At 33.9% G+C, this 72,089-nt stretch overlaps 3 protein-coding genes and 1 non-coding gene across 5 annotated transcripts; 3 read left to right on the top strand and 1 right to left on the bottom strand.

Annotated features, from left to right (window-relative positions):
- The first annotated feature begins 15,525 nt into the window (after positions 1-15,525).
- On the top strand, positions 15,526-16,311 carry LOC120165156 (desiccation protectant protein Lea14 homolog). The gene is made up of 2 exons (XM_039174738.1): positions 15,526-15,803; positions 15,884-16,311. Exons 1-2 carry the CDS (start codon positions 15,595-15,597, stop codon positions 16,122-16,124), a joined length of 450 nt encoding a protein of 149 aa, XP_039030669.1. The 5' UTR covers positions 15,526-15,594; the 3' UTR covers positions 16,125-16,311.
- A 9,074-nt stretch (positions 16,312-25,385) lies between these two features.
- On the top strand, positions 25,386-26,075 carry LOC120165272 (RING-H2 finger protein ATL67-like). The gene has a single exon (XM_039174825.1). It carries the CDS (start codon positions 25,473-25,475, stop codon positions 26,025-26,027), a length of 555 nt encoding a protein of 184 aa, XP_039030756.1. The 5' UTR covers positions 25,386-25,472; the 3' UTR covers positions 26,028-26,075.
- Positions 26,076-34,117: 8,042 nt separating this feature from the next.
- On the bottom strand, positions 34,118-34,981 carry LOC120165273 (heavy metal-associated isoprenylated plant protein 39-like). Of its 2 annotated transcripts, XM_039174826.1 has the most exons (3): positions 34,961-34,981; positions 34,682-34,755; positions 34,118-34,511 (listed from the first exon to the last, which is right to left on the bottom strand). In XM_039174826.1, the coding sequence occupies exons 1-3, from the start codon at positions 34,964-34,966 to the stop codon at positions 34,139-34,141; spliced, it is 453 nt and encodes a 150-aa protein (XP_039030757.1). In that variant the 5' UTR covers positions 34,967-34,981; the 3' UTR covers positions 34,118-34,138. The 2 variants fall into 2 exon arrangements, with proteins under 2 accessions (XP_039030757.1, XP_039030758.1); XM_039174827.1 differs by lacking the exons at positions 34,682-34,755; positions 34,961-34,981 and adding an exon at positions 34,574-34,642 and having other exon boundaries at positions 34,118-34,519.
- Positions 34,982-63,229: 28,248 nt separating this feature from the next.
- TRNAK-CUU lies at positions 63,230-63,302 on the top strand. Its single transcript has one exon. It is a non-coding gene; the product is annotated as a tRNA-Lys (tRNA).
- The last annotated feature ends 8,787 nt before the right edge of the window (positions 63,303-72,089 follow it).

Genomic DNA, 72,089 nt, shown 5'->3' with positions numbered 1-72,089 from the left:
CATCGGAGAACCGAAACGTCGAAGGAACTATCTCAGATCTACGACGTTTGGTAAGCTTTTAGGTTAAAACAACCTTAGATTGGGCTTTAGGGTAAATAGAGCATCGATTGGGGGTGTTTTGTAATTTTCCGGCCACCGTAGATGGTGGCCGATGGTGGTACCGGTGGCAAATACGGCGACCGGTTGTTGTCTGTTTCCTCCGGCGAAGGAAAATATGAGAGGCGAGAGAGAGTTATAAAACTCTCTCTGTTTGAGAGAAAAGAAAGGAAAAATGGGGAAGCTGGCCCGAAGGGCAGCTGTTTGGGACTTAAATAGCCCTCCCCAACGACGTCGTTTTGGGGAGGGGTATCTGTGTAATTTCATAACGGTAAAACCCTTTCCATAGCCATCCTAATTTGTAATTCTTACATTTTAGTCACTAAATCAATTTATAATCCTTTTAATTCGGTTCTTTAATTTTAATTTTATTTATTTTAGTCCTTTCTATTAAATAATATATTAGGATAAATACGTATTTAGTCCTTTAGTTTTAATAAATAATATTTTAATCCCGAGTATATATTTTTAATTTATTTTAATCTGATATTCGAATTTTTTTATAATTTTTTTAGTCACCAAATTAATAAATCAGGAAAATAGCATGTTTAATCCCTATAATTTAAATAATTAATTATGAATTAGGTATTTAATTTTATTAGATTATAATTTAGTCCCTAAGTTTAATATTTTCATTATTTTACAAACTTTATTATTTTTTATTATTTTCATACCATGTTTTAATTGTATTTTAAGCATTATTTAATCATATGTTACTTTTATATATTTATGTTCATATATTTAATATCATTACTATTATTATTATTTTTTATAATTATGTCAATATATAGTCTTATAAATATATATAATATTTTTATTCTATTTTTCTATTTATAAATTTAATTTTATAAATTACTTAAAATAATAATAATCATATTTTGATATTTATTTATTTTTAATATGAAGAAAAGAGCTGTCTTAAGGTACCTAGAAGCTCTTTTCTGATATTTTTGAATAAATAAATGTCTTACTATATTAAAAAATGTTTTGATATTTATTAATATCAAAGAAAAGAGCTGTCTTAAAGCACCTAGAACTCTTTTCTGATATTTCTAAATAAGTAATATCTTATTTAGTATTTAATATATTTCTTAAATTATTTGAAATAGTAGAATTATGAATTAAATATATCTTTGAATTTTAAATTTCCAATAATAGAGACAATTTATAATTAAAAAGTACCAATTTTGGGCGTTGTAGGGGTGCTAATCCTTCCCTAAACGTAACCGACCACGAATCCCTTTTTATTAATAAAAAGAACGAATTTTTGGTTATAAACGCAGACCAGTTCATCTTTTAACTGATGTTTTCTTAAAAACTCTTTTAAAAGATAATTTTTAGGTATTCGACCTACCTGACCCAAAAGGCCGATGGCGACTCCCAAATTATTTTAAAAAACCATTTATTCACATCACTTTTCCCGCCAAGTATAAAAATTTGTGCCCGGACGAAAACCGGTTACGACAGGAAGTATTCCAAATCAGGGGTTACAATTACATGTGGTCATTGTAAAACAGTGGGCTATAACTAGTAAACTTGTTTACAAAAATAAAATTAATGCTTTATTTGTTTCAAATTATTTTTTGTAAGTGTTGTATCCACTAACTTTATGGTATTGTAGGTGAATAAAAATGCAGTCACATCGACTACGAAGTCAACTACATCAAGTTCTACTGCCAAGAATCATGTTGGACCGTCTAGAAAAAGGAAAAGATGGATTGGTATTGGTATTTAGAACACTGTTGAATAAATACATAATATGAGTATTTCATCTGTTTGCTTAACACCTACTGCCCATATTTATTCAACTTTTTAATAAACTTTTTATAATTTCAAATATGTGACATGGTTTAATTGAATAGATTTGATTGATTTTTTTAACTGATTTAAGTTCGTATCAATTAAATTTCAAATATTTATATTGAATAGATTTGATTAAGTTTATACATAGAATTTCAGTTGGTTAAATATTTGACATGAGTGAAATTCAAAAATTCAATTATTTAATATGTGAAATGTTGGAATTTTTTATGAATATATATGTTAAATATCTTTGTAGCCTGAATTTTTTAGTGAAAAGGGTTCTTATAGTCCTTACTAATGCCTCAAAGAAGATCACAGTTTCAATATACATGGAAGGGTCCTGTATTGAATTAGAAACGGAAGAAGGCTGTCACTATTAGGCAACTTCAACAAGAACATTCTGATGCCTCTTGAAAGCATCCCAAATCAAATAAATATATTTATAGGCTACAATTTATAAACATAAGAAGTAAACACATTAATTTAATTATTATAATTAATCATGTACTTTAAATTTTGAATATGTATTATGTCACACTATAATATTAGAAATTCATAATTTCATAACTTCAACAATTGTAACTTAAATGTCAAGTAAATATCATATCAGTTCCATAACAAGTAGTCAATTATAGGTTAGGTTGATAACATGTCGGGTAATATCAATTATTTACCAGTTAATCTCGAGTTCGGGTTCATATCAGGTCGGATGCAGGTCGAGTTTGGTTATCACATTATCATGTTCAATTTAGGTTCAGGTCGTTCTTAGGTCGAATGCATATTGTAAATTTCTAGGTCTAACACGGGTTCAGGTTAACACTAGTTTGGACACGAATCGATTTCGGGTCAGCACCGTTTCAGGTCACAAACAGTTTTAACTCAAGTTGGTTTCAGTCAATTTTTCAGGTTAGGTTAATCTTTTACATCCCTACTACTGGCTAGAATTACTAGAAACTTCTAAAGTCCATCTGGTGTTCCATGTGAGTTTATTGAAGAGGAAAGTTAGGAGAAGGGTTTACCTCTATTTATCCTCATGAAGTTGGGAATGAAGGTTAGTTGCGTGTATTTCCTGCAATGGTGTTGGACAAGAGAATCATCAAACAAAACAATCAAGTTGTGATTCAGTTACTGATTCAGTAGACTAACCTCAGGATTGAAAATACTACTTGGGAATACTTCAGTGTCTTGACATCTCAATTTATAAATTTTTATCCTTGGAGACAAGGCTCGATATTAGGATTTTTGTGGTGACTATAGAGGAATAACTAATAGTTCAAATGAAACAAAAAAATGGAAAGGGGTTAGTGCAAATTAAGAGCTAATGGGTCTTTATCTTTAGAAGCCCAAAAAGTAGAAAGGTAAGTCCAACGACATTAAAGATCCATTGGAGGATTAGAACAATGGTACAATGGTTGAAGTTATTATATCATGTAAATAGAATTTACATGTAATACCCCAAAATTTCATCTAGTAACCAAAATGAAAATTTTAAAAGTTTTGTGGCCAAACTATAAACTTTGGAAAAGTTTAGGGACCAAAGTGTACTTTTAAAAAGTTATTTAATATGGTCCTGTAAATGAATAGTTTACCCCCCAAGAATGACGTTACTCTGGGAATCAGATTTTTCTTACATATTTTCAATTAAAAGCTATAAAGCGATAAAGTTCAAGAAAAAATCGGATAATCAAAACGAATCAGATTTTTTTAGATATTTTGAAGGATGATAATGCAAGGTTAAAAAATTCATTTCCATATCTTAATTTGGAAGGATTTAATGTGGATCATTGGATTTAATATATTTTTTCCATGTTGAATATGAATTGTTGGATTTAAGTGACTAAATTGTAATTTTTTGAAAATTTCAAAGGCAAAATTGGAAGATGAGAAATTGTTTGTTCAGTGATGTTGTAAGGGATAATGAAAGCATGGTAATTTAGTTATTATCATGAAAATCAAGGTTAAATTGGTAAAGATATTTAATTTTAAGGGTAAATTGGTAATTTTGCATTAAATAAATTTTTAATTCATTTATTTAATAAAGAAATATGAATAATTTTCAAGAGAATTGCTTCATATTTCTCTTCAAGTGCCATGAGTCTCAACAAAGGGTAAGAAAATTTTTATTTTCCATTTTTAAGTCGTTTTACTTGATTTTTGGATTAAGCTATTAGATAGAGAATTAATCTTCTTAAATTCTCTATTATTTGGTATAATTATTTCATAGAAATCATGCTTGGACGATGAATTTTATGATTTGGTAGGATGAAGAACAAGTTTAGATTTTGGTAATTTAAAGCTTGATTTTTATGTTATTAAGGTTGTAGATTAATTTTCAAGCTTATGTGATAAGTGAAATTTATTGAAATTGCATATATAAGTTTCAGCTAAGCTAGGATTCATGGAGATTGGTTGAATTTTGATTGAATTTGGTGTTTGGATGATTGAAATTGCATGAATTTAATAATATGACCTTGAATTCATGCTTGAAATTGAATGAAAAGTACACTATAATTTCTTAATTAGGTTTGGCCATGAGGAAATATTAGGGAAAAATGTTAAAAAATTTTCAAGATCTATAATTGACAGTATATGAGTTTTACATGCTTTGGAAGTTAGTTTGAATCAATTTGGAACTTTGAGATGGTAAAAGGACTATTTTGCAAGTTTTGGGAATTATGAGACATTGAAATGAAAATTTTCAATTATGAGAATTCAATGTTGAAATTTAATATTTGGGTGCTGAATTTTAAGTTAAAATGTTGATATAAGATCAAATTGCAAATTTGGTAAAGTGTGATGGTTGAATTCGAATGAATTAGGAAATAAGGGTGTAGACACTCATTTTGTCCGGGTTATTATTATGTATTATTATTATTATTATTTGTTTTGTTTTCATGTTACAACAAACCCAAAAAATGGGCCCAAATTACAACCCAAGTCACCCAATCGAGCCCCATTACAACCGGCCAGTACTGAAGCCCAACAGTAAGTTAAGGCACAAGCCTACTAAACTAAGCACCTAGGGTTTCCAGTACTCGTCACCACTCTCACACTGAAAGCCAGCCACCACCATCGCTTCGGCTGAACCTATGACCTCCAACGTCATCATCTCTCTGCCAAGATTCACCAAACAGGCAAGAAACAAAGAAATAATGACAACCAAAAAATAACAAAAACGAATGATTTCCCTTACTCGTCAACCCTCACCCGTGATTCTGTCAAACCCATGATGATATCCTCTACAAAACCTCCCCAATCATGCAAATAGGCAATAAAAAAGAGGAGACTAGTTAGAGAAAAGGGAAGCAGAAAAGAAGATCATTCAAGTTTTTTTGGGAGGAGCAAAATCAGAAAGATAAAATTGAAGAAAAAATAGTGGGGGTCGATTCAACAAAAAAGAGAAGAAAAGAGGGAGAAATAAAACCGAAAAATATATATAAAAAACTTACCTTCTACCCTTCAAACCGAAGATCTGTGCAATGAGAAGATCTGTGCAATGAGAAGATCTATCCTGTGACCGGCAAGCACAGGTCAAAACTACATCACCATCGGACGGTGATTTTTGTAGTAGAGGAAGGTAGTTTTCGTAACTTCTTCCTTAGATCTAGGATTCTATGAAGGAGAAAGAAAGCTTTTGGGTGAGTTTTGATTCCTTCGACCACCGTGAGCTACCGTCAGCCGTCGTGAGCTACCACTAACGAGCGATGGTCTTCTTCCCTGAAGAGGGGAACTTGAGAGAGTTTTCTCTCTCTTTCTTTATGTTTTGTGGTTGAGTGATAACAAAAGGGGTTAGGGTTTTTAAGGTTAAAATAGGGTATTTAAAGGGTCTAAAACGACATCGTTTCACCCTAGGGCAACCCTTGTTTTTGAATCTTTAGGGGATAATAGCACCATAGGTCCCTCATTCTTGTAACCTCTTTATTTCAGTCATGGAATGAAAATGGGTTAATACTATGTTCGATCCTTTTTATTTTGTACATGTTATATTTTAGTCATTACCTACTATGTTAATATTATGAGTTATTCACATATGGAGGGTCTTATGTTTTGTAATATTTCATTTTGATCACGTTTATAATTAACATTATTTATTTTGGTTTATTTGCAAGTTTGGTCCTCACTGGATGTTATTAGGCTTCGGATTTGGACATTTTATTTTACGCATATTACAATTTAGTCCCTATAATTTATGTGTCGGTGTTTGTTTTAATTTCTTGCATGTAATTTTAAATATGTTCATTTTAATCCTTGCTTATTTCAGAAATTATTATGAATGATAATGGCTTATTAGCATGCTTAGACCTCATTCTTTTGACATATTATGATTTAATCCTCATTTCAAATGGTTTAAATTTGTTTTAATCCCTATACTTTTCATTGTTTTACTTTATTCTTTTATATATGCATATTTATGTATTTATGAGATACCTTATATTGTTTTGTATTTATTTCATTTATATTATTATTTTTTAAAATACTATTTTTATATATAAACACACACACATATATATATACTTGTTTGCATTTTTTTATATAGTATAATTATTTCTATCCTAAGTTAAAATATTTATAAAAGCATAGGACATTTTTACATATGTTACTTTTCATTTATATTATTAATATTTGCTTATTAAGTGTATTATATTTTGATAAATAATATATATATATATATATATATATATATATATTATGTTATTTTTTTTGTGCGTGCTATGTATGTAAATATGTAATTTGGGTGCATATCAGTTTATGTTCCATTTTAATTAATTTGCATGATACCCTCATAAGCATTTCTTGACTCGAATCAAAATAATTTGACTAAGGGTAATATTCGTTCATTTTAATATTGTCGTAAAATGACTGTCTTAACGTATAATAAAGTTACTTTCGATAGTTTTAAAATGAAAATCTATCCCATGAAGTGACATGAATTAAATTGAATCCATTTCAAAATTTAGGGATTGAGAAAAATATCACGTTCTTTTAATTAATTTCATCGAGAATATACTGTTAGATCGAATCTAAGGTCTCGTCTCGATGTATTTAAATAATTGAACATCCTTATTCTCATTAAATGTTGGTAAAATAAATAATTAATGGTACTTGTTTGATGTATTATTTTAACTTGTTTTAATTTTGCATGTATTTTTCAAAGGGGTTTCAAAATAGTAACACTCAAATTAATATTGAAAATAGTAGTATCTTTTCATTTTTGTTAGAGTAATAAATGACTACTTTAAGGCATGAGAGGTCTGTAACCCCCTCAGACCGATGCGGATAGCCTGATCTGATATGGAGTGTCACATTAGGGCCACCGGAGCGACCCACCGTATAAATAGCGAAAAATTTAAAAACTTTTCTTAAAAGTTGTAAACTCATAAAATTATTTATGAGTACAAAATAAAAGTTATTAGTATTCAAAATAAACCAGTTTTTCAGACTCATATATAAAACAAAATACAATTACATGCCCCCTAATCACATGTACCATACTCTGCAAACAACACCGGAAGAACTCCCTTGCTGATATTGATAGCTGTATTGGTACAGTTCTTTTAACCTGCAATGGTGAGTAATAGAATGAGCTTCGGAAAGCTCAGTAATACAGAACTATCAGATGATGCTACATGTCATGCAGATAAATGGAAAGCCATAATTTTCTTATTGAATCAAACATATACCAATTGCGGAATAATCTGGGGTTCCATTAGTAGTTCATCGAGTAGAAGTCATGAATCTCAATTCATAAGAAACCTTTCATAGTATCACGTTTTCATGAGGTTGATTAGGATATCTAGTGTGTTCCATCAGTACGATAAAATCATAATAGGTACACTAATCAAATGATAGTTCAGTAAAATCCCATAAACCATACTATAGTGGAGCTTTTTAAACTCGTATTTTAAAACCATCTTACAAAGAGTTAACCTAAGGGAACATCTTAGGGCCTGAGAGCCTACCCAATAAAGTTTGGGGCCATGAGGCCTACCTAAGAACATATCTTAGGGTCGTGGGGCCTACCCGAGAATGATCTCAGGGCCATAGAGCCTACCTAAGAGTCACATTAGGTCCATAAAAATTTTCCAGCTTGATCAGAGCTGTACTTTACAAATCTGTATCTCCAAGATACAATTTATATCGTGTTACAAATCCATAAGCCATCACCATTCAGTCAGTGCATTCATAAAACAATAACCATAAATTTCAGTGTACCTCATATTAAAACAATAAAACAATTTATTAAAATATAAGGAACACACTAGAGAAATCCTAATATTTATCAAAGGCATTTTGTAGTCATCAATATGAATAACAGAAAACTTATACAATTTGATCATATTCCAGGAACGAGGTCCTATTGAAGAGAATCGATTTCTAACCGATTTAATCAGACATTTCAAATTGATACTTTAGAATTCCACTACGTTTCCATGTGCATCAGGAAAACGTTCAGGAACCTTTATACATAATAATTCTAAATTCAGATTTACTGCGAGTGATTCCATTACCCAAACAATCAGGGGTATTCAGGAATATACTTTGAATTCATAGGATTTCAGCCCAATTGAACCAAATGAGGTATTCAGAATATTTTCCTTCTGCGTTACTTGCATTTTCAAACATGACCGAAGTAATTTTAGATGAAAATATAGAATCGAAGATTCAAGTCATTTACAATCTACGACTATCAATCGTATTATCAAACAATTCGAGTTACACAACTCCCAAACTGATGCATGTCAACAAGTTAATTCATTATCCTTCCAGTGTATTCACTCTTTAATACCATAATGCAGATCCATAGATCATCTCCATAATCATCGCTAAATAAATCTTCCAACGGTCATTGAGGTTACTTAGTTCGTTTAGTAAGCAAATCTATCCCGATTCCTTTAGAGTTTTCCAGAATAATTCAGACATTTCTGAATTTCAAATACATGTACTTCCTTTCTGTTCAATTTATTCATATAATAAAGTCATTCTGGTATTCGTGGTTGATTTGACTCACGAATACCCACTTATTAGTATTGTATGCGCTCTAGAGTTGAGCTGAGCCAAGTACTTCCAGAATTATCATCGATCCAAATTTGAGAAGATGAACAAACATTCAAGTGGTACTTATATCATTCAGGTAATGATATAGCACTAGCGTTGGTTGATCACTTAAGTTGCGTTCCATAACTTTTACTAGTAGCACAACATCCATGTTTATTTGGATTTCTTAATTAATCCAGGACATTTACTTATTCTAGGTCATAAGGGTATTTTGGTCATTTTGGTGCTCAACATTTTTCTATTCATTTCAAAGCTTGAGTATATCCATTCATTCCTGAGCTTGGTGGCATTCTTGAGTTATTTCCATTCCAGGGGTATTTTGGTCATTTTACAGATCCAATGTATTTCTATCATTTCCTTACGTCCGATCTTATTATTTAATTAATCTTATCACTTTCTTTAGTCCTTTCAAACAATTATGACCAAAGAGCACATTCGATAACTCATTCTTCAGGTATTTACTCAATTCGATAATTTTCAGGTTAAATGTCTTTTCAAATTTTACTAACGAATTTTCAGAAAATTTTTATACAAAGGTAGAATCCCAACAATCAAATCAGTAATTTTATCGATTTAAAAACAAATTCTCAGGTTACTCTCTCATTTAGAGTCAACTTTAACTATTTTTAACTCTCAAGGGTATTTTTGTAATTTACACCCATATACTTTTGGTATTAACTCTTAACGAAAATAAATATAGTTCAGAGATTTTATGCTTAATTGCTTGCCCGAACATTCTCGGATCTTGAAATGATTGATTAACAAACTTCTAGTATCTTGCATAGACCATATTGGGTTAAAAATCGGTTATCCAAATTTTCTAAGCAAACTTGCATTTCTTATGCACATATATAGTTTTATCAGATCAATATATCCTTACAGAGTTATTAATCAACTTCCAGGGACAATTCTTGTCATCTTACAACATAAGGGTATTTCTGTAATTTTACCCTACTAGAATATTCTCATAATTTTCCATCCAAGTACCTTTGATGAAATAAATTATATGTTACAAATCCAAGTTGATTCATTTATCACTATACACAATACTTGTAATTTTAATTCAAACAATCCATCAATTTCTTATAAAAGTCATCTGAACCATAATCAGTTACAGAATTTTTATCATATTCGGATCGAGTGTAGAAATTAATTAACTACACATATGAGACCAATATTATCTTATTCATGCATTTACCAATATTCACATGTTCCATAAAGTATAAAGAGGTAGTAAAGTATTACCTCGATTTTCGTGACATACTGATCGACCATAAAAATTCCATTCGAATGCCCTCGATCTTGAAATCATCTTCTAATATTTCCTCAGATGCATATCAACAAAAATTACATCAAAAACCGAGCTTAGTTTTGAAAAATGGATTGAATCGGGTGATATATCAGTCAAAAACAGCTTACCGGGTTCGAATTTGGCGAAACGGACTTGGGATTCGGATTCAGGACGTCGAAAACATAAAATATGAATTTTCGAAAATTTGGAATTTTCAGTCAAAGTCAACGGGTTTGACTGGCAATTTCGAGGCCTTCGGGTCCGAATTTCGAAAAACGGACTGTGGAATCGGACTTGGAACGTCAAAAAACGTCAGGATAGGTATACTCGGTCAAAGTCAAAGGTCGTTTAATGCCCGGTAAACGCCGGTCAAAGTTCTGGTCAACTGTGGTCAACACCGGTCAACGGTCAACAGTAGACCATTTTACACAAATATCACCCCTAACATAAATTAATTACAAAATTAGCCACCTTCTATAAATATTTACGAAACTAAAACCCGAATTTTACACAAATAGCACTCAAACAGAAATTAATATCAACCAGACGATGCCCACTCTTAGGGGTGGAGCGTGCGACACATGAACAGTAACCCGGTGTCGGAAAATTCCCGGAAAAATTCCTAAAATTATTTTAAGCGATTTTGAGGTACTTACAAAGCTTTGTTCACAATTTTGAACGGCAGAGAGTTCGATTCGAAAACGTCGGAAACTTTGATGGTCTCACCCCTCCACGCGCCGGCGACGGCAGAGAAACGAATAACACTGGTGGACTCGGAACATTGTAAGGAAATCGATGGTGCGGGAGGTGTCGTAAACGGATGACCAGATCGTCGTGAATCGACGAAAAACCAACTGAAATCGAGTTATTACCGACAATACTTTCGACTGAAATTAACGAAGAACATCGATGATTCACGACAAAAGGTTTGAGGGGTTTTGTTCCTCGGTCGACAATGAACACGATGGTGGTTTCGGTTCGTCGATCGGAGGTCGGACGACAAGTAGATCGGAGTTGAAAGTTGTTGACTGGGAGAGGAAAAATGAGAGTTTTTTTCTGCATAATACATGGAAAATGAGTGTTATAATTCATCCTAAAAGAAAAATGGTCAAATCATGAGTTTAGTCACTGAATTTCTTACACTTTATAAAACAGTCTGCCAACTTTGAAATTTTTCAATTTAATCTTCAATTTTCCTCCCAAAATACCAATTAAATTCAATACTTTATAATTCCTAAAATTTAACCCCCAAATTGGGGTGTTACAACGTCATTTATTCTCGATTGGAAATAATTAGATTTTATCATTTTCTCTCGAATCAATATTGATTTTTAAGACGAAATGTTGATATCTCTTCATTTCAATTAGAGTAATAAATGATTGCTTTAAGGCATGAGAGGTCATTTATTCTCGATTGGAAATAATTAGATATTATCTTTTTCTCTCGAACCAATATTGAATTTTAAGACAAAATAGTGATATCTCTTCATTTCGATCGGAGTAATAAATGACTGCTTTAAGGCATGAGAGGTCATTTATTCTCGAATGGAAATTATTAGATATTACCGTTTTCTCTCTTAGAATTATTTTGCGCTGTTATTTTGAATTAATATTGAACCTTAGGATGTAATTATAATATTTTCTTTTTTTCTATTAGAGTAAGAATCCAATGCTTTAAGGCATGAGAGGACAATTCTTCTCGATAGGAAATAATAAATTATTATTGTTTTTCGTCCTAAAATTCAAATAATATTACTTGTATGGGATTTTAAATTAAATTAGACTCGAATTCTTAAATTTCATTGCAAAGACAACTAATTAATCGACTAGGTACCAATTTAGGGCGCTGTGGGGGTGCTATTCTTTCTCCACACATAACCGACTCTCGAACTCAACTTTTTTGGTAACACAGACCGCAAATTTGTTGTTTTAACCTATTTATATATATATTGTAGCAACATGCTAGTTTTTCAAAGAGAAAACCCTAGAAGTCAACCTCATATTTATCCCATTACGTCGCGCACCTCTATTAACTAGAAAGAGCAGCTATTGTTTGCCTTGTCATCGTTCATCTCTCGTGCTCCACTTATCCAGAGCAATTGTCATCCACCGCTCGACCAACCACCGTCTGGTAAGCGTCCACCAGCCTTTTCCGGTTATTTTAGTCATCTATAATGTTTGGGTTTCTCCATTTGAGTTTGGTTTCCCTAAAAAAATATGCATCTCTACTCTTAGTTACTGATAATGTTGTAACACCGCTCTTAGCTTCACCTACTGGATATTATCTCAATTTTCTTTAATCATAGGGCTACGCTAACAATTGAATGATTAAATTCACCCATTTGAAATTATGTGCAAACCGATTTGCAAGTCTAGTATATATGTGTTTCATCTTGAGGAAAATTTTGCTTTTTAGCTATCTCTATACATGTTCGATGAAGTTTTGGATGTAGTAAATCTAAGCTTACTTGCATTCTATAAAATATCAATTTTTAATTGGTTTAGAAGTGTGAAATAGTTTTGGTCCTGGGTTTGCTTCATAGGTTAAACAGTAGTATAAATTGAATCTTTTGGACTCATGTTTGATATCGAACTTAAGATATCTTTTTACCATACTGTGATATCGTATGTCAATAATGAAATAGTTATAACTTCTTACAAAAATTAGCAATGTGCGGGATTAGAATCCCTTATCCCTTTCAATGGGGAGCACTAGGTACAAGGCTTGTTTTGCCTTCATTGACTTTGGATATTTGTTGAAATCTGTTGGGTGATGCCTATGTTACTCGGATCAGCGCCTGTGCAGCCCGCTTCCAGCATTCGTGCAGCCTTCTTCCAGCATTCGTGCAACCTTCTTCCACCATCCGTATGCCCTGCTTGCCCAGCTGCTCAACCCAACGGCGCTGAACAACATGCATTCCACACCTCTGCCTCTTCTACCTCTATTTTGGGACTTCATTGTAAATTGTACAAACATGGGTTGTTCTTGTAATTCGTAAAAAATGATAGTGTTATTGTAATTTATGAGAAGTTGTCCTTTATTGTATTTTATAAAAAAATTGTCCTTTATCATAATTTATAAAAAAAAAGTATACTTTATTTTATGAAAAGTTTAACACTTTATTATAATTTATAAACAATTTTGTACTTTATTATAATTTATAAAACCTTTTGTCCTTCACTTTAATTGCCAAAAAGTTTTTTCTTTTAATGTAATTTCTAAATAGTTTAGACCTTTATTATAATTTCATATTTTTTTTATTTATTAATAAAAATTGTGACGATATTTTTTCGTCATTATTACAATAAAATTATAATATTATTAATGACGATACAAATAATTAATGACAAAATTTTATATTATTTGATGACTTAATTAATTGTCACTGAATATAAATTATAAGATGACATTATACATTAACGTCACTACATGTTTAACAATACGTGACGAAAATATATACATCATCACATTTGACATTTAGTGACACACCTAGCGTAACGTTCTTCGTGACGTCAATATTTACGTTACAAAATACAAATAGTGACGTAAATGTAAGTTTCAATGATAATATTTTAGATGCTACAAATAAACAAATTTGTTGTAGTGTAACAGCTAGTCAAGCAAAACGCCCCCTGCAACCATTATCCATTTGGAAATCAATTTTAACAATAGAACCAACTTGGTTTCCAATAGCTTCAATGATGTTTCTTTTATAAAGAGTGACGGGGAGACCAGGTAATCAGATCCATGCCATTAAACGACTAGGATAAGCTTGAGTCGGCTGAAAGTCTATAGACCATGGTTCCACAGTTATGTAGTGCCCAAAAATGGTCCAAGGTCCTTCTGTGAGCACCTTAAGATAGTCGCCATGATCGCTAAATTTCACAAGAAAAAAATAATTCTCAATATCAATTAGTTTGAGAGGGTGAGAGGGTTTCCAAATATCGTATATGCGATTATGGAAGGTGTTATATCCAACTCTTCGTCCAAGAACTTTGACGACGAGCATTAGATCCATGCTTTTAACAGCAAGAGTTTGAACTCGATCAGAAAAATCTATGGTTGGAATACCGTTGGAGGAGCCAAGAGTGATGTCGTCTTCAAGAAGTTCGGTATCAACATCATCTAAGTTAACGGTTTTTGAATCAGGTTGAGAAGCAGTGGCCTTTGTCACGATGTCCTTGTAGGATATAGCGGGTGGGGAGCCATCACACTCCATCAGAGAAGAAGCGCCTTCGCGAGCCATGGCAGATGGATTAGGCGGTTCTTCATATCTTCTCCTTTGTTTTTTGGGTAGTCTGGGATCGACACTCGAAATTTTAGAGGGTTTCTCCATCAATAGAATTATTTTTTAGATCTACATATAATATTATATGTTTTTTCAATTTATAAAAAATCATAATTATTTTGAGGGATTAATTTATTCAATTTCAAAATCAAGAAAGATCTAAAGAATACTTAAATTAAAATATTTTAGTAAATTAACAATAATTTTAATATTCTAAATTAAAATATTATTTTTCAAAATATAAAGATAAACATATTCATTTTTATAATAAAAAATAAAATACACTTTTAAATATAATATAAATTCAAAATGTTTTTTTATAATAGAGAACTAATTTTTTTTACCAATAATCAGTTGGTCTAGTGGGATGAGACACTAGATCTCTTAAATAATGTTAGGAGTTCAAATCATGACATTTGCAAATGGAGCAAATTGGGTTGGGAGGGTATTCCTCGCCTCTGCAATACCCGATATAGATTAGTCGATTAATAGATCGGATATTAGTAGTCAGGGACAGGCACAAGAATTTGTGTAAGGGGTTCGGATTTAAGAAATTATATTAAAAATTTGGGTGGTGTAAATTTATAAAATCTTAGTGGATACGAAATTAGATATCTCATATAAAATACAAGAAAAATATTTAAAATATAAATGAATTTAAAATTTTTAGGGCTGTGACCACCTCTAGCACCGCCCTCAGTCCATCCTGCATGTGGTTATACAAAAAAATAAAATAAATAAATAAATTTTTAAGTATAATACAATACGCGTCTCTTATACTTTAACCACATGGTTGGAACCTACTTTTGTTCCCCTTGCTTTAAACTTGGAAAGGAGGAAAATACTTGAATATGAGGAAAGAAAAAAAAAAACACCGAAAGCACAGATCTCCATCCACGGAAAAACCAAGACCTAAACGCGTTTATTACATGTTCCGTTCCCCTATAAAACTGAATACTTGACGGTCTCAAATCTCAAACCAGACATCGAGCCACCATATCAGCCCCCCCCCCCCCCAAAAAAAAATCTTAAGCTCTTTGAGTTCCAAGTTTGAACACAATGTCGGAGTTGTTGGAAAAAGCCAAGAACTTTGTGTCCGATAAGGTGGTCAACATGAAGAAGCCTGAGGCCAGCATCACCGACGTCGATTTCACCGGCCTCAGCCTTGTCGAAGGTGCCCAGTATCTCGCTAAAGTCTCGGTTACCAACCCCTATAGCGTTCCTATCCCCATCTGTGAGATCTCTTACACTCTCAAAAGCGATGGCAGGTTTGATCCCCTTCCTCTCATTCTTCATTTTTCACTATGAGCTGTGCAATTGTTTTACATATTGAATGTTTTTGGAATAGAGTGATTGCATCGGGGACAATACCGGATCCGGGATCATTGAAGTCCAATGACTCGACGATGTTGGACGTGCCGGTGAAGGTGCCGCATAGCATATTGGTGAGCTTGCTAAGGGACATCGGAAGAGACTGGGATATCGACTATGAATTGGAGTTGGGACTCACCATGGATCTTCCTCTGTTTGGAAATTTCACCATCCTTCTCTCTCAGAAAGGAGAGATCAAGCTTCCCGCCCTCTTCTAGAAGTCTTCTTCTGTTGAGTTTTAATAATGCTTCTCTCACATTTTCTAACGTTTGTTCACTCTTTTTTAAATACATCCAGTCATTGCAACCTTACATTTAATTATGCTTTTTTTTATTTATTGTAAGAGGCCTTTTGGATCCATGTACTATGAAGTGAATAAAGCGAGCAATTTAATTTTTGCATGAATCAAGTTATCAGTGGTGGAACATGGTAATAGAATTCAGAGGAGTCAACTTATTTTTAAAAAATTTAGAGATTTAAATTAAATTTTTTACTTAAAATATTTTAAAAAATTTAAGAGTTTAATTTACATTTTTTTCAAAATTGGGGTCTAATTAAATTTTTTAAAAATTTGATAGACTTAATGAGAATTTTTAAAAATTATGACAAAGGTTTAATTAAGAACATAAAAAAAATTTAAAGCTTAATATAAATTTCTAAAAAATCTGTAAGGTCCAATTCCTTTTTTTTTTTTCAATTTCAAGAACTAAATTTAATTTTTCAAATTTTGGGGGGCATGTCCCACACATGTACCCACTTAGTTCTGTCACTACAAACTATATTAGTAGTTAAATGGATGATTGTTATCTTTAAAAGTCTCAAATTCGAGCATCAGAGATTACAAGGGTATCTGAACTTTCATTTTCAAATGATTGAGAATATTTAGAATAGATATTACCTCGTATGAATGAAATTTAGTTTTAAAAAATATTCATTTTAAATGATTTTTATTTAAAAAGTAATTTATATAATTTTAATTGAGATGAAAATCTTGTCGGGTTATTCCCTTGAGTCTGCTCATCGAAGGTGCCAAGCCCATGTTCACCCTTGAGTCTGCTCACTAGACATCTAGAATGAAACATCCCTTAACTCCCCTATCCCTCAATCGAATTGTCATCACCCACTAACTCAAATAGATGTTATTCCCTAACACCTTGCTAAATATAACCCTTTAAAATGATTATTGGTTGTTAGATGCAGTAAAAAAACTAAAAATGAAAAAAAAAACCTCAAATGATACTACTACTTTTAGTCTATACTACCTTAACCCCCTCCTCTAACTCTCAAACCACTCATACTTCCGCCACTTACAATATCCCAAAAACCACTTATGTCACCGCACTTAACCCAAACCCAACACCCCCCACCCCACCCCACCCCACAAATTGAAACCAAATATGAGCAATCAACCAACAACATTCAAGACGTTGAATAGTGGATTTTAGGGACTGATACTTAAGGCAAAGTATTGATACCCATGTGGTGGCATCAATATCATCAGTGAGGACCGATTAGTGAACTTCGAGATATTGAATAGAATCAAGAGCGAGGAGTTTCACAATGTTGAGATTGAGCATTTAGCTTGATAGTGGTAGCTTAAAGATGAGAACTCAATATTATGCGATGAACAATAATGTATGATCGAACGTGTAGCTTTTGGGTGATTGCTTGAGTAGCAAGGTGAATGAATAATGACACTAGACTCGATCAAGAAGCCTGGAGCATTGTGATATATCAATAACGAAAATAATAATAATACTTGAATAATATTGTGAATGACTATTAATAGAATGTCAAATGATATGTGATGATACGTTTTTTTTTAAGACTCTCATCTTATTTTTCGTAGATTTTTTATTATTATTTATCATTGTTGAAATGATATTCTTTTGCATGTGGCCCAAACGACCACATTTGAAATAGAATTTAGGCACCCTTTCGTAAGTAAATTTAATAAAAGAAAAAGAGATCCTATGTTTTTCCTTGAAAGGTTAAAACTTATATTTAGAGCAGTGGCTAAACTTGGTGATAGATTTGAAGGGTTAACTTAAAATTTTAAAAATATTTGAAGGTTTAGATTAAAATTTTCAAATATTTAAAGATTTAAATCAAAATTTTCAAAATTTTTGAAGGTTTAATTTATAATTTTTCAAGAAAATTGGGGTGTAACTTTTTTATTTATTTTGAGACTTAATGAGAATTTTTAAAAATTATGAGAATGATTTAATTAAGAATATTCAAGAAAATTAAAGCTTAATATGAATTTCTAAAAGTTTTGTGAGGGCTAAATTAATTTTTTTGAAAATTCCAAAGGTCTGAATTATAATTTTTTAAATTTTTTTGGGAAGTCGTGGGCCTCGTGGCCTCCACATGTTCCTATCGTGTTCCGCCTGTTCTTTAGGGTTATTGACTGCCTGTGCTTTAGAATTATTGACTGCCTGTGCTTTATAGAGTTATTGACTGCTAAGAAAACTTTAATTTTCAATATATTATCTCATTTAATAATATCATTTTCTATAGATTTGAGTGATAAGCTTTGGGAAGATGACTCCAATCTTCTGAGTATCTTATTTGTCGATCAATGCCTTCGACATATTGAAGATGTGAACCCAGAACTTGAACATAGAAAATTTAATTCTCTCTACAGTAGAACCATTAGATAACTCTTTAATACCAAGACACATGGATATGATCAATAAAATTCTGGATACCTTTTCTCATTTCGCTGTCTTGTTGAACTTCGGCTCTGTCGAAGCATAGAGAGCTTTTAACTAGCCTCAAATTACTTTTTTTTTAGAAAAAAAAGGCACATGCCTCTCTAAAGACGAAGAGAAAGGTCTTTAACCAACTCGTAAGGTTTGAAAGTTTTACGGATACGTCATGCATTGTTTAAGATGACACAAAGATACGTGTATTTAATCAGGGGCGGATGCACTAAGCCCCTTAGGGGTCAAGTGCATCCCCATTATTTAGGAAAAAAAGTAAAATTTAGTATAATATGTTAAAGAAAAATTGAAAAAATAAAAAATTTTGTACCCATTATTTTTAAGAAAAGAAAATTAAAATTTTGGACCCCCATTTATAAATTTCTGGATCCGCCACTGTATTTAATATGCTTGTTTGAGAAGAGTTTGTCTACCAGAGAGTATGCTTCAATGAAAACAATTATATCAACATCATTATCCAACTCGAAGTTGTTAATTTCCTCCCACGTGTGGTATTGGTTTTTAACTGTCACAATATAATATTACATTAGTTCCATGAACAGAGAAAATCCCAAGCAACAAAAGAAGGCATTAACACTATGAAACTGTTAGGAAGTGTGAATAACAGAAAAATATAATCAGTAAAGAATTGCATTGATTCATATCAGCTAGTACATTGCTTTTATAACAGAGGTTTAGCTAATCATTAACCACTTAACAAACTAACTAACTTGGCTAACCACCCTCACATACACATATTGTATCTACAACATTCTAACATTCCCCCTGCTCTTCCTTTTCTCCTTTCAACAGCCTAACATTCCCTCTACTTTTCTTATCTCGATCAACTTCGAACAGCAGACACTACACACACACACTTTTGAAATTCTTCAAAAGCATATTTTGACAATGCCTTAGTGAAGCGATCTGCAATTTGGTGCTCAGCTAGTATGTAGTTCACTAATAATTGTCCAGCCGCGACCTTCTCCCTGACAAAATGCACATCCATATCAATGTGCTTAAACTGAGAGTGATAGATGGGATTTGCACTCATTGCAACAGCCCTTGTATTGTCACACCAAATCACTGGTTCTTGGCATTGCTGCAGCCCGAGATCATTAAGCAAGGCACCAACCCAGGTCACCTCAGCAGCAGTGTCTGCTACACACCTATACTCGACTTCCATTGTCGATCTTGACACTGTTATTTGCTTCTTCGAGCTCCAGGCAACAAGACATTTGCTAGCAAAGACGCCATAGCCTGAGATTGACCGTTGATCATCGACATTTGCTCCCCAGTCTGCATCAGCGAACGCTGCAACAGACAGACAGTCACCTCCTGGTTGGAAAATCAGCCAATAATGAACCGATCCAGCTAGATATCTTAATATTCTTTTGACAGCAACCATATGTGCTTCTCTCGGAGCATGCATGAATTGGGCGACCTTGCCAACACTATACGCTAGATCTGGACAAGTGTGGCACACATACAATAAAGAGCCAACTATACTACGGTATTCAATGGCATTAGAAAGTATCTCTCCTTCATTTGCTGAAAGTTTGGAAGGCAACACCATCGGTGTTCCACAGCTGGCTGCTTCTACCATACCAGACTTTTCCAGTAGCTCAAGGATGAACTTCTTTTGGCTCAGTACAATGGAATCTCGTGACCGATGCACCTCAATGCCTAAGAAGTAACTGAGCAGACCTAAGTCCTTGAGCGAGAACCGTTGTCTAAGCGCTTGTACCACCTCTTGTATTATACCAGTAGACTGCCCGGTGATGACAATGTCATCAACATAAACCAGCACATAGGTATCATTCCCATGTTTCATACTGAAAAACAAGGAAGAGTCCGCACGAGATGAGCTAAATCTCATTCCCACCAGACTGTCTTTAAGTTTGGTATGCCAATTTTGAGGTGCTTGTCGAAAGCCATAGAGGGCCTTTTGTAACTTACAGACGAGTTGAGTTTCATTTACTGCCAACATCTCAAAGCCCGGTGGTTGCTCCATAAAAACATCTTCACCTAGGTCCCCGTTGAGGAACGCGTTGTTGATGTTCACATGCCTGAGCTCCTATTCGTTTGTCACATCCAGAGTCAACATAATGTAGAAGGTGGAGAACTTGACCACGGGGCTGAAGGTGGCAGTGAAGTCGTGTCTTTGTACCTGAGAATAGCCTTTCGCAACCAATCTGCCTTTATACCGATGAATGGTACCATTTGGATTCCGTTTGAGTTTGAACAACCATTTGCAGCCTATGGGAGTGCGTCTTGCTAGTAGTTTTACTAACGACCACGTGTTGTTTCTACGAAGCGCGTCTATCTCGGCTCGAACTGCCTCACTCCAGTTGTCAGACTGCAACACCTCATGTATAGAAGCAGGTATATTATGCTCAAAGTAGGCATTGTATGACTTGGGTTTGAATACCCCACACTTGCTGCGAGTCAGCATTGGATGACAACTTTGTCTCACCGAGTTTATAGCACCAGGTTTATTTGAAATATTACCACATGTGGTCATGTTTGCATTATCATGTTCGTCCGTATCAACTGTATTAGGGCCTGTATCAGCATTAGAGTTCGAGGTTGCGTATAAGACAGGAGGAACCTTACTAGCGAACTCTAACGGGGTTACAGTTTCAGTCACAGTCTGAATTTGTTGTGCTTGACCTGGAAGAACATCTTCAGCCAAACCATCCACAAACAGGTAGGACCAATCATATTGTGTCACCTTTGGGTATCAGCAACAATTGGAATATTTTGTGATCGAAAGACACTGACTTTGTGTTGCGTATTGTCTGCCTCTTTACCTGCAAATGGAAACACCATTTCGTTAAACACCATGTGACGCGAAATATAAACCCTTCCATCATCTGTAAGGCACTGGTACCCCTTATGCCAAGGGCTAAACCCTAAATACGTACAAGGTTACGAGCGAGGGGACAACTTATGATTTTGGAAAGGTCTTAGGTAGGGGAAGCAATATCACCCGAAGAGCTTTAGGTTAACATAACAGGGTTTCTTGCTATATAACTTCTCAAATGGTGATTTCCCTTTAAGCACCTTGGTTGGTAACCGATTGATGAGGTGAACAACTACTGTCATCGCATAGAACCAGTACTGAACAGGTAAGGACGCCTGAGCCAGCAAAACCAGGCCAAGCTCAACTATGTGATGGTGTTTGCGTTCGACAACACCGTTCTGCTCCGATGTATGGGGGCAGGACAGATGATGCACAATGCCCACTTGATCTAGTAGCACAGAGAAAGGGTGATATTCTCCTCCCCTGTCGGTTTGAACTGCCTTAACCAACACACCAAACTGAGTTAATATAAGCTTATGAAATAGCTGAAAAGCAGATAAGGCTTGAGCCTTGTCCTTTAGGAAATAGACCCATGTAAACCTGGTATACGTATCTACAAACAATACGTAGTATCGAAAGCCATTAGATGACACGTGTGGGGGTCCCCATAAATCTAAAAAAATAAGCTCAAATGGATCCTTATACACAGTTTTAGATGATTCAAAAGGAAGCTTGTGACTCTTGCCCATAAGGTAGGCCACACAAGTTTTATTAATCTCAGGATCAATCTTTACATTGACTTGATTGGCTATTCTATCTAGAGCATATCAAGCTGGATGTCCTAAGCGACGGTGCCATAGTTCAGACTGATCTCAAGTTACATCTGCAGCCGCTACATGTACAGCAACACCAGGTTCTATTACGAAGGCAAAGGTGTAGAGACCATCATTTTCTTCACCTTGCAGCAGGATATTACTGGTTGATTCATCTCGAACATAACATTTTCCAGCATGAAACTCAACATAAACCGCATTATCCCTAGCAAGCTTGGAGACAAATCAAATTTTTTGTTATACGGGGCACATGAAATTGATCATTCAAAAATAGAGCTCTTGAAGACTCAACAACCGTATTACCAATGTTATGAATGTCAAGTGACACTCCATTTCCCACAGTTAGTTTACATGGGCCTCTAAAGTCAGCAGAATTTGAGATGTTATTAATGTCGGGGGTAACGTGGTGAGTTGCACCCGAATCCACTACCCAGAGGTCAGCTGGTTTAGAAGCCACATGGGCCTGCGGTGATTTTGCAATCGTTTGAGGTCGACCATTACAGCAATCACACCCCGAATTAAGTACTTCAACAGTCGAGTGATGAGCACTAGCAGATTGAGCTTAGTGAGATCGAGGCTCAGCAGTAACACACATGAAATCCTCATCGAATCGATGCCAACATTGGTCAACGAGATGACCGAGCTTACCATATAATTGGCATTGAATTCTGGTTCTTCCTCGACCACGACCAGCAGAACGATTGCCTGAGGAGGGACGAGAGGACCTGGAACCACAGTTGTCATCGGAGTATTTCGCCTCATGTTGAGTAATATTGGCACTCATAGGCAATGAGTCCAAGGATTCATCAAATCCGGCTAACTGGGCTTCAGCGTCTAAAAGCAATGTATGTAATTCTTCGAGTGAAAGCGTTTCTTTCATCGTAATGATAACCGCCATGAACGGCTGGTATTCCCTGGGTAATCCCTTAAGTATACTGGCTATATGGCCAACATGTGGTATTGCACTTCCGTAGGAGACGAGTGCATCGCATACCTCCTTGACTCGGGACAGATAGGTCCTTATAGTGTCATTCCCTTTTCTTAGCGAGCAGTGCAATCCTATAGCAGTGGTGGTCGATCTATTAGAAAACAATTGTTGCACCATGCTCCATACTGTGGCAGCCGAATCTGCTCTAACAAACTGCGGCAGGAGGTGCGGGCTGATGGTGGAAAGGAGCCACGACGCTAGTGCAGTGTCATGTGCCACGAACTCTTCAAAGGCATCATTGACAGTCATCTCGCCATTGCTATCAAGTACCGTCTCCGGTGGTGGCTTCAAGACACCGGTTAATAACCGCTCGAGGCGATGGCTTCGGACTGTGAGTAATATTTGTTGCTTCCACAACTTAAAGTTCATCTCATCAAGGAGAACACTCACTTTCTTGTGTGCAAAATTCTTGGACGACTCCATGATCGTTACCAAGAGAGAGCAGCAGCGAAGGCTTACAAAAAATCCCCAGAGCGTTCGGCGAAAAATACCATGTTAGGAAGTGTGAATAACAGAAAAATATACTCAGTAAAGAATTGCATTGATTAGCTAATTATTAACCACTTAACAAACTAACTAACTTGGTTAACCAACCTAACAATCTAACCACCCTCACATACACGTGTTGTATCTACAACATTCTAACAAAAACAAACTAAAAACACAAAAGAAGTTACTTTTGTGGTTAAATGGATAATTGTTATTTTTAGAAGTTTCAGGTTGGTGCATTAGAGACTGTAAAAGTGTTTGAGTTTTCATTATCAAATGATTGATAATCTTTAGAGCTGATGCTACTTATAATCACCTTAGATTAATTAAAAAAAATTAACCAAAAAACTCACAATTAAAAGACTTAGAGAAGCTGATGCCCAGGAGGAACAAAAGAATGAATCGAAAAAGATGAAGGAAGAGTCGAGGACGAAGCTATGCTTTGTCAGGGGGACAACTACTTCTAGGTTTTTTTATTAAAAAATATGAATATATATATATATATATATATCCACATCAATTTTCTAATTTTAATTTATTTTAATTTTATCCTTATCAATTTTTATTATTAATTACACCTTACTTCTTATGTTGGTATTTTAATTGCTTTCTTATAAAGAGTTTCCTTTTCTTTGAAACTGAGTTTTTTTTTATATTCTCTGTAAATCATGGTATACTTCATTTAAGTTTATGCGTATTTAAATGGAGCTTTCACTTCGAGTCCTTAGGATGTTATATGCATATTAGATCGAATCTTCAGCCAACTTTTAAAATCAATTAAAAAGTAATTTTAACGTATAAAATTAAATATTAATCTTGATAATGTTTAGACCATTAAAATGAACATTGAAGCTATACAAATATTATTCCTATATAATTTTTTTTATAAGATAATATTTGTTTGAAAATTTTTAATCATTTGATAATAAATTCTTATATCACTACAATGTTCAAATATGAGGACTCAAAAAATCCTTTAATCCTTGAAGTTGTTTGGTTTGTTATACTCTTATATAGTTAATATATATAGTTAATATGCCAGGTATCTAGGTAATTTAAAGGGTAAATTATACAAATGGTCCATCGGCGGTAGGATACTATTTTGTTGAGTCCCCGATTATTAAAAGTTATAAAATGGTCCCCCAACTATAGGGAGTAGCTTTGTTGAGTCCATCGACTATTAAAAGTTACAAAATGGTCATCGACTATTCATTATGCTCCAAATCCATTAAAAATTAACGGATGTTTGAGTTGGACGTTAACATGTTGATTGAGATATGATAGTCGTTTGAGATAATGAGAACATATTTTATCATATCTCAGTCATCAGGTTAACATCCAATTAACATCGTCATTAATTTTTTAAAGGAAAAGAACAAGTTTGGAACATAATAAATATTTGAGTGATCGTTTTGTAACTTTTAATAGTCAAGGGCTCAACAAATCAACTCTCTATAGTTGAGGGATCATTTTATAACTTTTTAATAGTTGAGGTGACTCCATAAAGTAACACCTTAAAACCAGGGGACCATTTGTGTATTTTACCATATTTAAAAATTGAACCGGTTTGAACCCTGGAAATCTGAAGTTTGAACTCAAAGTCACAACTAATAAGCAAAACAAATTAATGTTAGAAACTGAGTATTAAATGCAGCAGCTGGAGCATTGAATTGCCCACCTTTTCTTGCGTAACGTTTCCCTTTCTGTTCGCTTCATCAAATGGATTCTCCTCCTCCTCTCCTCAAATGTCCACTCATTCCCATTCCTCCCCTCTCTATCTCACCAACTTAGGCCTCGGCAACTCCATCGCCATCGCTCTTGGTTTCCTCGTGCTCCTCTCTATTATCCTCCTCGCCTCCTACGTCTGCTGCCGCCCTTCTTCTTCTTCGGCTCGCCGCTTCTCTCCCAACCCCGCCGCTGCCAATTCCGATGGAATCATTCTTCCCAGAGTTGTTTTTGTTGCCGAAGACGAAGACGATGAAAATGTGGTCGTGGGGCTGGATCAAGCCGTTATAAACTCATACCCCAAGTTCCAGTTCAGTAAAGAGGCGGTTGCTGTGGGTTCTAACGCTGACACGACATGTTCCATTTGTTTATGTGAGTATAGGGATTTGGAGATGTTAAGAATGATGCCCGAGTGCAGGCACTGTTTCCATGTTTCTTGTCTTGATGCTTGGTTGAAACTTAATGGGTCTTGTCCCGTTTGTCGGAACTCGCCACTTCCGACTCCGCTTTCTACGCCTTTGACGGAGATCGTGCCTTTGTCTCAGTACGCTGCAGACCGAAGGAGAATGAGGTGACTTTTATTTGGGGGTGCTTCTTCCTCTTTTTTTAAATCTCAGTTTGTGAGCATGAATTGGGTGAAATCAATTAAGAGTTTGATTCTTCTAACTTGTAATTTTTGTAAACATTAGCAAATGTTCTTTTTGGTTGCACTTTTCTATACATTTTATTTTGGGTTGTTGATCTTAAGCAAGAAGACACGTGAGTATGTAAGTTGTTCATGTTAGAAATTGTTTGTAGGATGTTGGTAGATGGATGGATGGATGGGTGTGAAATTCCTTGCATATTATGAATATAAATAATGACATAGGAACTTTTAAGAACGAATAAATTTATAAATTTTAGTGGTTGAAAATAAATGTTCAATAAAAGATATATAAAATAAATTAAAATATATTAATTTTAAATTTTAGAAGAGTGATTGCACCACGCATCCTCCACTGTTTAGCAGGATGAGAAATGAACAAAAGAATAAGACAAAGCCGCTGGTGTCTCTCATTTTTTTTTGCTGGTGATTGTGACTGCGGGTATTGCGATATGATGACCATCCAATTCTACCTTGTGTTTTGGTCATGAGTTTTAAAATCGGATCGGTTACTGAACCTATCATGTTATCGATTCACTAGTTCAATCGGTTGAGTCGTTCGATCGGTCGGAAGAATCGGACGACGTCATAATTATTTAAAAAATTAAATAAAAATACCAAAAATATTTAATAAAAAATAATTTTTTATATCACAAGTCATATTCAAAGCAAGTCATAACATATATAAGTTAAAAACCATAAAATCAAGTGAAACAAAATGATTCAAATTAACTACAACATAATATTTAAGGTAATAAATATATTTATATAACTATAATTAAAAAATAAATTTGGGGTTAAAAAAATCATAACAAAATGATATTGTTTGGTTTAATTTTTTTTTTAAAACAATCTCACATGACTAAGAAACATAGAAGGCATCCCAAAAGTCTAAAGGGTAAAAATATGATAACAAAACAATTTCACATTGCTAAGAAACATAGAAGCGCATCACAACTAACTTCTATAAATAATAGAGGTAATTTGACATTCAAAATCATGAAGCCTTTTGGTGAGCATTGAGTGAGCTATTCTTTCACTTCAATCAAGCTCGAATTTTAGGCTTCAATCGAGCTTCTAATATTTTTTTGAGTTCAAGCCTTTTTGAGTTCAAGTTTCAATATTATATTTCGAGTTTGAGTTGAACTTGATAATTTTTAGCTTGTGAGTTTGAGTTGAGTTGAGCTTACTTTTAAAGTTTTCAAGTTCGAGTCGAGCTCAGCAATACTCGAGTTCGACTTGGCTCGTTTAACAAACGACGTTGTTTGGTTTAATTTTTTTTAAAAAAAACAAAAATTCTGGTTTTTCCCGGTTTTTTCCGGTTTTTAACTGGTCCGGTTCGAACGGTTCAACGGTTCTAGCCGGTTCACTAATAACGGTTCAACCGATTTAAATTGAACCGAATTAAGCAACGATTTCCGATTAAACTGGTTAAATCGACCTGTCCGATTTTCAAAACAGAGGTTTTGGTTTAGTATGTGAACCCCACCTTTCGTTATTGAAAGGTAAGCCTTGAAATTGCCGACCTAAGCTCCCAAATTTCAAACATGTTTCCAATTTCGTTCCTGATTTCTCTAATGTTTGAAAATAAGACATTTTTTCTATTTTTTATTTTTAAATATTTAAAAATATCTAGAAAATTAAATTTTAATTTTATGAATTTAAAATTACGCTCTGATTATTTATTGGCTCAATATAAAAATAAGAACTTAAATTATATTTTTAAGTATTTAAATTATATTTTTTGTGAACATTAGGTGTCTAAAGAATTTTTTGTTCGAAGTAGGTGTTTAACGTTTTCAACGTTACAATTTTAAGTGTCTCTTCCGTAATGGTCGTTAAAAAAGTATCGTTTATTGACATGTGTTGTATTTATATTTTTCTTAAAAAATTATTTTAAAAAAAAAATCTAATTCCCTAATTTTTCCCACCTCGCCTTCACAAATCCAACCCTGCGCAAACCCCTCCCCCTTGTTTGTAGGTTGACGTTTGAAATTGGAAGGATCTATCGTGATGATTTAGGATTGATTTCCGTTGCTGAATTCAAAAATGAAGTGCAGAATTGAGAAATAAGGTATAAGAAAAACTGAGAAATTTAAAGGAAAGTAGAAAATACTGAGATTTCATTCATCATAGATAAAAGCAAATATGATGTTACATTCCCTTTTATTTACAACAAATGACACCTGTAATGTAACAACTATTTCACGTATGAGTCTAGGATGTCACATAATTCTTTTAATAAAATCCTTATTTGAAAATCAGTGAAATTTTATTTCTTTCTAAAATAATTCAATTATTATCAAGTTCTTAAAATATTTCATTTCGATAGCATTAAAAAATCATTAACTAAAATATTAATCAGCTAATCTTTATTTATAAACAGTAATAAATAATACTATCCATCAAAACCATATTCAAACATAATTATTTTTAAGTTTCGTAACCATTTAGTGTACATATCAACTAGTATTATCACCATTCAAAAAGATATAATACTGATTTTGGAGAGGACATGATCTTCAAAAGTTGATGTTGGGCCTAGCTCCTTACTCAAAACGCTCTTCTTTTCCTACGTGTGAAAACCATCACACGCTAAGTATGCACTTAGTGAGACATTAAGTTACTAATAAAATATTAATATCATTAAATAAAAACAGTAATAAAACATATTTATAACAAAATATACTGCTTGTATAATTAAATTAAACGTCATTTAAAATATGTCTATGATTCAAAGAATCATCATAAAACATTTAAAGTCAAAATAGAGTTCTCAAAGCAACATCATTTTCAATTCATGTCGTTTAGACTCTTTCATTTTAACTTCATTCAAAATAAGCTTTTCATTTCATTTCATTCATATCATAACATATCATATCATAGCATGTTCAATTCACTTCATTTATTTCATAGCATATATAATTCATTTAATTCATTACATAGCATGTATCATTCACTTTTCATTTCATAGCATGTATCATTCACTTTTCATTTCATAGCATATACTATTCACTTTTTCGTTTTATAGCCCAATGTAAACCACTGAGAATACAACGTATTCGAGTCAGACGAGCATATACATAAGTAGCATCACTGTTACATAATGTCAGACATGCCAGGTACCATCGATAGTAGCACCAACGTCACACAGATGTTAGACGTGCTAGGTACAGTTCATAATAGCACCACTGTCACATAGACGTCAGATGTGCTATTTATCGTTAATAGTAGCACCACCGTCACAAAGACGCCAGACGTGCTAAATCAGTATTAATAGTAGCACCACCATCACAAAGATGTCAGACATGCTAATTGCTCCACATCTGTACTAATGATTCTCAATGCATTTACAATGGACATTTTCTTTAAATCATTTATCATTCACTTATCATAATCTTTTTAAACATCATCACAATCAAGTGTCATATTTCATTCGCTCATCATAGTTTTTTTTAAAATATTAACAAAATCAAGTATCATATAATATAAATCTCAATACGTATACAATGGGCTTTTCCATCACATTCACATATCACTTAAATTTTTAAGTATTCATAAATACGAACATATCAAAATATAACATATATAAATACATTGGGCAGTTCAACCCGAAATTATTCAAAAGAAATAATTTAGCAAAATATTATGAAATATAATAAAACGATTTGAAATCATTTTCATTCCAAATCATTCGAGGTTGACTCATCGCAAGTCGTCCTCATATCATGCTTATATTAGTATAAGTAAAATGTACTCACTTGGAAATGCCTTACTAGTAACCTTACTTAGCGTTTTCAAGTTTTCTTTCCTCTCGATATTGATCACAATCTTCATGTTCATCATTTATACACCACATACATTCCAAAGCATTTATTAGTATCTTACTATTATAGGCATAATCTCGTAATAAAATTCATAAAAATTCTATTGATACTTATTCGATACTAAATCCATTTCAAGACGTCAATGCTAACCTTAATACTTAAAATATAACTTTAATCCTCTTATCGTTCATGTCAACTCATACTCAATTAATCATTTCAAATTCCACCATCTAACCATTAAAATGAAATCTTTTAGAATTCTTCTTAACATTTCTAATTTATTCAAAATGATCCCTTGCCATTTAACTTCATTTCCAAGCATACAAAAATATGATCGAGCATTATAATCATACATTTAAACATTACTCTTCAACTTCTAATCAATTTCCACTTCAATTCTAAAATTTTCATATTTTGACAACTTACACTATCTTTGAAGAATCATTATTATGTATTAATCTATACACTGTAATTTAATTATGTTTCTTTCGTTCGAAAATAGACTCGAATAAGAATCTAACCATATAAAGTACTCCTTCTAATTCAACTTGTACACTTTATAGTAAATTTTCTAATACAATTTCCATAATCTCTTTTGAGCAGAATCTGCTGCCCTATTTTCTGACATATCATCGATAAAAAATTCATATCTTTCCTTATACAATTCAAAATAGATACACGTTTGTTTTAAACAAAGAATTTCTAGTGATTTTTCAAACTTCCTGTCAGATTCAAAAATCTAAACAGTTTTCATTGTTTTGCATCCTTAATTTCTTCACCAAATTTTACAACTTGCATTCTTGATCCTTCATCATTTTTACTTATTCAAGTTTATCCCAAAAATTTCAACATTGTAAAAAACTGTGCACCAAAAAAGTATTTGTCATTTTAATAAAATATTAACAATTTTTCAGTGTCACATTTTATCTAAACGTCATAGAAAAGTTCCCCACCAAATTTTTTGGAGGCAAATTTTGGCTCCAAACATATAGTGACAAAAACTTATGACCTTTTATAAAATTGTCATAAAAGGTATAGCATAAATCACCAAATGTGACGAAAACAAAAGAACGTCACGTTTATAGTATATTTTGTGACGTTATAAGAAACGTCATATAGAAATTTCGTCATAAATTGATAAATTTGTTGTAGTGTTAGCCTCAATCTTCATCGGCCTCTGGTATCCAAGCTTCTCATCAATGGTCGACTCCAAATCATAGAATACGAATCGCTGCCTATTGTCTGCTGTCACTGTGGCATATATGGTCATCATAAAGATTTGTGTCCGCAGGTTCAAGTGCAGAGAAATGACCAACCAGTGAATGAGGCTCCTCCGCCTCCGGCTACCGGAAACCCAGCTTCGAATGAAGCGTTCAGACCTTGGATGCTGGTGGAACGAAAAAAGCATAATTCCAGGAACCAAATTTTTGCAAAACAAATAATTCAGGATTCTAGCCCCATTATTACAAATCCCATATTTGAAACAATTCCTAATAATTAGGAATTACAGCCAGATTCTAGGGTGACTGAAGAGGAGCCCACCTTGCCACCTTCTGTGTCGCAATCAACTCATGTGAATACTTCAATGTCTGCCCCAAAGAAAGCTCATTCAGATAAAAACAAATCTAAGGGAAAGACCTTAGTTCCCCCAAAAAAGGTGCCAGTTGTCCCACACCCTACAAAGAAACAGGCCAACCTTGGAGTAAAAGTAACTAAACCTCATGCATTAGTAAAAAACTCCATGCAAGGTTTACGTACCATAGGGAGTGAAGCTTCTTCCTCCAAAATGCCACGTTCGAGCTCGGGTGAAAACCTTTATCCAAACAAACACCAAGCTGTGAAATTAACAGATGGGGATAACCCAAGTATTCCAATCGAAGCTCTAGCTCCCCCTATAGCTAGAAAGGTTAATGATGCAATGGTTGAATAATGGGTTTCCCTGCCTATCTCGAAAAATTAAAATATTTTCTTTATATTATTTAGGTTTAATACAAAAATAAGTATTTAAATTATGTCTCAAAAAAGGTTTTAGTTCCTAAAGAATTTTTCACTAAAAATAGGTGTCTAACGTTTTCATCGGAGAACTTTTAAGTTTCTGGACCTTAACGGCCGTTAAATTTGGCCGTTAAGTGACATGTGTCACGTAATGGTAATTTTGTGAATTAATTTAAAAAATAAAAAATAAAAAATATTTTTTTTTATTATTAAAAAAAACAAACGACAGACCGTGCCCCCTCCCCCCTCCCCTTCTTTCTCCCTTCTCCCTTTCTCCTTCCCCCTTCCATAGTCTCTGGCTAGCCAGCCGTGACCGTCACCACCACCTTCATCAGCATCGGCGTCTACCACTGATCAAACCTTCATTCATCTTTCATCGTAAACTGTCACCCTTTGTCGTGGATAAGCATTCAAAGGTTCTTCAGATTTTAAGTCACCGTCGTTGTTATTCGTCGATTCCGACTGATCCCAACATCCATAAGCCACACCGTCACCACCATTCGAACTACCGTGCAATTCCGATCATAACCCAAGTGTTCGGCGATGATGGTGGTCGGAGATGGCCGACGACGGTTGGTAATGAAGGTTGAAATGAGATATTTTAGTTTTTTTTATAAATTCATTAAAGATTTAGGTTTTTATAAATAAATTAAGCTTTTTTAGTTTTTTAAATAATATTTTTATTATTAAAAAAATTTAAAAGTTAAAAAAAATATGATGGTAGGCACCTATTTTTAGCAAAAATTTCTTTAGGCACTAAAGCGTTTTTTGATGTAAAGTTTAGTCACTTATTTGTGTATTAAGCTTCTTATTTATTGATAGTATGTTCCGTATTCCTAAAGTTTATAAATTATCCCTTAAAGTTTTATAAATCCGTCCCCAATATAAAATCTTAGGTATGTTCATGTCACTACCCAATTCTGCACTGCTTGCTTGTCTCCTCCTACTTATCTCTTTTAATGCTTAACTACTCTATCTATAGAAGAGAATTTATATTTCAGTGACCATGGATGCCAAACAATAAAGACCAATCAGAAGCTATTTATGTGGAATTTCTATCAAGACAAGAAGGACTCAATTATATAATGAGGACCTCCAATATTATTGGTAAGGCATGATAAAGTTATTAAGAGGTTTAACTTAAGAAACAATTTCTGTTCTTGGCAAATGAACAATGCACAATGTGATAAAGATGAAATTACTCAGGGACCGACGTAACGTTTTATGTTAGGGGGCGAACTTAAAAATTTTAAGTAGAAAAGAATTTATAAAATTTTAGGGGACAAAAACATATTTTCAAAAAAAAATACAAAAAAATATCTAAAATATATAAGAATTTAAAATTTTAAGGGATGACTGCCACCACCTTCCTCTAGTTCCATCCCCGGACTTACCTCAAGAGATGGGCATTGATAAGTTTTCTAAAGCATTTTGTTAATGGTGAAGGAACTTGGAAACAAAGTCGTTATTTTTCTCTGCATCCACTTGGATTCACTGTAATTTTTTATTACAAGTCTTCAAACCCTCTACCGCCTACATTTGCTGAAATTTTGGATCATTTCGCTATTGGCATTGAACTTTGCTACAAGGGAAATGAAGATTCAAAAACAAGAGAACACTAATTTAGGGTCACATGCAGTTTCAACTTTAATGCAGGAATTGTACGGCAGTTCATGGAGTGGTCTTCATGTGGAACAGTGCTTTTAAAACAGCACATGTTTTATTCTGATTTCTGCTAAGTTATTCATTATTCAAAAGAGGTTATTAAATTTATTTGAATCGAATGATGGGTGGTTAGTAGATGGCAGATGCAGTCATGGAAGTACAAGAGATGTAGATTCAACAAGGAAATATACACATGAGGCTAAGTCAGTTAACCTAACAGAAGCAAACTATTGGACGATAGCGAGTTCGAATATAGAAATCTGCAAAAGAATAATGATTACTTGAACTATAATGAACCGACCAACCCATTTAGGACCATTGAGTTTTCTGGTAAGAGTGGCAAGACATCTCCAAATTAGAATTTCACTGTGACCCACCATGAACATGGATGTGTCAAACATATGGGCTAAGTTTTTATTCTTCCCCTTTGCTTCAGCTGCCAGCCAAAGGTTGAATTTTAACGCATTACTTGTACATGAAAAACTGCAGATTAATGAGGCATCACAATGTATATACAAAGGAATCGTCTTCTTCCTATTCCCATTACCATTTTTGGTCAACAAATAACACAAGCATTTGGATTCTCTTCCATGCTTTGAACAAAGTAGTAAGTGGTCATGTGAGGATTGTATGCTTTGTAGGCCTTGACAAGCTCCGACACAGGGTCTGGTGGCGGCACAGGCTTTTTCTTCTCTTTCTTGGGTTCTTCCTTCTTCTTCGGCTCCTCGTTCTTCGGTGGTTCCTTCTCTTTCTTGGGTGGTTCTTCCTTCTTTGGCTCCTCCTTCTTCACTGGCTCTTTTGCTGGCCCTACTGATACTATGTCAGTTGGCCAGTACTTGCTTAATTTGCTCATCACGTTTACTGGATCAACTGTTCCAATCACTGTCAACTGCTTTGCCTTCATATCCATGGCAATGGAGTCGATTCCTATCAATTTTACATAAACAAATCACCCTTCTGCAGAAAGAAAATTGAAACAACATGAGACAAGAATACAATACAAGCCAAAGTTTCATCACCAAAGTTAGAAACTTAAAAAGATACCGAAAATAGTTGAAAACAAGAAGAGAAAGGGAAATTGGGTGAATTAAAGGTAACAGAAAGAATTGAGACCGACTTTAAAGCCTTGTGTTTGGCTTTGTCATCATGCAAACCCAACTTCAAAACAACCTTCTGAAACTTAAAAAACAAAAAATAACAGTCATATTTCAGGATCATTTATAGAAAAATCATCAAAAGATGACATATTAGACAAGATCAAAAAACCACTTTTATTCTTAGGAATAAAACGAGAATCTCAACTGGAAAGACTTGAGGCTTTTAACCATATAATAAAGAAATATATGCATTAAAAGTATATGAAGAATCAGAAGCAAACCTGCATTTGTGTTGGACTTTTTTCTTCTTCCGAGAGAATTGCAGAGTTCAAAAAGAATTAACGAGAGGGCTTGATAGGTTGAGGTGCAAAGAAGGAAAATAAATGGGAGTGTTGAAAGTACAAAACATAATGTGTTTCAGGCAACAATTAATTTACGATAGAAAAAAAAGTTAGTATCTACGTATACAAATTTTTTTCTAGATTTATACAAATTTAAGATCGTTGTTATATGATTGGAAATAAAAAAAGTTGGGATTATCTACTTAATATTTAAATCAATATTTTCTCATTTTCTACTGTTAATCTCAATTAGGAACGTATCTAGACTATGACACATCTAAGCCATGGGCCACCCCAGTGGATCCATTAAGGATTCAGGGTGGCCACATGCTCACCCTAAAATCTAAAATTTCTTTTAATAATTACCTATTTTAATGGTGGTGCTCACCCCCATGTATAAAAAATTTATGTGGTTAATATATATGCATGTCCACCCTGAAGCCTAACTCATGTTCAAAAAGGGTAAATTATTTATTTAGACCCCACTTATCATTTAGTTTCTATTTTGGTCACTTGTCTTTAAAATATTAACGGTGATGTTGATGTGTCATCATAAAAGAATGCCACATCATGATGGAAAAACAATTAAAAAAAATGTCACATTAGTATATTGTTAATCTCTAATGGTAGGTGACCAAAACATAGCGTTAGATATGATTTTGAAAGCACTATCCAAGTGACCTAGGTGGTAAAGAAATTCCTTGAGGTCTCGAGTTTGAGCACCATGAATGCCAGGGGTGTGAGCGTTCAATGTCAAATGGTTAAAAGTTATTTTTGAATGGATACTACTTTATAGTTGCCCCAGATTAATCCATAAAAAATGATTTTGAAGAAAAAATAATAGTTGAGTAACCAAAACATAAATTAAATAATAGACGAAAGACCAAATAAGTAGTTTACCCAAAATAAATATATGTATGAATGTTTAAAAAATTATATTGTTCCAATTAATATATTTTTTAGATTTAATCCATATATATATATATATATAATATTTTAAAATTAAAATTAAAATAACTTTTTATTATATTTTTTTGGATAAGCAATTCATCTTATTATCCAAGAAGCACCCAAAAAAACGCTGCTACCAATCAACGCAAGACACAAAACATCCCCTTAAGAGGACTAAATTCTCCATGCTATACTAAGATTTTGATTAACCATATCACTTTTAATGATTTTCCTATGAACCTTATCCCTCACAATCCCTTTAATACTCTCAACAATATCATCATCACTCCTACTTATACCCCTAAATTGCCTATAATTTTTCTCTTCTAATATGCAATATATGCAAGCACACCAAGCTATTTTAAGTATGTAAACAACCAAAGACTTACCCTTAAGGAAATCCACAACCCAATTATGTTCATCTTCCCAGCTCCCTACAGCTCTGTCAATCCTACACAAAAAAAGAATGTCTTTCCAAACTGCTCGAGAAAAGCAACATTAAAAAAACAGACGACACCTAATCTCAAGCATCACACCACAGCCTGCAACACCCATCAACCACCATCCCCATTCTGATAAGCCTATCAGCAGTAGGCAATCTACTAAAAATAGCCAACCAAACAATCATGGAGTGCTTAGGAACATGCAAGAGGGAACCAGACAAGCTTATGCCATACAACCTTCTCATGCTTCACTCTTAGAACTGTCTTCCCAAGGGGAACCATCAACAGCTTAGCAAAATCTTATTTATGTCCAGTAAATGGAGTTTCCCCAACAAGCAAGCTTCTCACCAAAACCAAAATACAAGCTTTGTTCCAATACTTCAAATTATTTACTCCTAGATCCCCTCAGATTTAGGGTACAAATACTGTCCCAACTCATCCTTGCACCTCTAACTGGAACATCACCCCTTTCCATAGGAACCTAACACAAAACTGGTTAACTATATTTATCACTTCAGCAGGTAAAATCAATTGCCTACATAAGAAATTCACTATGCTAAACATCACAGCTCTTACTAGTTGCAATCTACCTGCATAACTCAGTAGTTTGCTGGACCAAGGCCCCATCATAGCCTTGATTCTGTCCACCAAGGTAGCACAATCATTCTCTGTCAATTTCTTAGGAAGAAGAGGCACACCAAGGTACCTAATTGGGAGCCTTCTCACTCTAAAACCAGTAGTTGCATGCACCAAGGATATCATATCATCATTCATGACAAGGGTAAAAATTTCTGACTTTACAACATTAAGCTTCAGATCAGAGAACTCATAGAAATTTTTCAACACACATTGTACCCCCAAGATGGAATCCAAAGTACCTTTGTAAAAAAAAATAAAAAGATCATCTGCAAAACACATATGAGGAAGCTTCAGCTTCCTATACTTTGGGTGATAATGAAAAAGTTTCTCCCCTGCAGCAACATCCAATAGTCTTAACAAGATGTTCGTTGCTAGAACAAAGAGGTAAGGGGACAAAGATCTCCTTGCCTCACCCCTCTCATTCCTTCAAAAATCCAACCAAACTACCATTGAAAATAATAGAGAACTTGGACTTTGTGACACAAGCTTCAATCCAAGTTCTAAACTTAGCAGGCATCCCCAGACCCTCCGAAACAACCAGCATAAAACCTTAATGCAAGGAATCAAATGCTTTTCGCAAATCAGTTTTTGATAGAACATTTAGGAGAAATTGAACCCCTACCATACCTTTTGACTATTTCATATGCAATGAGACTGTTATCTTCAATGTTTCTTCCCTTGAAAAAGGCAATTTGATTTTGTGAAATCATCCAGGGAAGTAGTTTGACAACCTAGTCACCAAAATCTTAGTGATGACCTTATATATGACATAACATCAAGATATGAGTATGAAATCCTTGTCCATACTTTCATTAGGCATTTTAGGCACAACAATGTCATTGAAAGCATGAAACAATCGAGAGGAGTCAAAAAACTACTTCACAACAGCATACACATCATCACCAACAACATCCCAGGAAGATTGAAAGAAGCCTGTAGTGAAACCATTAGGCCCAAGGGCCTTATTCTTCCCCTGACTGGAAGTGGAAACCTTTACTTTCTCTCTAGAAACTTCTTTAGTCAAGTCAACCCTCCATTCCTCAGGAAAAGAATAACCAGTCAAGCATTTAACAAAAGCAACATCATACCCTTGTACAACATAGTCAATAACACCAATTTGATTTGTAAAAAACCTCACCATTTTTGAAGACATAGAGTCAAAGGTCTCTAGACTATTCCCCTTCTCATCCATCACGAACCTTATTGTGCTTCTCTTTCTCTTAATTGTAACTTGAAAATGAAAGAACTTAGTGCATTGATCACCCTCCTGCAACCAGTTCTCTTTATCCTTTTGCTGATAAAACAACATCTCAACTTTCTCAAGATCAACCAATTCCATTTGAAGCTCATTTTCAATAGCAAAACTAGTTGAATCAGACCTAACTAGATTTTCCATATGTTTTTCCTCCAACTTCACTCTTTTATTAACCACATTTCCAAAAATTTTGGAATAATACTCCATATTCAAGTCTTTTAACACATCTTTAAGCCTTTTCAACTTATGAAAAAGTGCTTACATAGGATTCCCCTGAACAAGCTCCCTCAAATAATTTCTCAATACTTCCTTAAAACCATGGTACCCTTCCAAAAAACTGAAATATTTAAAAGGCTTAGGCCTAGCAGTCAAACTATCCCCATAATGCCATACAACAACTAAAAAGTGATCAAACTCTATAGGAGCTTGGAATTCCACATGAGACTCTAAGAAAGAGTCACACCATCAATCATTAACCAAAAACCTGTCAAGCTTCCTAGCTAGAAAATTAGTCTCATGCTTATTAGACCAAGTAAAAATAGTCCCCAAACAAGGATGATTAACTAGACCCAAGTCTCTCAAGCAACACTTAAAGCCCTCCATCTCAGCAGTATATAACTCCCTAGCATTAGAGCTTTCACTGACATCAGTGATGACATTAAAATCACCACCAATGAGCTAAGGAGAACTACTAACGAAAGAATCAATAACACTAATGTCCCGCCAAAGGTCCCTCCTAGTAACTCTGTTATTACTTCCATAAACAACAATGATAGCCACACTTTTACCACTAAGTTTACCTTGAACATTAATTATCTTAGTTGTTACATGCACCACAATAAAGCAATGACCTTTCTTCCACAAAACCAAAATCCTCCCATTAGCAACATAATTATAATTCCAACAATAGTTCCAATCATCAATCAGATTAGCAATAACATAAGGAGCCTTATGCTCTCTAACTCTATTTTCCAAAATGCAAAACATTTCAACATGCAACTTTTCCACCCTGTACAGAAATTTAGCTTGTTTTTTTGGATGATTAAATCCCCTAACATTCCAAAAAATACAACCATTAGGAAAGGGAAGAAACAATACCTCTTACTGAATAACTAGCACCACCAGTCTTCAAAATGCAAAACATTTCAACATGCAACTTTTCCACCCTGTACAGAAATTTAGCTTGTTTTTTTGGATGATTAAATCCCCTAACATTCCAAAAAATACAACCATTAGGAAAGGGAAGAAACAATACCTCTTACTGAATAACTAGCACCACCAGTCTTCCTAGTCTTATTTAAGTGCTCTTTTTTCTTAAACTTCAACTCCTACAAAATATTAGCCACACCTTGAGAAGCCAGCCTTATTTTCCTGCCTGCACCATCACTCTCATCCAACACAGCTCCAAAAACTTCAAATTTGTTTGAAGAACTAACAAAAGCCACCTTCCCCTTGTCTCTCTTCTTTCCATGCCCTTTCTTTTTCTGAGAGGGAAGATCTAGAGGATGAAAGTCACTAGCCACACTAGCCCCAAATTCCTCAGCCTTTTCTGCTCACTATCAGCCACAGTCACTTCCTGACACAATTCCACGACATCAACTACAACAACAGTTACACCCTTAGCACCACAATATGTCCCCTCACTATGAGCAATAACTTATCCCTGATTAGACACATCCACCACATCATCATCAATAACACTCTTCACCCTTCACTCCATCATTTCCTTAATGACTCCTTTAGTACAATTCTTCCCCGAATGGCCAAACGTTTTACATTTAGCACAACAAGCAGGAAATCATGGAATAACTACTTTCTCCGTACCAATAATGCCATCCTTCATCCTGATTGCAATTGATCTAGGAAAGCGAGCACCACCCTTTACCTCAACACATACTTTGGCGAATTTCAAATGCTCCTTTGAAGCAGTGATAGTATCTATATACAAAGGGATGCCTAAAGCACCAACTATATAGCTTAAACCCCTTATTCGAAAATAACTCCAAAAGGACATTAAAGAGTTGAACCCATATTGGCATCTTTACCAAGTCAAAATCCAGTCTCGACAAATTAGGCTCCCACTTTCTAAGCACCAATGGCTTATGCTGAATATGTCAAGGGCCATTTTTTGCACCCAATCCCTACTAGTTCTATTGACAAAAGAAAAAAAAACATACAAATTAGGTCCTGCAAGACTAACCTTAACCGTCGAAGTTTTACCCCACATTGTTTCCACAAGCTTTTGCATGGATCCAAAATTGGGAGCTTATCCAATGAACTGCCCCACTAAAGAGTACTTCCATTTAGAAATTCCCTAATCAAGTACCACAAGAGGAGGAGCCACCGTTGCATTCACAACACTCTGGCGGGAAGAAATCCAGAGATTGCTCCTCCACTCCAGTAAAAAGACTCTACCAATCCATAGATCCTCACCTAAACAACTCAAGCTCACCCCGAATCCATCCACAAACAGCCCAACAAAAACTGAGAAAGAAAACCCCCAAATCCCCAAGAACAATAGTCATGCTATCGAGAGAGAAAAATTGTTATTTCCTAAAATGGTTCTCTCAATCTTTAGTTAATTTAAACTTTTTATTATATTTATACCGGTCAAATCTATAAAAAAAATTGGATTCTTCAATGATTTCAGCCATATATTCTATTCCTCCAACGACCATAAATCTAAATCTATATAAAACTAAAATCATTTATATCATGTAATTAAATTTTAACTCTAAAAAAAATAATTGAAGCAAGTGTAAAAACAAGTGGGGTTTTGATAACATAGATGAAAATTGTAAAAACTATCGTTCTCCAAGTCATCTCCACCCGCACCCAATACCACCTTTTGTTTTTACCCAAGTATTATTAAGAAATAAAAGGTATAAAATAATAGCAGTAAGTTATGGAGCAATTATTATAGAATATATTTTACAATTTTCAGGAGCATAAATTACATATTGAAGATGAAAATATATTACAAGTCTGCTATACAGGTTGGTCATATACTATAATATATCATAATTTACCATAAATATTATTAATTACAATAATATCATTTATAATATACTATAGTAATATATATATATATATATGTATCAGATTTTTAATATGTTATTGTAATTAATAAAAATATATTAAAATAAAACTAAAATTTGGTCCAAGGTCACTGAAGATTTGGGCCAATATCTCACCTGACCTGTAAAAGTAAAAAGTTAAAATTTAAGGATTTAGTATCTAAACTATCAGTTTTGTTTCGTTTTAGTACATAAACTTTCATTTGTTTTAGAATCATACCTAACGTTTACTTTTTGATTTATTTTAGTACTCTGATATTAAAAACTTAATAGAATTGTTGCACATGGTATTTTTTATGGGTAAATTACATCATTTATCACTTAACTATTTCTCACTCCTATTTTAGTCACTAAAGTTTAAAAATTTTCAATTTAACTACTTAACTTTCAAATTACTCATGTTTTAACCATTCTAATTTATTTTACTAATAATTTTGTGATATAACATTTATTATTATTTTATTAATATATAATAAAATAAAATAAATAAATTTGAAAGTTATAGTTCTTAAATTAGGAGTAATTTGAAAGTTAAATAATTAAATTAAAAAATTAAACTTCAATGACCAAAATAAGAGTGAGAAGAAAGTTGAGTGATGAATGATGTAATCTACCCATAAAAGAATACAATGTTGTAACAGTTCCGACAAGTTTTTAATGGGAGGTACCAAAACGAAACAAAAAAAAATAAATGTTAGGTATGATTTTGAAACAAATAAAAGTTTAAAACTAGAACAAAATAAAACTGATAGTTTAGGTATTAAACGTGTGGTTTATCAAAATTTGAAACTGTTGAACGCATACACTTTTTTTTATTAATCTGGGTAAATACAAGGAAATAGCTATCCAAATATAATTTTCAAACTCTCAACATTGAACGCTTACACCCCTGGTATTTTATGGTGTTTGAACTCGGTTCCTCAAAGTATAACAACAATTCTTTTATCACGGAGACCACTTGTGCTGAACGATGACATTTGAATGTTCTAGATTAACACCTGCTTGGCCATACTCCACTTAACCTATTACTTTATAATGAATACTATATTATCGAAGTCCAAGCAAGAAACTTCTGCTACATTCGAAAAAAAGGTCACGCTTCTAATAAATATTATATTATTTTATTCTAATAGAGATTCTTTAAATAGTGACGGAGCAATAGCTTAGTTTCTGTTAAGAGTGTAAATGAACATAATGTTTGATAAATTGTTCATAAATAATTTGTTTATTTTCACTTTTAAAGTTAAATAAACAAGTATTAACAATTTTTTTGTTCATTTAATAAACAAACAAATACGAATAAAAGTGTATTCAATTTGTTTATGTTTACAAATAAGCTCGTTTATTGACTTATTTATAGGATCGTTTATTAACTTGTTTATAAGTTCCTTTACTTTGTTTTTTTTACATTTTAAATATTGATGAAGATAGACTAAATTGAACATAACGTAAACTTTGGAATTCAAATTGTGAAGCCTAAGGAGGATTAGAGGCATAATATAACACCCATTTCCCGTATTAAAATTTTGATTCCACAGAAACGTTATTCTTGAGATAAATTAATTATGTACGAGGCCAAAATGTAACTTTTAAAATTACCATTTTAGTCCTTAAACTTTTCCAAAGTTTTATATTTGGTTACTAAACTTTCAAAAATTTTACTTTGGTCACTATCTAAAATTTTGGGGTATTACAACTATCAAAAATTTTAGATAGTGACCAAAATGCAAATTTTGAAAGTTTAGTAACCAAAGTATAAAGTTTAGAAAAGTTTAGGACTAAAATGGTAATTTTTAAAAGTTACATTTTGGCCTCGTATGTAAATAGTTTATCTCAAGAACAACGTTTATGTGGGAATCAGAATTTTAATATGGGAAATGGGTGTTACATTTATTGGTATCAGAGTCAGGTTTAGTCGATTCTCGGCCGAAACATGGTATATTTTACTTTAAAAGGGTCTACATGCCACTAGGATGTCAAATTTACTTATATGGTGTCGTTAGGATATGATTGATGTCACTTATTACTAACTTGAGTTGTTATTATTATGTATGTCGTATTAGATGTCAGAATCTGCGAATTCAAGGAGAGCGACTGAACAAGAAGTTCGAGAAGGGTCGAGTAGCGAGAGCAATGAAGTTAATAGTGAGCATCCGATCCAGTCTGAAAATGCTAGTGCACCGACACATCAGGGTATGCTAGTGCCAGATCATAGAGCTTTAATAAAGGCTCTCGATGCGATATTGACTCGATTTCGACCTCCTAGCCTCCCCCTACTCCTTCAGCACCATAGATATTAATCCCAAAAGAGATGAAAAGTTTAGAAGCACATGAGTTCAGTGGAGAAGAGGATGAAGGTCCTATAGATGCTGACTTATGGTTAAACAAAATTAAGGTGATGCTTGAAAATATTCACTGCTCAGATTCTGAAAAGTTAGACGGAGTTGTATCTTTACTTCGAAGATCAGCTCGAGTGTGGTGGACGAACACTACGATGTATACACCGCCTGACCAAGTGACTTGACAATTCTTTCAGGATGAATTTAGGAATAATTATATATCGATGATCAGTTTATGTGGGCGATGCTTCTGAAGTTTCTTAATCTAAAACAAAGTGATCAAACAATACATGAGTACGAGGCTGAATATAACAAGTTAAGTTGTTTTGCTACTGAAGTAGTTCCTAATGACAAGGCTCAACGTGATAGGTTCATCGAGGGATTGAAGCCTAAGCTGAAAGATATGATGTTGGCTTTAAACTTGCCTACCCTGCAAGAAGTCATAAACCGAGCTAAGGCTATCGAAAGGGCTCAAGAGGAGACTTTAGCAGCGGAGTAAGGTATGTAGACGGGGAAATGGGTGTTACACATAATTCACCATTTAAAAAATAGAGTGTTGGCTATCAAACATTAAATGAAAATGTTTGTGAAGATTAAATGAAAATGTTTGTGAAGATTAAATGAAAATGTTCACGAACGTTAAATGAACATGTTTGTGAACGTTACTGTATTTTTTAACATTAAATGAATGAACACGAACACCTTCAAAAATAAATAAACGAATGCTTATACGATTCGAAAAATTTAAATGAACATGAATTGAACATTAACACCTTCAAAAATAAATAAACGAATACGAACATGGCTGTATTCGTTTAAAATCAATTCATTTACACCCCTAATTTCTGTAGGGATCACCTTTTATTTTTAATTAAAAAATATATATGAACATATATCTAGTTATACCGTTTAATTTTATTTGATTTTCATTTTCCCTTTCTTATTTTTCATTATTAATTATATTTTACTCCTAAGTTGACACTTTAACTTGTCTCTACCATTAATCTTAATTAATTTTCCTTGTAAAAGTTTTATCTCACACTTTTTCGTCCCAGTTATATCAAATTTTCCCTTTTTATTAACCTATATTCGATCTCAATATTTTTGCCCTTTTTATTAACCTATATTTGATCTCAATATTTTTGTGACGCCTTCCTCTTCCTCTTCCTCTTTTATTTTTGTTTAGTCGACAATGACTTAATATTAATGTTGGTTGTCGACCCCTAGTGATTATTAATTCTCTTATTTTTCATACTATGCCATTTGTTTTTATTTTGTTTTTTTTTTCAATTTTGAATAAGAATCTATGTCTTTGTGACACGCATTTTCTCTACTCATATGACACGTTTCGTATGACTTTTGGTGCTTTTTCAGATACATTTGCGATTGTTTTGGTTCTCGCAAAAAGATCTACTCTTTGGTAAAAGATTGTTTTTAGATACATTTGTTTTTTCAAGACATTTGTTTTCTGATTGATTTTTTGGTGGTCACGTATAGTCAGATCCCCTCTTTTGGTAAAAGGTTGTTTGTCGATATAATCAAAATTGTATAGAAAAGCAGCCTGCCAGATAGTTTCGTTCGCTCACCACTCATTTATCACTTCGTAAAGCGTCTCGTTTAATAGAGACAAGGAGTTTTTATGAAGTTTACTGGGTTCTTTTGATGTTGGATGTCATTCTTAAAGGAATGTTTCATTTTCTTCATATCTTGGGTTAATATTTTTGGTTTTGTATGAATTTTTTTGTGACAATTTCTGTATTTTTCTCTCCATACTTGGGTGCATTGTAATTTTGATTCATTCAATTATGTTTATTAATGAAATCGAGTTTAAGAAGTGTGATCACAAGAGATTTTGAGGAATAATTAAAATATTATGTTTCGTATAGTTTTGATTAGAATTGATTTGTTTCCTTGAAATATATCAACATATGCATGTGTAATTGTGATAAAGCATTTCGATCCTTACGATATTTTCTTCAAGCGTTAATGTCAAATACATCTTATATAACCCTAGTAGGATATCACCTGTCAAAATGTGAATATGGTGTTCCAATGCAATACCAAAATTTTATACTTCAAGAATGACGGTATCTTGATCGAGATAAACACTAAATACTCTGATACAAATTTATTAAAAGATAACGACAAGTATAATGATTACAAAGTAAAATAGACAACATAATTTACGTGAAAAACCTTTTTGAGAAAAACCACGGGCAAAAGAAGAGTATTTTCACTAATGTTGAAAACAAAAGAATACAAGAAGATTTACAAAATCAACTTAATATCTTATTCTAATCCCTAGTATCTATTTATAGAGATAATTATTTGATTACATAGGAAACATGTTTAGTGGAAATATACTCAATGTAAGTTTTCTACTATTAACTAACATAAAAAAAATGTTACCCACTTTTAATCAAATTAAGTTTCTTAATTTTCTCAAATATCTTTTAATTTTATTTATTAATTTATGTTACGTCCAATTCAAATTAAAATCTAATATTAATTTTCAATTATTATAATTATGACGAAAATTGATCTTAGGGCACGTTTCTTAACTAACAACATTATATTATATATGATTATATATTATTTCGAGTTTTACAAATGTTTAATAATATATTTATTTTGTATACATAGATTTTTAATAACATTGTTTATGTTTAATTATTGAATGATTGTATTCTTCTTAATATTTTAGGTATTTCATATTACTTTTTTTAAATAGTCTGGGGTGATTATAATGCATTATCTGTTCAATTTTTTTATCTTATGAAAACATACAAATACTATGTAGATATAGTATTAACTTATATTTTTTTTTATGTATTTCTAACATATCTTTCAAAAACATTTTAATTATTTTAAAATAAATTTAACCTTATTAGAGGATTTTCTCCTTCCTGATACTAAGGATATATATATATATATATATATTAATTATTACGAAGAAAAGTGTTATATTTCTAAGACAAATGTCAAGATTCGAACCCATGATTACGTAAAGGCCATTTGAATATGCTTAATTATTGATGCAGAACTATGAGCACCATTTTTCTATTCAAACGGCCCAACAGACTCGGGCCTCAATTCAGCCCAAAATACAAAAGCAGCCCAAGCCCCAGTCTGACCTGAGCTGGACCCATTATGGAGCCCAAACCCATATTAGGGTTTCCTATTCAGCAGTCGCCGTCTCTCATCTCAGCCGCCAGATATGGACCCATCCAACGGTCCAGATCAAGTACGTTGATGCCGCCGTTTTACCCACTTCCCAACCACCGCCTCTACTACCAACCGAAGGCCTTCCAAGTTTCAGAAATCTCGGATCAACACAACAAGCAACCAAACACCAACACCACACACAAACTCAGTTTTTTTTTGTAAAAACTTCATATAAAAAACTATAAAAAATGTAAATTTGGGGTTATAAAACCATGAACAAATCTTGTAATATGGGTATTTTTTTCTCATCGAAAATCCATAAAAAGCAAAAAAGAAAAACCAAAATTTCCAAGGGAATTTGTTACAGTTTTTTATTTTATTTTTTAGCTTTCGATAAAAAGGAAGAAAAGGCAGAGGAGTTACCTTCCACCGGACCTTCACCGGCGGCGGGGACGTCTATTCGCAGATCCGAATGGTGAAGTGGAGCGCCTTGAGGGGAGAAACAACATATCTTGATTTGGGCTCGATCCAACGATGGAAGAAGGAGATCGACCTGGTGGAAGTCGAGGGGCTCTCGGCTATTTTCAAGGCGTTGAAGGCCGTTTCGTGTGAAACCGAGCCCATATTGCAACGGGAAGGTCGAGACGAGCCTCTTGGCAAATTTTTGTGGTGAAAGGCCACCGATGACGGCGGCGAACGGGCCAGTAGCCGGCGAGGGCCCTATTGACAGCGAGGGCCCTATTGACAGCGAGGGCCCTATTGCCAGCTAGGGGACGATTTTCTAAAGAGAGATGAGAGCCCCTCTCTCTAACCTTTTTTAAAAAAATAGAAAAAATGAAAATTATAAAAATTATGTTTATGCTTTGTAATTTGGGATATTTTTTGTTTAGTCCCCCTAGTTTAGCCGTGTTTTTGCATGTTAGTCACCTGTAGGGATTATTTTTGTGATTTACCCCGTTTTATGCATGTTATATTTTTTGGGTAAATTCTTTTTTGTCCCTGTAGTTTCCGCGTGTTTTTACATTTTAGTCCCTAATCAATTTTTTTTTATTTTGTTTAGATCTAGCCATTAAGTTTCAATTTGTCTAATTTAGTCCTATTGCATGTCTAATTATTTTTTTAGCTTGGTAATTTAATGTTTATGCAATTTAGCCCTTTAATTATTTTTAATTTATTTTATTTTTACCATTCATTTTTAGTATTTATACATTTTATTTGTCTTTAATTTTGGTAACCTTTAAGTCCTTGATAGATCACTTTTTTTAGATTAGTCCATAGTCTTTTATTATTCGATCCATATTTAGTCCTTAAATTAGGAGAATTCTTAATTTGGTCCTCGCTTTTGCTCGAGGTTCCAATTTAATTATTTTACTCTCAAAATTAATTTAGGTCAATATTATAGCCTCTATTTTAGATTAGATTTCAAACTAGTGTTTTAATTTAGGGAATAATTCGAGTTGGCCCTTGCCTAAATGCTCGAGGGACCATCTCGATTATTCGATTTGATAATCGATTAAAATCAAATTAGATTAACATTAGAACCTATATTTTTAGGTTTAAGCCTCTAGATTCTTTATTTTTCATAATTAGACACTTTAAGCTAGAAAAAGCCTTAATTTACCCTAAGCTTAAATAGGATGAATAAAATTTGTTTGAATGCATTTTATTTTCAACCTACGCAACGTTCATTTATTAGGGAATTAATGGTATATCTCCCGCAAGTATGCTCAGGGGATGACTACTAGTGACCCGAAATAGGTCGACATCCCGCATCATGATTTTTAAAATCGAGGCAATATTCGGTTATCAAGTACAATAGTTGATCTCTCACATTTATGCTAGGGGAAAATGCTATCGGCTTTAATAAACGAATACCCTTTTTATCTTTGCATCCATAGTGATTTTTAAATTAAATAAAGTTCAAACTCAAAATTTCTGATTTTAAATATAGGTAATCAACTAGGTACCAATTTTTAGGCACTTGTGGGGGTGATAAACCTTCCCTATACGTAACTGACTCTCGAACCTGATTTTTTGATTTTCGCATACCCTAAAACTCAGTATTTTAATAAAAAATAAAATGTTTTATTAAAATTACCCGATTTTTATGGTGTCCCAATAGCACCATAAATGATTGGTGGGGACTCCTCACATTTCAAAATTCTTTTAAAAGAGAAAACTCCCTAGTCGGTATCGGTCTTTCCCCGCCCAGGTGAAAAATGGTGTCGACAGCTTGGTGACTCCGGTGGGGACGTTTTGTTTTTTAAAACAAATTGAGAGTCGAGCCACGAGTTGGTTACCCTATATTTAGGATTTTGGGAAATTATGAGTTTGATCTTATTTTAATTTACAGTTCGTTATGTTATTTCTAATAAAAAGATTTTCTCTCTGGTTAATGCTTACACTTCTTTGAATTTATTTAAGATTGTTGCATGTCATAGCTCTAAACCCGAGCTCCAACCCGATTTACTTAAGTAGCGAGAAACGTCACACCTCACGATGAGCATTGGGCTTCCTTGTGTGGGTCTGACAAAGTGTCTCTGGAAAGCATCCTAAGTTGCCTATCCGTATATCAGATCCAAGGGTACGATTTTAGTGGTGTGATCCCCAGAGCCGAATTCGATTCGCAAGTCTGTAATGGGCAAGAATCGGAGTCAACCTTAGCAGGGTAAAGATGGCTTGGGAACCCTTTGTTAGAACCAACCTCATATAGAAAATTTAGTAACCCTACCTAGCTAGAGCATGTGGATAACCTAGGAGAACTAGAACGCATGCAGTTAGAACTATTAATTTTTTTGTATGCTTATTTTTCAGTCTCAACTTTGAGTTGAATTTAATTATTGTTGCTAAGATTACATTTCTTTGACTAATCATTTCAACTAACTGGATTCTTTTTGTCTTGTTTCTATTAACATTGATTTCCTTTTGTCTTATCTTGTTGCAGCTAGGGGCCGATTTTCTAAAGAGAGATGAGAGCCCCTCTCTCTAACCTTTTTTAAAAAAATAGAAAAAAATGAAAATTATAAAAAAATGAAAAAGTTGTATTTATAAAACGAGTTAGGGGAAATTGCGTTTAGGTCCCCTTAATTTACCTGTTTTTTTATAAAATAGCCACAAGAAAGGACCATTTTCATAATTTAACATTTATGTTTATGCTTTGTAATTTTTGGGATATTTTTGTGTTTAGTCCCCTAGTTTAGCCGTGTGTTTTGCATGTTAGTCACCTGTAGGGATTATTTTGTGATTTACCCCGTTTTATGCAGTTATATTTTTGGGTAAATTCTTTTTAGTCCTGCAGTTTCCGCGTGTTTTTACATTTCAGTCCCTAATCAATTTTTTTTATTTTGTTTAGATCTAGCCATTAAGTTTCAATTTGTCTAATTTAGTCCTATTGCATGTCTAATTATTTTTTTAGCTTGGTAATTTAATGTTTATGCAATTTAGCCCTTTAATTTATTTTTAATTTATTTTATTTTTACCATTCATTTTTAGTACTTTTATACATTTTATTTGTCTTTAATTTTGGTAACCTTTAAGTCCTTGATAGATCACCTTTTTTTAGATTTAGTCCATAGTCTTTTAATTATTCGATCCATATTTAGTCCTTAAATTAGGAGAATTCTTAATTTGGTCCTCGCTTTTGCTCGAGGTTCCAATTTTAATTATTTTACTCTCAAAATTAATTTAGGTCAATATTATAGCCTCTATTTTAGATTAGATTTCAAACTAGTGTTTTAATTTAGGGAATAATTCGAGTTGGCCCTTGCCTAAATGCTCGAGGGACCATCTCGATTATTCGATTTGATAATCGATTAAAATCAAATTAGATTAACATTAGAACCTATATTTTTAGGTTTAAGCCTCTAGATTCTTTATTTTTCATAATTAGACACTTTAAGCTAGAAAAAGCCTTAATTTACCCTAAGCTTAAATAGGATGAATAAAAATTTGTTTGAATGCATTTTATTTTCAAACCTAACGCAACGTTCATTTATTAGGGAATTAATGGTATATCTCCCGCAAGTATGCTCAGGGGATGACTACTAGTGACCCGAAATAGGTCGACATCCCGCATCATGATTTTTAAAATCGAGGCAATATTCGGTTATCAAGTACAATAGTTGATCTCTCGCATTTATGCTAGGGGAAAATGCTATCGGCTTTAATAAACGAATACCCTTTTTATCTTTGCATCCATAGTGATTTTTAAATTAAATAAAGTTCAAACTCAAAATTTCTGATTTTAAATATAGGTAATCAACTAGGTACCAATTTTTAGGCACTTGTGGGGGTGATAAACCTTCCCTATACGTAACTGACTCTCGAACCTGATTTTTTGATTTTCGCATACCCTAAAACTCAGTATTTTAATAAAAAATAAAATGTTTTATTAAAATTACCCGATTTTTATGGTGTCCCAATAGCACCATAAATGATTGGTGGGGACTCCTCACATTTCAAAATTCTTTTAAAAGAGAAAACTCCCTAGTCGGTATCAGTCTTTCCCCGCCCAGGTGAAAAATGGTGTCGACAGCTTGGTGACTCCGGTGGGGACGTTTTGTTTTTTTAAAACAAATTGAGAGTCAAGCCACGAGTTGGTTACCCTATATTTAGGATTTTGGGAAATTATGAGTTTGATCTTATTTTAATTTACAGTTCGTTATGTTATTTCTAATAAAAAGATTTTCTCTCTGGTTAATGCTTACACTTCTTTGAATTTATTTAAGATTGTTGCATGTCATAGCTCTAAACCCGAGCTCCAACCCGATTTACTTAAGTAGGGAGAAACGTCACACCTCATGATGAGCATTGGGCTTCCTTGTGTGGCTCTGACAAAGTATCTCTGGAAAGCATCCTAAGTTGCCTATCCGTATATCAGATCCAAGGTACGATTTTAGTGGTGTGATCCCCAGAGCCGAATTCGATTCGCAAGTCTGTAATGGGCAAGAATCGGAGTCAACCTTAGCAGGGTAAAGATGGCTTGGGAACCCTTTGTTAGAACCCAACCTCATATAGAAAATTTAGTAACCCTACCTAGCTAGAGCAATGTGGATAACCTAGGAGAACTAGAACGCATGCAGTTAGAACTATTAATTTTCTTTGTATGCTTATTTTTCAGTCTCAACTTTGAGTTGAATTTAATTATTGTTGCTAAGATTACATTTCTTTGACTAATCATTTCAACTAACTGGATTCTTTTTGTCTTGTTTCTATTAACATTGATTTCCTTTTGTCTTATCTTGTTGCAGCTAGGGGCCGATTTTCTAAAGAGAGATGAGAGCCCCTCTCTCTAACCTTTTTTAAAAAAATAGAAAAAATGAAAAATTATAAAAAATGAAAAAGTTGTATTTATAAAACGAGTTAGGGGAAATTGCGTTTAGGTCCCCTTAATTTACCTGTGTTTTATAAAATAGCACAAGAAAGGACCATTTCATAATTTAACCATTTATGTTTATGCTTTGTAATTTTTGGGATTTTTTTGTTTAGTCCCCCTAGTTTAGCCGTGTTTTTGCATGTTAGTCACCTGTAGGGATTATTTTTGTGATTTACCCCGTTTTATGCATGTTATATTTTTTGGGTAAATTCTTTTTAGTCCCTGCAGTTTCCGCGTGTTTTTACATTTCAGTCCCTAATCAATTTTTTTTATTTTGTTTAGATCTAGCCATTAAGTTTCAATTTGTCTAATTTAGTCCTATTGCATGTCTAATTATTTTTTTAGCTTGGTAATTTAATGTTTATGCAATTTAGCCCTTTAATTTATTTTTAATTTATTTTATTTTTACCATTCATTTTTAGTACTTTTATACATTTTATTTGTCTTTAATTTTGGTAACCTTTAAGTCCTTGATAGATCACCTTTTTTTAGATTTAGTCCATAGTCTTTTAATTATTCGATCCATATTTAGTCCTTAAATTAGGAGAATTCTTAATTTGGTCCTCGCTTTTGCTCGAGGTTCCAATTTAATTATTTTACTCTCAAAATTAATTTAGGTCAATATTATAGCCTCTATTTTAGATTAGATTTCAAACTAGTGTTTTAATTTAGGGAATAATTCGAGTTGGCCCTTGCCTAAATGCTCGAGGGACCATCTCGATTATTCGATTTGATAATCGATTAAAATCAAATTAGATTAACATTAGAACCTATATTTTTAGGTTTAAGCCTCTAGATTCTTTATTTTTCATAATTAGACACTTTAAGCTAGAAAAAGCCTTAATTTACCCTAAGCTTAAATAGGATGAATAAAAATTTGTTTGAATGCATTTTATTTTCAAACCTAACGCAACGTTCATTTATTAGGGAATTAATGGTATATCTCCCGCAAGTATGCTCAGGGGATGACTACTACTAGTGACCCGAAATAGGTCGACATCCCGCATCATGATTTTTAAAATCGAGGCAATATTCGGTTATCAAGTACAATAGTTGATCTCTCGCATTTATGCTAGGGGAAAATGCTATCGGCTTTAATAAACGAATACCCTTTTTATCTTTGCATCCATAGTGATTTTTAAATTAAATAAAGTTCAAACTCAAAATTTCTAATTTTAAATATAGGTAATCAACTAGGTACCAATTTTTAGGCGCTTGTGGGGGTGATAAACCTTCCCCATACGTAACTGACTCTCGAACCTGATTTTTGGATTTTCGCATACCCTAAAACTCAGTATTTTAATAAAAAATAAAATGTTTTATTAAAATTACCCGATTTTTATGGTGTCCCAATAGCACCATAAATGATTGGTGGGGACTCCTCACATTTCAAAATTCTTTTAAAAGAGAAAACTCCCTAGTCGGTATCGGTCTTTCCCCGCCCAGGTGAAAAATGGTGTCGACAGCTTGGTGACTCCGGTGGGGACGTTTTGTTTTTTAAAACAAATTGAGAGTCGAGCCACGAGTTGGTTACCCTATATTTAGGATTTTGGGAAATTATGAGTTTGATCTTATTTTAATTTACAGTTCGTTATGTTATTTCTAATAAAAAGATTTTCTCTCTGGTTAATGCTTACACTTCTTTGAATTTATTTAAGATTGTTGCATGTCATAGCTCTAAACCCGAGCTCCAACCCGATTTACTTAAGTAGGGAGAAACGTCACACCTCATGATGAGCATTGGGCTTCCTTGTGTGGCTCTGACAAAGTATCTCTGGAAAGCATCCTAAGTTGCCTATCCGTATATCAGATCCAAGGTACGATTTTAGTGGTGTGATCCCCAGAGCCGAATTCGATTCGCAAGTCTGTAATGGGCAAGAATCGGAGTCAACCTTAGCAGGGTAAAGATGGCTTGGGAACCCTTTGTTAGAACCCAACCTCATATAGAAAATTTAGTAACCCTACCTAGCTAGAGCAATGTGGATAACCTAGGAGAACTAGAACGCATGCAGTTAGAACTATTAATTTTCTTTGTATGCTTATTTTTCAGTCTCAACTTTGAGTTGAATTTAATTATTGTTGCTAAGATTACATTTCTTTGACTAATCATTTCAACTAACTGGATTCTTTTGTCTTGTTTCTATTAACATTGATTTCCTTTGTCTTATCTTGTTGCAGCTAGGGGCCGATTTTCTAAAGAGAGATGAAAGCCCCTCTCTCTAACCTTTTTTAAAAAAATAGAAAAAATGAAAATTATAAAAAAATGAAAAAGTTGTATTTATAAAACGAGTTAGGGGAAATTGCATTTAGGTCCCCTTAATTTACCTGTGTTTTTATAAAATAGCCACAAGAAAGGACCATTTTCATAATTTAACCATTTATGTTATGCTTTGTAATTTTGGGATATTTTTTGTTTAGTCCCCCTAGTTTAGCCGTGTTTTTGCATGTTAGTCACCTGTAGGGATTATTTTGTGATTTACCCCGTTTTATGCATGTTATATTTTTTGGGTAAATTCTTTTTAGTCCCTGCAGTTTCCGCGTGTTTTTACATTTCAGTCCCTAATCAATTTTTTTTATTTTGTTTAGATCGAGCCATTAAGTTTCAATTTGTCTAATTTAGTCCTATTGCATGTCTAATTTTTTTTAGCTTGGTAATTTAATGTTTATGCAATTTAGCCCTTTAATTTTTTAATTTATTTTATTTTACCATTCATTTTTAGTACTTTATACATTTTATTTGTCTTTAATTTTGGTAACCTTTAAGTCCTTGATAGATCACCTTTTTTAGATTTAGTCCATAGTCTTTTAATTATTCGATCCATTTAGTCCTTAAATTAGGAGAATTCTTAATTTGGTCCTCGCTTTTGCTCGAGGTTCCAATTTAATTATTTTACTCTCAAATAATTTAGGTCAATATTATAGCCTCTATTTTAGATTAGATTTCAAACTAGTGTTTAATTTAGGGAATAATTCGAGTTGGCCCTTGCCTAAATGCTCGAGGGACCATCTCGATTATTCGATTTGATAATCGATTAAAATCAAATTAGATTAACATTAGAACCTATATTTTTAGGTTTAAGCCTCTAGATTCTTTATTTTTCATAATTAGACACTTTAAGCTAGAAAAAGCCTTAATTTACCCTAAGCTTAAATAGGATGAATAAAAATTTGTTTGAATGCATTTTATTTTCAAACCTAACGCAACGTTCATTTATTAGGGAATTAATGGTATATCTCCCGCAAGTATGCTCAGGGGATGACTACTAGTGACCCGAAATAGGTCGACATCCCGCATCATGATTTTTAAAATCGAGGCAATATTCGGTTATCAAGTACAATAGTTGATCTCTCGCATTTATGCTAGGGGAAAATGCTATCGGCTTTAATAAACGAATACCCTTTTTATCTTTGCATCCATAGTGATTTTTAAATTAAATAAAGTTCAAACTCAAAATTTCTAATTTTAAATATAGGTAATCAACTAGGTACCAATTTTTAGGCGCTTGTGGGAGTGATAAACCTTCCCCATACGTAACTGACTCTCGAACCTGATTTTTGGATTTTCGCATACCCTAAAACTCAGTATTTTAATAAAAAATAAAATGTTTTATTAAAATTACCCGATTTTTATGGTGTCCCAATAGCACCATAAATGATTGGTGGGGACTCCTCACATTTCAAAATTCTTTTAAAAGAGAAAACTCCCTAGTCGGTATCGGTCTTTCCCCGCCCAGGTGAAAAATGGTGTCGACAGCTTGGTGACTCCGGTGGGGACGTTTTGTTTTTTAAAACAAATTGAGAGTCGAGCCACGAGTTGGTTACCCTATATTTAGGATTTTGGGAAATTATGAGTTTGATCTTATTTTAATTTACAGTTCGTTATGTTATTTCTAATAAAAAGATTTTCTCTCTGGTTAATGCTTACACTTCTTTGAATTTATTTAAGATTGTTGCATGTCATAGCTCTAAACCCGAGCTCCAACCCGATTTACTTAAGTAGCGAGAAACGTCACACCTCACGATGAGCATTGGGCTTCCTTGTGTGGGTCTGACAAAGTATCTCTGTAAAGCATCCTAAGTTGCCTATCCGTATATCAGATCCAAGGTACGATTTTAGTGGTGTGATCCCCAGAGCCGAATTCGATTCGCAAGTCTGTAATGGGCAAGAATCGGAGTCAACCTTAGCAGGGTAAAGATGGCTTGGGAACCCTTTGTTAGAACCCAACCTCATATAGAAAATTTAGTAACCCTACCTAGCTAGAGCAATGTGGATAACCTAGGAGAACTAGAACGCATGCAGTTAGAACTATTAATTTTCTTTGTATGCTTATTTTTCAGTCTCAACTTTGAGTTGAATTTAATTATTGTTGCTAAGATTACATTTCTTTGACTAATCATTTCAACTAACTGGATTCTTTTTGTCTTGTTTCTATTAACATTGATTTTCTTTTGTCTTATCTTGTTGCAGCTAGGGGCCGATTTTCTAAAGAGAGATGAGAGCCCCTCTCTCTAACCTTTTTTAAAAAAATAGAAAAAATGAAAATTATAAAAAAATGAAAAAGTTGTATTTATAAAACGAGTTAGGGGAAATTGCGTTTAGGTCCCCTTAATTTACCTGTGTTTTTATAAAATAGCCACAAGAAAGGACCATTTTCATAATTTAACCATTTATGTTTATGCTTTGTAATTTTTGGGATATTTTTTGTTTAGTCCCCCTAGTTTAGCCGTGTTTTTGCATGTTAGTCACCTGTAGGGATTATTTTTGTGATTTACCCCGTTTTATGCATGTTATATTTTTTGGGTAAATTCTTTTTAGTCCCTGCAGTTTCCGTGTGTTTTTACATTTCAGTCCCTAATCAATTTTTTTTATTTTGTTTAGATCTAGCCATTAAATTTCAATTTGTCTAATTTAGTCCTATTGCATGTCTAATTATTTTTTTAGCTTGGTAATTTAATGTTTATGCAATTTAGCCCTTTAATTTATTTTTAATTTAATTTATTTTTACCATTCATTTTTAGTACTTTTATACATTTTATTTTTCTTTAATTTTGGTAACCTTTAAGTCCTTGATAGATCACCTTTTTTTAGATTTAGTCCATAGTCTTTTAATTATTCGATCCATATTTAGTCCTTAAATTAGGAGAATTCTTAATTTGGTCCTCGCTTTTGCTCGAGGTTCCAATTTAATTATTTTACTCTCAAAATTAATTTAGGTCAATATTATAGCCTCTATTTTAGATTAGATTTCAAACTAGTGTTTTAATTTAGGGAATAATTCGAGTTGGCCCTTGCCTAAATGCTCGAGGGACCATCTCGATTATTCGATTTGATAATCGATTAAAATCAAATTAGATTAACATTAGAACCTATATTTTTAGGTTTAAGCCTCTAGATTCTTTATTTTTCATAATTAGACACTTTAAGCTAGAAAAAGCCTTAATTTACCCTAAGCTTAAATAGGATGAATAAAAATTTGTTTGAATGCATTTTATTTTCAAACCTAACGCAACGTTCATTTATTAGGGAATTAATGGTATATCTCCCGCAAGTATGCTCAGGGGATGACTACTAGTGACCCGAAATAGGTCGACATCCCGCATCATGATTTTTAAAATCGAGGCAATATTCGGTTATCAAGTACAATAGTTGATCTCTCGCATTTATGCTAGGGGAAAATGCTATCGGCTTTAATAAACGAATACCCTTTTTATCTTTGCATCCATAGTGATTTTTTAAATTAAATAAAGTTCAAACTCAAAATTTCTAATTTTAAATATAGGTAATCAACTAGGTACCAATTTTTAGGCGCTTGTGGGGGTGATAAACCTTCCCCATACGTAACTGACTCTCGAACCTGATTTTTGGATTTTCGCATACCCTAAAACTCAGTATTTTAATAAAAAATAAAATGTTTTATTAAAATTACCCGATTTTTATGGTGTCCCAATAGCACCATAAATGATTGGTGGGGACTCCTCACATTTCAAAATTCTTTTAAAAGAGAAAACTCCCTAGTCGGTATCGGTCTTTCCCCGCCCAGGTGAAAAATGGTGTCGACAGCTTGGTGACTCCGGTGGGGACGTTTTGTTTTTTAAAACAAATTGAGAGTCGAGCCACGAGTTGGTTACCCTATATTTAGGATTTTGGGAAATTATGAGTTTGATCTTATTTTAATTTACAGTTCGTTATGTTATTTCTAATAAAAAGATTTTCTCTCTGGTTAATGCTTACACTTCTTTGAATTTATTTAAGATTGTTGCATGTCATAGCTCTAAACCCGAGCTCCAACCCGATTTACTTAAGTAGCGAGAAACGTCACACCTCACGATGAGCATTGGGCTTCCTTGTGTGGGTCTGACAAAGTATCTCTGGAAAGCATCCTAAGTTGCCTATCCGTATATCAGATCCAAGGTACGATTTTAGTGGTGTGATCCCCAGAGCCGAATTCGATTCGCAAGTCTGTAATGGACAAGAATCGGAGTCAACCTTAGCAGGGTAAAGATGGCTCGGGAACCCTTTGTTAGAACCCAACCTCATATAGAAAATTTAGTAACCCTACCTAGCTAGAGCAATGTGGATAACCTAGGAGAACTAGAACGCATGCAGTTAGAACTATTAATTTTCTTTGTATGCTTATTTTTCAGTCTCAACTTTGAGTTGAATTTAATTATTGTTGCTAAGATTACATTTCTTTGACTAATCATTTCAACTAACTGGATTCTTTTTGTCTTGTTTCTATTAACATTGATTTCCTTTTGTCTTATCTTGTTGCAGCTAGGGGCCGATTTTCTAAAGAGAGATGAGAGCCCCTCTCTCTAACCTTTTTTAAAAAAATAGAAAAAATGAAAATTATAAAAAATGAAAAAGTTGTATTTATAAAACGAGTTAGGGGAAATTGCGTTTAGGTCCCCTTAATTTACCTGTGTTTTTATAAAATAGCCACAAGAAAGGACCATTTTCATAATTTAACCATTTATGTTTATGCTTTGTAATTTTTGGGATATTTTTTGTTTAGTCCCCCTAGTTTAGCCGTGTTTTTGCATGTTAGTCACCTGTAGGGATTATTTTTGTGATTTACCCCGTTTTATGCATGTTATATTTTTTGGGTAAATTCTTTTTAGTCCCTATAGTTTTCGCTTGTTTTTACATTTCAGTCCCTAATCAATTTTTTTTATTTTGTTTAGATCTAGCCATTAAGTTTCAATTTGTCTAATTTAGTCCTATTGCATGTCTAATTATTTTTTTAGCTTGGTAATTTAATGTTTATGCAATTTAGCCCTTTAATTTATTTTTAATTTATTTTATTTTTACCATTCATTTTTAGTACTTTTATACATTTTATTTGTCTTTAATTTTGGTAACCTTTAAGTCCTTGATAGATCACTTTTTTTAGATTTAGTCCATAGTGTTTTAATTATTCGATCCATATTTAGTCATTAAATTAGGAGAATTCTTAATTTGGTCCTCGCTTTTGCTCGAGGTTCCAATTTAATTATTTTACTCTCAAAATTAATTTAGGTCAATATTATAGCCTCTATTTTAGATTAGATTTCAAACTAGTGTTTTAATTTAGGGAATAATTCGAGTTGGCCCTTGCCTAAATGCTCGAGGGACCATCTCGATTATTCGATTTGATAATCGATTAAAATCAAATTAGATTAACATTAGAACCTATATTTTTAGGTTTAAGCCTCTAGATTCTTTATTTTTCATAATTAGACACTTTAAGCTAGAAAAAGCCTTAATTTACCCTAAGCTTAAATAGGATGAATAAAAATTTGTTTGAATGCATTTTATTTTCAAACCTAACGCAACGTTCATTTATTAGGGAATTAATGGTATATCTCCCGCAAGTATGCTCAGGGGATGACTACTAGTGACCCGAAATAGGTCGACATCCCGCATCATGATTTTTAAAATCGAGGCAATATTCGGTTATCAAGTACAATAGTTGATCTCTTGCATTTATGCTAGGGGAAAATGCTATCGGCTTTAATAAACGAATACCCTTTTTATCTTTGCATCCATAGTGATTTTTAAATTAAATAAAGTTCAAACTCAAAATTTCTGATTTTAAATATAGGTAATCAACTAGGTACCAATTTTTAGGCGCTTGTGCGGGTGCTAATCCTTCCCCATACGTAACTGACTCTCGAACCTGATTTTTGGATTTTTGCATACCCTAAAACTCAGTATTTTAATAAAAAAATAAAATGTTTTATTAAAATTACCCGATTTTTATGGTGTCCTAATAGCACCATAAATGATTGGTGGGGACTCATCACATTTCAAAATTCTTTTAAAAGAGAAAACTCCCTAGTCGGTATCGGTCTTTCCTCGCCCAGGTGAAAAATGGTGTCGACAGCTTGGTGACTCCGGTGGGGACGTTTTGTTTTTTAAAACAAATTGAGAGTCGAGCCACGAGTTGGTTACCCTATATTTAGGATTTTGGGAAATTATGAGTTTGATCTTATTTTAATTTACAGTTCGTTATGTTATTTCTAATAAAAAGATTTTCTCTCTGTTTAATGCTTACACTTCTGTGAATTTATTTAAGATTGTTGCATGTCATAGCTCTAAACCCGAGCTCCAACCCGATTTACTTAAGTAGGGAGAAACATCACACCTCACGATGAGCATTGGGCTTCCTTGTGTGGGTCTGACAAAGTATCTCTGGAAAGCATCCTAAGTTGCCTATCCGTATATCAGATCCAAGGTACGATTTTAGTGGTGTGATCCCCAGAGTCGAATTCGATTCGCAAGTCTGTAATGGGCAAGAATCGGAGTCAACCTTAGCAGGGTAAAGATGGCTTGGGAACCCTTTGTTAGAACCCAACCTCATATAGAAAATTTAGTAACCCTACCTAGCTAGAGCAATGTGGATAACCTAGGAGAACTAGAACGCATGCAGTTATAACTATTAATTTTCTTTGTATGCTTATTTTTCAGTCTCAACTTTGAGTTGAATTTAATTATTGTTGCTAAGATTACATTTCTTTGACTAATCATTTCAACTAACTGGATTCTTTTTGTCTTGTTTCTATTAACATTGATTTCCTTTTGTCTTATCTTGTTGCATTTTTGCATGAAGATAACATCTCCTTCAAAGGTATTGATCCCTTAAATAATTGATATTTTAAAAGGTTCTTGAAAAACATTGCCCACATCAATGCCTTTCACTGGGATCGAAAGAATTTCGGAGATGCTCTACGTAGATTGAGTAGCGTCAAGAGAGAGTCTACCTACTAAGGAAGACGAGCCAGACGTATGCCTGCTGAGGTAATAAGTTGGACTCGAGAAGATTCGACGCTAAAGCCCACAGTTGAAGATCACGAACCAGCTCGAAAGATTTCTGAAAGTAGGAGAGGAAGTATAAGCTTTGAAGAATGATGCCATACCCAAACTCTCGTATAAGTTAGACAACATACATATGGACCAGATTTTCAATTCCCCAGTGTACTGAGACATTGCCGATTTTTCAAGAATTGTTCAAGGAACAATTAATTTTTGGGATCAATTCCTTGTTGCATTTGCATCTCGCATTTTGTACTCCCATTTTTGCATCTTTACATTTGCATGTGCATCTTTCCATTTTTGCATTAGTATATATACATTGTACAATACATGGTATACATTGCATCTCAGCATACATTAATCACGGATCCTGGGAGTAACTTGTGGAGAATCTTACGATAAAAGTTTTGAGGTAAGATGAAGTCACCAAATTCGTACAAAAAAAGGATTGAGAGTTAAGGACATGATGTTATCACCGTCTGAAGTCAAAGGCGCATCACTAAGAATGGTGGGGGCATTGAAGCGTAAGGTTCAAAATTTAATTGATTCAGGGGCATGGATATTCAATGAATGACAGGGAATTATGATGCAAATCGAGAGAAACCATTGCAACCACTAGGAACTTTTGATACACTCTCATATTATCTTGTTTGAATTTCTTTTCTTTCTCTTTTTGTTAAAAGGTTTATAAGTCATTTGATAATCGAACATTTTAAATAAAATACTACCTTATGAGGTTATGAGCAATGTGCAATTTTTAAACTTGAAATTCTTTAAATATCCACTAGATTGAAAGCTCTTTTAAGAATAAGAGTAATAGATCTTTGACAAAATGAAAAGATTGAAAACTGATTAAATAAGGACCCTTGACCTTACCCCATATGATATATTCAAACACCATACCCTTCTCTTGCAGGGACCAATATAGTATTCTTCTCTCATGAGGAAATGATCAAGAGGCTTGGCATTCAGGTATGAATAGGAGCGGACAACATGGGGTATCTCTTATGTATGACATTGCAAAACTGCCTAAACTAGACTTCTGTTGAAGACGTTCAATGATAATCCTAATCTTCATAAATTGAATAGTGGAGTATACGAGGTTAGTTTAGGTCAATTATCTGGGAACTGAACTCTAAATGTGGAATTTCCTAACCATCAAAGACACCTAGACTATAACAGGTTCTTCTCGATGAGCTTAAGAAATTCTAAATTTGAATACTTAAAAGGTTAATAAATTATTATTATTATTATTACTATAAATTATACAATAAAGCTAAGATATTCCGTTAAAGCATTTGGTTATAGAGGCAACTCAAAAGCCATGGCTTTATGAATAGATTACATTCGAACTGTGACATTACTCGGATACTCGACAGTTCGGTGTTTGCTCTACTACAATTGTCATATCGAAGATCTTGTGATGAGATAAACCCTTCAGCTAGCCCAATGAAAGCGATTATAATATATATACAATAAAGCTAGATTCAACTTGTCACACCCCATAAATTGACACAATATTATAAATAAATATATTATAGCACTATAAGTAAGTAATGGTGGTCATGGGGTTTAGAACCTTTGTCCCATGTAGTGGAAAAAATGGCTAACCACTAAGCCATGATGCTATATTTTTTTTATATACCACTAAGCCATGTTGCTATTTGAACTGCCCGTCTAGCTCAGTTGGTAGAGCACAAGGCTCTTAACCTTGGGGTCGTGGGATTGAGTCCCATGGTGGGCAATTCATAATTCTGACTGCCAGAGGTCTTCTATGGAAGTTGCTCTCAACCCAGTGTTGGGGGCAGCCTACTACCCTACCTCTCCCTTACCCCATTACATATGGAATAAGGTCTGCTAATTTTAAGCCATGTTGCTATTTGTTTTATTTAAAACAATAAGTGGTTGTTTTATTTTAAAGATCGGGTGATTAACCATTATTGCAAATTCCTTCCCCGTTGAGAGCTAATTCCCAAATAGGAGAACCTTAAGTCACCATTTTTCATCACTGTTTTAGCTGTCGATTTCGTGCTCCATCGTCGAAAATCAACCGGTGTCCTCTAACGACGTAAACTCAACCCTTAATTTCACATATTCGACCACCGTTTGGCTGAATCGAGAGCAGAAACTTCCTAAGGATGTTTTAAAGCGATATGTTTTTCATCTCAATCTAGTTCTTGCTACAGATCTATGACCGTTTACCGTGATTTTTTTTATGGACGAAGGTTTGATATGTGATGAGGCGTGTTCCGGGTTTGTTGACCAGCTGGTGAAACTTCTTTGCTCGTTTTATCAATTGTGTTATTGAATTATTAAATTAGTTTTTAATAATAATTTTTTTCTTTTCGCAAGGAGAATTATCTTGGGTTCGAGTTCATATATTTGACGTTCTGGGTTTATAAGAGGAAAATTTGAAAGCCTCAGGTGTTATTTTTGTAAATATTTTTAAAAGGGTGCCTAACACGTAATTAATTTCTGTTAGGTGTTATTTTTCGTAAATATTTTAAAAGGTGCTAGTTTCGTAAATAATTGTAAAAGGGTGTTAGTTTCGTAAATATTTTTAAAAATGTACTAGTTTCGTAAATATATTTAAAAGGGTGTTAGTGTCGTAAATATTTTTAAAACTCTGTTAGTTTCGTAAATATTTTTGAAAGGGTGCTAGTTTCGTAAATATATTTAAAACAATGTTAGTTTCGTAAATATTTTTAAAACGGTGTTAGTTTCGTAAATATTTTTGAAAGGGTGCTAGTTTCATAAATATTTTTAAAAGCGTGTTAGTTTCGTAAATATTTTAAAAAGATGTTAGTTTCGTAAATATTTTTAAAAGGTGCTAGTTTTGTAAATATTTTTAAAAGGGTGCTAGTTTTGTAAATATTTTTAACAGGTGCTAGTTTCATAAATATTTTTAATAGGGTGCTAGTTTTGAAATTAATTTCTATTTGGATGCTATTTTTGTAAAAGTTGACTGTTGATTGTGAGCACCGTTGACCAGACTTTTGACCGGCGTTGACCAACTAGTAAACGACCATTGAATTTTTCAGGGTATATCTATTTTGATATTTTTCGACGTCCCGAATCTATTTCGCCAAATTCGAACCTGAAAGCGTCCAAATCGACAGTCAAACCCGTTGACTTTGACTTTGACTTTGACCACGAATTTGAGTTATGGAAAAGTCATATTTTATGTTTTTCGACGTCCTGATTCCGATTTCAAAATCCGTTTGGTCAAATTCATACTCGAAAGCCTCCAAATTAATAGTTAAACCCAAAATATGAATATGTAATTGAGAGTTTTAGTTTTGAATAATTAAGTAAGACTTGGGATTGATAAATTATTATTGTTTGAATGTACAAGAGACTCTCCTGATCGTTCGACAACTCGACCCAGCTCCTCTAGATCAATTAAACCACGTGTGCCAGTATTCACCCGTATGACCCGTAAATTTTATGATTTTAGAAATTAATTATGTTACCCATTAGTAATATAGTGTTATTATGAATTAGGTTCAAAAACTGTAGCAGAGCGTGGCGAGGCCAGCAATCACTAGATCTACAATTTGATCCTATTATCGAGGTGTGTTCCTAAGTACTATTTAATTATTTTATCTATTTTGAAATATGGTACACTGAAATCTATGGTTTACTGCTTATTGATACAACGACTTACTGGTGATGATTTATAGACTATGGCTGATTTATGATTATTGGTTTTCACTGATATATGATAACGATGATTACGGATTTATGGAAATTATGCTTACAACATAAATTGTATTTTGAAATACTGATTTTGGGTTGGATTGAATTACGAAGGTATAGCTCTGATCAAACTGGTAAACCTTACGGACCTAATATGACTCTTGGGTAGGCTCACGGGCCTCAAGATGCTCCATTAGGTTGGCTCCCTTTGCTGAGTGCTTAGGGTAATCCCTACGGACTTAAGGATACAGGCCCCAAAGCCTATCCTTAGGTTGGCTTCCTTTTTTTTGTGTGCTTAAGGTAAGCCCTATGGACGCAATTCTAGGAAACTACGGATGGTGTACAGGAGAAGGATTTAAACTAAGAGTTTCAAAATTTAAACTTCATTATGATTTTATGATGATTTTCTGAACTATTACTTATTTATTTTGATACCCCTGATCGAGCACTTTGAGGATCAACATATCTCTTGAAGTATATCTGATTGTAATGTTTTTATCTTTTAAGTTGACTTCATTTTGATAACATAGGCCTTATTTTAAAGTTTTGGATTTTATAATGATTACTCTTTTGCTATTTATATTCGGTTATCATAATTTGGATTTTTTAAAGACATGTTTTAAATTAATTTGTTACTTTTTAATGTTATATTTATGAATTGGGTTTTTACATTATAGTATATTATAATTTCATAAATGCCATTTATAATGTGATTTTCCATTGATTGAATAACGGTTTTGGAAAATGTCTTTAAGAATCATGAATATGATCCATTAGACTTAGTCGAAACGCATAGGCCGGGTCTAGGGGGTTACATTTTATTGGTATCAGAGCTTTTGATTTTTAAACCTTGGACTGTGTATGAGTCCAAATTGAAAATACAGTTTTGAAATATTTTATGATACAAGTTACTAAGGCCAGGTCACAAAGTTTTTACGATTTTAATTGAATTCAAGACTCCAAGTGCTTATCTAACCCTAGGTTTTATCTTCCGTAGTAAACTCAAGATCCTCCTAAATGAGTTTTAAACGTGGTCGTCGAACTAGCTGTGGACGAGGTCGAGTGGCTAGATTTGCAGATACATTTGATGAGATACGAGTAGATCCCCCACCTCCGATAGGTGATCCTGCTCCTACGACCCCGACGAATTTACCTCCTGCCGCTGGTATTGCCATGACTACACCGATCATTGGAGCGACTGATATTGAGCCTGATTCTACCTAAGTTGCACCTGATGAGAATTTTGGTAGACAATTTTTACAGTTGATTCAGGGAGCGGTCAGAGCTGCTTGTGTTGGATCCGAGGTGCCTATTTCTCAGACTCTGATCGCCAATAAAGTCAGAACGTTTGGAGGACAGATTGGTAGAGCTCATACTGAAGCGGAAGATTGGCTCTAGGATACAGAAAGACGCATGGATCAGTTGGGTTTGTACCCAACTAAGAGATATCTGGGTGCAGTAGCGATGTTAGATGGCAATGCCCACACCTGGTGGAAGTCAGTGGTCAGTAGTGTTTCGGCTGATCCTCTGACTTGGGATTTCTTTAAGGAGTGCTTTAGGAGCCGATTTCCGGGAGAGCGTTACTTAGCTCAGAGACGAAAGCAGTTTCAGGACCTGGTTCAGGGAGATATGACCGTTTCTGAGTATGAGATCGAGTTCTTGAAGTTACTAAAGTATGGATTCAGTATGGTACCTACCAAGGGAGATCGATGCCGTAAATTTAGCTTGGACTCAGATACGAGCTGCGTAGGCAAGTTTTGACCCATTAGGATGAGATTTTTGACGTGCTAGTGGGAAGAGCGAAGGGTACTGAGGAGGTAGAGACCATGGCTCCAGCAAGATACCGTGTTGATCTAGAGCGGCTTGGGAAATTTTCTGGCCCGAATGAGTTCTCTGTACGTCCTGGAAAGAAGACTCATACTTCAGGTCCTTTGAGAACTAATACTAGTTCTAGGCCTACAAAATCTTTATCTTGAGTTGTAAGTCGAGGTGGTTCCTCGTCGTTTTATTATGGGACCCTATGTGAGTTTTGTAGTAGTCGACATAGAGGAGAGTGTCGTAAGAAGATGGGTCTTTGTTATCAGTGTGGATCTAATGACCATTTTTTGAGGTATTGTCCATAACTAGCTTCGTCTGAGCGGACCGCTACTCAAACTCCTAAACGTTCTCAAGCTTCAGTACAGATCCCAACTAGAGGCTGTAATCAAGGAAAGCCTTCTGGATCAGCGTCCAGAGCAGATAGTAGAGCTCGACCCCAGTAGAGTTGAGAGCCTACAATTTCAGAGGCTAGACAGCCAGCTGTGGTTTACGCTACCAGATGTCGGGATGACAGAGATGATTCTGAGGTTATTGCAGGTACATTTACTATTTATTCTATTCCATACTTCATATTACTGGACAATGCGTCCACCCACTCCTATGTATCGAGTTCAGTGTCTCGAAACCTTTAGATTTCGATTGAGGAAACTGATAATACTATTACGGTTACGAGTCCAGTAGGACAGTCAGTGTTAGTAAGTAATGTATTTCGTCATTATCCTCTGGAGGTTCAGAGAGAAATCTTTCTCGCTGATCTTATGGAGCTTCCTTTAGAGGAGTTCGATTTAATTCTTGGGATGGATTGGTTGAATAAACTCAAGGTAAATCTGGATTGCGAGTATAAGAGAGCTACTCTGAAGACTTCTAATGGTTGGAATGTGGTGTTAATTTGTGAACGTCGCGACTATCTCTCCAATGTAGTTTCAGCTATGGAAATTGATCGTATGGTCCGGAAGGGATATGGGACTTTCACTGCTTGTATTTTGAACACTAAAGGTTCTTTGTCCACGATCGAGGAGATTCGTATAGTTAGCGAGTTTCCTGATGTCTTTCCGGAGCAGTTACCTGGGTTACCTCCTGATAAAGAGGTAGAGTTCGAGATTGAGACTTATCCAAGATCTGTACCTATTTCTATGGCACCTTGTCGCATGGCTCCAAAAACACTTAAGGAGTTAAAGGTACAATTGCAAGAATTATTCGATCGAGGATTTATTCGACATAGTACCTCACCTTGGGGAGCTCCAGTTCTGTTCTTGAAAAATAAGTATGTGTCGCTAAGGTTATGAATTGACTATCGGAAGTTAAACAAGATGACGATCAAGAATAACCACTACCGAGGATTGATGACTTATTTGATCAATTGCGAGGATGTATTGTATTCTCTAAGATTGATCTTTGTTTGGGGTATTATCAATTGAAAATTAAAGGGTCCGATGTTGCAAAAACGACCATTCACAATAGATTTGGTCATTATGAATTCTTAGTGATGCCTTTTAGTTTGACGAACGCTCCCGTAGCTTTCATGGATTTGATGAATCATGTGTTCCAGCCATATTTGGATCAATTTATGGTTGTCTTCATTGATGATATTATGATATATTCTCGTACTGAGGTGGAGCATGAAGAGCATTTGAAGATCATTATGCGGACCTTGAGAGAGCATCGTCTATATGCCAAACTAAGAAAGTGTGAGTTTTGGCTTTATGAAGTGTCGTTTCTAGGGCATTTTATTTCTGCACGAGGTATTCAGGTCGATCCAAGTAAGATCGAGGTTATTGTGAATTGGAAACGACCAAAGAACGTCTCTGAGATCCGTAGTTTCTTGGGCTTGGCTGGATAGTATTGATATTTTATCGAGGGCTTATCGATCATTACTGCTTCTTTGACAAAACTGTTAAGGAAGAACATGTCATTTGACTGGGGCAAGGCACAACAGGAAAGCTTTGAGAAATTAAAAGTGGTGTTGACTTAAGCACCAAGGTTAATTCAACCTGAGTTTGGGAAAGATTTTACAGTGTATAGTGATGCTTTACACTCAAGACTTGGATGTGTTCTAATGAAGGAGGGTAAGGTAGTGGCTTATACGTCCCATCAACTACGACCACATGAATGTAATTATCTGACCCGTGATTTGGAGTTAGCTGCAGTGATATTCGCCTTGAAGATCTGGAGACACTATCTCTTATGGAGAGAAATGTTATATTTTACGTATCATAAGAGCTTAAAGTATCTTCTGACCCAGAATGAGCTTAATTTGAGTCAACGTCGCTGGCTAGAGCTTCTAAAGGATTATGATTGCATGATTGATTATCACCCCGGTAAAGCTAACATTTTAGCGGATGCATTAAGTAGAAAGGCGATAATGAAATTAAGGTATTTAATGGCCAGGATGAACTTATATGATTATGGCACTCTGTTAGCAGAATTGCAAGTTAAGTTGACCTTGGTTGATGAGATCAAGGCTAAACAATCTCTTGATAGCTCATTGATTTCCATTTTTGAGCAGTTGGAGCAGGGCACAATATCACATTATAATGTTGATCAGGATGGAGTATTATGCTTAAAAGATCGATATTGTGTGCCTGATGATGCTGAGTTGAGGCAGACCATCCTTAATGAGGCTCATAGTAGTCCATATGCTATGCACCCCGGTGGAGATAAGATGTACAGGAATTTGAGGGAGAGGTATCATTGGATCGGCATGAAAAAGGACATCTCAGATTTTGTGGCTAGGTGTTTGACTTGTCAACAAGTTAAGGCAGAACATCAACATCCGTCAGGTTTATTGCATCCTATCAAGATCCCTAAATAGAAATAAGAGTGTATTACTATGAATTTTGTTACTGGTCTACCTATGACTCATTCGAAAAAAGATTCAGTTTGGGTGATTGTTGACAGACTTACAAAGACAACTCACTTCATTCCTGTGCGGGTAAATTATACTTTGGACAAGCTGGTGAGGTTTTATATTTGGGAGATTGTCAGATTTATAGTGTCCCGTTATTTATCATTTCAGATCGAGATCCGAGATTTACTTTGAGATTTTGGAAGGCGCTATATACGACTTTGGGTACGAGATTGGATTATAGTACATCCTTCCACCCACAAACTGATGGTCAATCTAAGAGAGTGATTCAAATTTTAGAGGATATGTTGCAAGGCTGCGTAATTGATTTTCGTGGTAGCTGGGAGAACTTTTTACCGTTGGCTGAATTTTCTTACAATAACAATTACCAGACCAGCATTCGTATGGAACCCTACGAAGCACTCTATGGGCGTAGATGTCGTACTCTGATCTGTTGGACTGAGTTACGTGATCGGGAGACTTTGGGACCTGAATTAGTGCGCGAGACGAAGAACACAGTCAGATTGATTTGTTACCGTTTGAAAGAGGCATTTGATAGAAAGAATTCTTATGCAGATCATAGGAGGAAAAATATATAGTTTGAGGTTGGAGGTCAGGTCTTTTTAAAAGCATCTATGTGGAAGAAAGTATTGAGATTTGGGCATAAGGGTAAATTGAGTCCAAGACTTATTGGTCCATTTAATATCTTGAAGAGGGTAGGACCTGTTGTATACGAGCTTGAGTTGCCTCCCCTGCTCAGTCGTATTCATGATATCTTTCATGTCTCTATGTTGAGGCGATACCGTCCAGATCCAGTTTATATCATTAAGGTTGAGGAGGTAGAGCTGAGAACTGATTTGTCATATGAGGAGGAGCCCATTCAGATATTAGAAGGAGATGAGCGAGTTCTTAGGAATAGACGTATCCCAATGGTCAAATTTCAGTAGAGTAACCGAGGTCCCTCTGAAGCTACTTGGGAGACATTGGAGTCAATGGAAGCTCAGTTTCCTTATCTATTTTCATAAGGTAAATTTCGAGGACGAAATTTCTTTTAGAGGGGGAGAATTGTCACACCCTATAAACTGACACAATATTATAAATAAATATATTATAGCACTATAAATAAGTAATGGTGGTCATGGGGTTTAGAACCCTTATCCCATGAAGTGGCAAACAATAGCTAACCACTAAGCCATGATGCTATATTTTTTTATATACCACTAAGCCATGTTGCTATTTGTTTTATTTAAAACAATAAGTGGTTGTTTTATTTTAAAGATCGGATGATTAAACATTATTGCAAATTCCTTCCCCGTTGAGAGCTAATTCCCAAATAGGAGAACCTTAAGTCACCATTTTTCATCACTGTTTTAGCTGTCGATTTCGTGCTCCGTCGCCGAAAATCAAACCAGTGTCCTCTGACAACATAAACCCGACCCTCAATTCCACGTATTCGACTACCATTTGGCCGAATCGAGAGCAGAAACTTCTTAAGGATATTTTAAAACAGTATGTTTTTCATCTCGATCTAGTTCTTTCTACATATCTATGACTGTTTACTGTGATTTTTTTAATGAACGAAGGGTTGATCTGTGATGAGGCGTGTTCCAGGTTTGTTGATCGGCCGGTGAAACTTGTTTCCTCGTTTTATCAATTGTGTTCTTGAATTATTAAATTAGTTTTTAATAATCATTTTTTTCTTATCGCAAGGAGAGTTATCTTAGATTCGAGTTCATATATTTGACGATCTGGGTTTATAAGAGGAAACTTTGAAAGCCTCGGGTGTTATTTTTGTAAATATTTTTAAAAGGGTGTCTAACACGTAATTAATTTATGTTAGGTGCTATTTCTGTAAATATTTTTAAAAGGGTGCTAGTTTCTTAAATAATTGTAAAAGGCTGTTAGTTTCGTAAATATTTTTGAAAGGGTGCTAGTTTTGTAAATATATTTAAAAGGGTGTTAGTTTTGTAAATATTTTTAAAACGGTGTTAGTTTCAAAAATATTTTTGAAAGGGTGCTAGTTTCGTAAATATTTTTAAAAGGGTATAAGTTTCATTAATATTTTTAAAACGGTGCTAGTTTCGTAGATATTTTTAAAAGGGTGCTAGTTTCGTAAATATTTTTAACAGGGTGATAGTTTCATTAATATTTTTAACAGGGTGCTAGTTT

Source organism: Hibiscus syriacus, unplaced genomic scaffold (assembly GCF_006381635.1).
Source record: "Hibiscus syriacus cultivar Baekdansim isolate YM2019G1 unplaced genomic scaffold, ASM638163v2 tig00111582_pilon, whole genome shotgun sequence".
Classification (NCBI taxonomy): Eukaryota; Viridiplantae; Streptophyta; class Magnoliopsida; order Malvales; family Malvaceae; genus Hibiscus; species Hibiscus syriacus.
This window is presented reverse-complemented; position numbering and strand designations above follow the sequence as displayed.

What these genes read in the sequence shown, in the direction of transcription:
- LOC120165156 (XM_039174738.1), top strand. Translation starts at nt 15,595, where the DNA reads ATGTCGGAGTTGTTGGAAAAAGCCAAGAACTTTGTGTCCGATAAGGTG. An exon ending in ACTCTCAAAAGCGATGGCAG is followed by an intron (nt 15,804 to 15,883) that starts GTTTGATCCCCT and finishes TTTTTGGAATAG; the next exon opens with AGTGATTGCATCGGGGACAA.
- LOC120165272 (XM_039174825.1), top strand. Translation starts at nt 25,473, where the DNA reads ATGTCCACTCATTCCCATTCCTCCCCTCTCTATCTCACCAACTTAGGC.
- LOC120165273 (XM_039174826.1), bottom strand. An exon ending in AAGTCGGTCTCAATTCTTTC is followed by an intron (nt 34,512 to 34,681) that starts TGTTACCTTTAA and finishes TGTAAAATTGAT; the next exon opens with AGGAATCGACTCCATTGCCA.